The sequence below is a fragment of the Mobula hypostoma genome, chromosome 2 (genome assembly GCF_963921235.1).
Source record: "Mobula hypostoma chromosome 2, sMobHyp1.1, whole genome shotgun sequence".
NCBI classification, from domain to species: Eukaryota; Metazoa; Chordata; class Chondrichthyes; order Myliobatiformes; family Myliobatidae; genus Mobula; species Mobula hypostoma.
The window spans coordinates 234610658-234682746 of record NC_086098.1 but is presented as its reverse complement, the minus strand read 5'-3'; positions in this window follow the sequence as shown (position 1 = coordinate 234682746).

Below are 72089 nucleotides of genomic sequence, written 5' to 3'. Positions count from 1 at the left end.
GTTTGACCTCTTACCCACTGTGGAGTCCCCCTTTGCTAGACGACAGATAGATTTTGTGCACATGCCAACTAGTGGAGGGTTTAAATACATTGGTGATAGTGGACCTGTTCTCTAAATGGATAGAAGCCTTCCTGACTCACAAAAATGACACTAGGTTTGCAGTCAAGACCCTCATGCAAAAGATTATCCCCCATTTTGGGGTCCTCTACCAGATCAACAGTGACAGGGGAACACGATTAAGGAATTGAGCCAGGCCCTAGGATTTAGTTGGGAGTACCATCTCCCATACCAACCCCAATCATCTGGGTTGGTAGAAAGAATGAATGGTGTATTAAAAGAAACCTAGACAAAAACCTGTCAGGACAGTGGACTAAAATAGCCAGAGGCCTTACTGGTAGTTGTCTATACCTTGGGGAACCATATCAGCAGGACCACTAAATTAACTGCATTTGAAGTCCTCATGGGTTGACCCATGCCTGCAGGTTCCAGCCCCTCCAATAGGAGGAGCAAATACATCCTTACTCTGAACTGATGAGAAGACTTTAGAAATGGTGAAGGCCCTTGGAGAGGCAGTCAGGAAGAACCAAAAACAAGTAGAAGCAGCTGGGTGAGGGAAACACCCATCCTTCTAAGCCAGGAGACACGGTGTATGTAAAGATGATGAAAAAGGATTGTCTCTCCTAGGTGGAAAGGGCTGTGCTGGTCATCAGAACTGCACTCAAAATTGAAGACCTGATTGGATCCAGAGCACCAAATGCAAGGCAAAATACCCATTGATTTCCAGCCAGAATGAGGATCATCCTGCTGATACTGACAGCATTGAAAGGGACATGGGGAGGGGAGGGGGAACAGGGAAACACAGCACACCCACTACATGCAAGAACATATCGAGTTACTGGACCTGCATGGCCGAACACACCCACTCTGGTTCTGCCATGCCATTACAGCCCATCCCATTTAATAAAAATGAGACCAAAGACTATTGATCCCTTATGAAAGAGTATTTTGGATCCTGGTTCTTTTGGGAAAAACAGGAATGTATCACTGGTTGGGGCATACTATCAACCTCCAGTATCCCCACATCACCTACGAGGACCTGGTAATGCAAACATTAGCCTTCCCCAGGACAATCAGTTTGAGGGATGGTGATTATTTGATAATTTGACTTGATTCCATAATTTGATTAATCCCGCGCCTTGTGTTACACATGATTCTGCAGAGGGTGGTCATTGTTGGTGCAAGGGAAATGGAAACAGTTTTATGGACCCATGTAAATGTGCTCAGCAGAGCACCTATTGGGTTGATGGGAGCAATACTTCTATGGGGGTTCCAAGGACTCTGAATGGTAATCATTGAATATGTGGTGATTGGGCATACTCTTGGCTTCCATGGAAATGGGGGGCTGGTGGTGCTATATTGGGTATGTAGTACCCCATCTACATCTAGCCACCTCCCTCAAGCACAAGCACCACCACGATGAATGGAATAGTATATAGAACAGTACAGCACAGTACAGGCCCTTTGGCCCACAATGTTGTGCTGACCCTCAAACACTGCCTCCCATATAACCCCCCACCTTAAATTCCTCCATATACCTGTCTAGTAGTCTTTTAAACTTCACAAGTGTATCTGCCTCCACCACTGACTCAGGCAGTGGATTCCACGCACCAACCACTCTCTGAGTAAAAAAACCTTCCTCTAATATCCCCTTTGAACTTCCCACCCCCTTACCTTAAAGCCATGTCCTCTTGTATTAAGCAGTGGTGCCCTGAGGAAGAGGTGCTGGCTCTCCACTCTATCTATTCCTCTTATTATCTTGTACACCTGTATCATGTCTCCTCTCATCCTCCTTCTCTCCAAAGAGTAAAGCCCTAGCTCCCTTAATCTCTGATCATAATGCATATTTTCTAAACCAGGCAGCATCCTGGTAAATCTCCTTTGTACCCTATCCAATGCTTCCACATCCTTCCTGTAGTGAGGCAAGCAGAACTGGACACAGTACTCCAAGTGTGGCCTAACCAGAGTTTTATAGAGCTGCATCATTACATCATGACTCTTAAACTCCGTCCCTCGACTTATGAAAGCTAACACCCCATAAGCTTTCTTAACTACCCTATCCACCTGTGAGGTAACTTTCAGGGATCTGTGGACATGTACCCCCAGATCCCTCTGCTCCTCCACACTACCAAGTATCCTGCCATTTACTTTGTACTCTGCCTTGGAGTTTGTCCCTCCAAAGTGTACCACCTCACACTTCTCCGGGTTGAACTCCATCTGCCACTCTGCACTCTCTCTATGGCATCCACATCCTTCCTGTAGTGAAGTGACCAGAAATGAACACAGTATTTCAAGTGGGGTCTGACGAAAGTCTTATATAGCTGTAACATTAACTCATGCCTCTTGAATTCAATCCCACAGTTGATGAATGCTAACACACCATATGCCTTCTTAACAACACTGTCAACCTGCGCAGCAGCTTTGAGTGTCCTATTGACATGGACCCCAAGATCTCTCAGATCCTCCACACTGCCAAGAGTCTTACCATTTATATTATATTCTGTCTTCAAATTGGACCTACCAAAATCAACGACTTCACACTTATTTGGGTTGAAGTCCATCTGCCACTTCTCAGCCCAGTTCTGCATCCTATCAATGTCCCGCTGTAACCTCTGACAACCCTCGAGACTATCCACAACACCCCCAACCATTGTGCCATCAGCAAACTTACCAACCAACCCTTCTACTTCCTCATCCAGGTCATTTATAAAAATCACAAAGAGGAGGAGTCCCAGAACAGACCCCTGTGGAACACCACTGGTCACCGACCTCAAATGCTGAATACAAACCATCTACAACCACCCTTTGCCTTCTGTGGGCAAGCCAATTCTGGATCCACAAAGCAAGGTCTCCTTGGATCCTCTGCCTCCTTACTTTCTGAAGGAGCCTTGCATGGGGAACTTTATTAAATGCCTTACTGAAATCCATATACACTACATCCACTGCTCTACCTTCATCAATGTGTTTGATTTCATATTTTTTTACTGACAGAGCCATCCCCGCTGCTTTCCTGCCTGTCAGTTTGATATAATGTTTATCCTTGGACATTAGACTCCTAGCTATAGTTTCTTTCAGCTATGATTCAGTGATGCCTACAACAACATACATGCCAATCTGTAACTGTTTATCTACCTCATTCCATATGCTTCGCGTATTTAAATATAATACCTTTAGTCCTGTATTTGCCCTTTTCGATTTCGTCCACTTATTATGTTGTAACTCATTCTGTTGACTACAATTTTGCCCTGTCATCAGCCTCTCTTCACTACACATTGCCTCTGTAAACCAATTACCTAATTTTCAGTACTATCACTCTTGTTCCCATCTTCCTGCCAAATTAGTTTAAACCCACGTAAACAACACTAACCAATCTGTCCGCAAGGATGTTGGTCCCCCTTGTGGGGAGGTGGGTGGATTTTGGGGGTTGATGATCATGTTGCCTTTCTTTTCTTTCTTGGCTTCATGGCTATCCAGAGAAGAAGAATTTCAAGTTTTATACTTTGATAATAAATGACATCTTCACAATCTCCATCAGCACAGGGGCACCACAGGGATGTGTACTTTGCCCCCTGCTCTACTTGCTTTATGCCTCTGACTGTGTGGCTAAGTACAGCTCTGACACTACGTACAAGTTTGTAGATAACTTGTTGTCAGCTGTACCAAAGGTGGAGGTCAATCAGTATACGGGAAGGAGACTGTAAATTTGACTGAGTGGTGAAAGAACAACCTCTCACTCAATGTCAACAAGACCAAAGAACTGATAGTAGGCTTCAGGAGAGGGAAACCAGCAACCATCCAATGGTTACAGAGCTAGTAACCATCGGGGGAATCAGAGGTGGAGAGGGTCAGTAACTTTAAATTCCTGGGTGTCACTATCTCAGAAGACCTGTGCTGAATCCATCATATAAATATAATTGCGAAGAAAGCACGACAGTGCCTCTACTCCCTCAGGAGTCTGCGCAGATTCAGCATGTCATCAAATTTCCATAGGTGTGCGGTGGAAAGTGTGCCAACTGGTTGCATTACGGCCTGGTATGAGAACACTAATGCCTTTGAGCAGAAAAGGTAGTAGATTTGGCCCAGTACATCACGGGTAAAACCCTCCCAGCTATTGAGCACATCTACATGAAACATTGTTGTAGGAAAGCAGCATCCATTATCAAAGCAACACACATCAAAGTTGCTGGTGAGCGCAGCAGGCCAGGCAGCATCTCTAGGAAGAGGTACAGTCGACGTTTTGGGCCGAGACCCTTCGTCGTGTTTACTCCATTATCAAAGATCTTCATCACCCAGGCCATGCTCTTTTCTTGCTGCTGCCATCAGGTAGAAGGTTCAGGTGCCTCAGGACTTGCACTACCAGGTTCAAGAATAATAACTACTCTACAACCAGGACTGGTGATTGTGGTGATCCAGGACATTTCCGGGCGGCATGTCTCAGGAGTCCAGTAAAAGAGGGTACCCATGAGCAGGTAGGGGAGTCCTTGTGGGTCATTTCTCTCTGCCGTCAGCTTTCCCCCAATTGTGTAATGTTTGCAGCTTCCTTGTCGTGGGGGTGGGTCTCTGACCCATGAACTTAAGGTGTTTATCAACTCCGGTGCGGTAGGGCATCTCTTGGGCATCTCTAGCTCAAAGATGTGGAGTTCCAACTCAGGAATTGAAAGAAGCAATCACGTCATGGCCCTGGATGGTCGACCCGTGGGCACCAGCCAGAACCACCTTTCCACCCAACCCCTTCAACTTGTGCTTGGAGGCAACCATAGTGGAGAACTCTCCTTCTACCTGGTTGATTGGCCTGAAGTGCTACTGGTGCTTGGTCTCCCTTGGTTATCCTGATTTAAACCCACAGATCGATTGGTCTCTTAAAGCGCTCTAAGAGTGGGGACTAGCATGACTGTCAACCTGTCTGGGTCCAGATCAAGCTCCGTTCTATGAATCCCCTCCTGTGTCAGCTAAGGATGTGGATCTGTCTGGGATTCCAGCTGAATATACGTATTTTCTTGAGGTCTTCAGTAAAAGGAAGGCTACCTCCCTGCCCCCACACCGGCCATACGACTGTGACATAGACCTCCTACTTGGCACTAGTCCTCCCCGGGGCCGGCTCTTTTCCCTCTCTCGTCCTGAAACGGTTGCCATGGAGGAATTCAGCAAGGAGGCATTGGCCATGGGGTTTATCCGTCTGTCAACCTAGCTGGCAGGAATGGGCTTTTTTTGTGAGCAAGAAAGATGGCAAGCTCGCTCCCTGCATTGATGATCAGCCCGAAAAACATCGCGGTGAAGAACCGCTACCCTCTTCCCCTGCTGGCATCTGCGTTTGAACATCTTTAGGGAGCAACCATCTTTTCCAAAATTGGTCTGTGCAATGCTTACAGTCTGGTTCGTATGAGAGAAGGGGATGAGTGGAAGACAGCTTTCAACACGTCTAATGGCCACCGAGTACCATTGGTCTGGCCAACGCCCCCGCTGCTTTCTGGGCCTTAGTTAATGTTGTGCTCAGGGACTTGTTGAGCCAGTGTGTTTTGGTTTATTTAGACATCATACTTACTTCCCTCCACTCATCAGCATGTTTTTGGGCTATATACTTACCCCATCCAGTGTTCAAATGGACCCTAGTAAAGTTCAGGCAGTTAGAGTGGTCAAACAGGTATGGTGTTTCATGGGGTTTGTGAAGTTTTAATGCTGTTTCATCCAGAATTTCGGCTCTATCTTCCTAAACGCACTCACCAGGAAGACCTCAGCACAATTCCATTGGACAGATGATGCCAACAATGCATTTCCGGAGTTCAAGCGACCAGATTCATCACAGCCATTCATATTTAAGGTGGATGCATTCAATGTCGGTATTGGAGGAGACCAGACTTAGCATTCTTCTGCGGATAGCCGACTGCACCCTTGTGCCTTTCTTTCCCGTCACTTGACTCCAGCCGATTGGAACTATGATGCTGGGAACTGGGAATTTCTGGCTGTCAAGGAGGCCTGGAGGAATGGTGGCAACCCTACGTTTCCTTGCTTCTTCCAACCCTACATCCTGGAACTCCCAATGGTTTGGGCAGAGATTGCCCACAACAACCTCCAGTTGTCCTCCAGGGGCATGTCCCCCTTCGAGTGCCAGAAGGGATTCCAGCCACCATCTTCCCTGACCAGGAGATTAATGTAGGAGTTCCTGCTGCTTGACAGGCTGATCCAGTGCTACAAGTTCACCTGGAGACGAGCCAGGGCTTCTCTGCTGCGCACCCAGAAACATTATGCTCGGTAGGCTGATCGGCTCACTGACAGATAAGATCATTCACGCCAGGAGAGGAAGTCTGCTCGGCATCAAAGGATTTCTCCCTGAAAGTTGAGAGCCGCAAACTGGTTCTCCATTTGCAGTGGAGAAAACTGTCAATAATATCTCATATAAATTGTGTCTACCAGCATCACTAAAGATCCACCTATTATTCCATGTTTCCCAGCTCAAGCAGGTTACTACCTCTCCCCTGGCCCCAGTCACCCCATGTTTCCCTCCTCCCTGCTTGGTAGATGGTTCCCTGGACAATACAATGTGGTGCCTCCTGGCATCTTGCCAGGTATGTGGTAAGGTCTAATACCTTGTGGGTAGGGAAGGGTATGGTCCTGAGGAATGTTGATGGTCCTGGCAAAGGACATCTTAGACAAATTGCGCATCCGGGACTTTTAGCAAGCTCAGGTCTGTGGTGCCACAGGAGCTGCACCTCAGGAGGAGCTCTTGTTGAAACTTGAGCAAAGCACAGCAACATTATGCTACCTGCTTGCATTCAGCCTTGCCTGAGAAGTGGACTGTCGAGTCGACTGATGGTGAAGACCAGCAGTATTTATTTTATATTTAGTTATTCCTTTCTACTGCGGTGATGGCATCTAGTTTTCCATTTGAGAGTTTTAGCTAACGGCCCTGTTTGGCCTAGTGTTTATTGTTTTCCTTTACAACTCATGTTCTTGTTATTATTTATTTACCTTTTTTTTACAACTGCACAGCTTGTGTTTTGCACATTAGTAGTTTCTCAGTTTTTGTTTGGTAATTTTTCATTGATTCTGTTGTATTTCTTTATACTTACTGTGAATGCTTCCAGGAAAACGAATCTTAAAGGAGGAAATGGTGACACGTACCTACTTTGATAATAAATTGACTGTGAAATTTGAACCTCATCATTTTTGGTTCTGAGTTTCATTTTTTCATCTACCACAGTGGACTTTAATCTGATGTTGTATATATCAATGATCATGGGCTGTGTAAAGGTAATAGAGCCATAGAATCATAGAACATTTTGGCACAGAAACAGATACTTTAGCCCATCTTATCTGTGCTGATCCCATTAATCTGCCCAGTCTTATCGACCTGCACCCGGACCATAGCCCTCCATACCTCTCCCACCTATGTATCTATTGACGTTTCTCTTTAATATTGAAATCAAACCCACATCCACCACTTGAGCTTGTTCCACATTCTCACTACTCTCTGAATGAAGCGATTCCTGCTCATAGTCCCCTTAGACATTTTACCTTTCAGTCTTGACCCATGACCTCTAGTTGTAGGCTCACCTAACCTCCAAGGAAAAAGCCTACTTGCATTTACCCTATCTATAATGCTCATTATTTTGTATACCTATATCATATCTGCGTTCTAGGGAATAAAGTTCTAACCTATACAACTTTTCCCTATAACTTAGGTCTTTAAGTCCCAGCAACATCCTTGTAAATCTCTGTAAAATTCCAAACTTACTTGCATCTTCCCTGGTAGGTGACCAAACCTGAACAAAATACTCCAAATTAGGCCTTACGAATATCTTATACTATTTCAACATAACATCCAACTTCTGTATTCAATACACTGACTTATGAAGTCCAATGGGCCAAAAACTTTCTTTATGACCCTATCTATCTGCACGCTACTTTTAATGAATTATCGACTGTATTCCCAGATTCCTCTGTTCTCCACACCCCTCAGTGCTCTACTGCTTACTATGTAACTCTGGTTGGTCCTCCCAAAGTGTAACACCTCACACTTGTCTGCATTAAGTTCCATCTGCCATTTTTCATCCCATTTCTTTTAGCTGATCAAGATCCCCCTGCAAGCTTTGATAGTCCTCCTCCCTGTCCATTACAACCCCAATCTTGTTGTTATCTGCCGTTTACCACTTTATTAACTAGATTTTTTATATAGATGACAACCGACAGACCCAGTACCGATCCCTGTGGCACCCCACTAGTCACAGGCCTTCAGTTAGTGAGGTAACCATCTACTAGCACTCTCTGGCTTCTTCCACAAAGCGAATGTTTAATTCAATTTACTATCTCATCTTGACTGCCACGCGATGCATCCTTCTTAACCAACCTCCCATGCAGGACCTTGTCAGATGCCTTGCTGAAGTCCATATAAACAACATTTACTGCCTTGACTTCATTCATTCACTGCCCTTCCTGATAACTTCCTCAAAAAGTCCGGAAGATTTGTTAGACATGAATTGCCATGCACATAGCCAAGTTGTATATCCCCAATCACTCCCTGTCTATCCATCTACTCATATATCTGCTTCTTTAGATTACTGAAGTTCTCATCATGACTACGAGGATAGTGATGAATTCCTTCAAATTTTCTGGATTAATTCTAGATTCCTTTGTTAGTGAGGGTATAAAATGGAGGCTAAGTCAAATGAATGCATGGCTGGGAGTATGCGGAAAGTGCAGAAACTCGGATTTTTAGAATATTGGGATCTCTTTCTTGTAGAGATTATCTACTCAAGAAGGACAGCTTACAGCTGAATTGGATAGGGAGGCAATATCTTAGCAGTCAGATTTTCCATGTTATGAGGGTCTGTTTAACTTAACTTTGCAGGAAGGTCAGTGAGAGGCTGGAAAGTGGTACAGTAGGCCAGAGCAAGTTCAACAGGCAAGGAAGGCAAAAGAAAGGAGAGGGACAAAGTCCATTGGATGAACTTAGAGGAGGATAACTACATGTATCGTGATATGATATCCATCACAGAAATGTTGCTAAAGGGAAGGGTGGCACTCTGGGCCCAATGCCCCAGAGTACAGGTGCTTTTGATGGGAGAGAGCGGAATGAAATGAAGGAGAGGTGGGAGGGTGCTTAATCTCCTTGAGCACCGCTGCTTTAGATGCGATAGACTTGGATGAAATGGAGGATGGAGGTGCACTTTTGCTGAAGAGGAACTAGGCAGTATTTGGAAATGAAACAACTGAAGAATTATCCAGCGATGCCTTATGGGAGTAGCTGAGAAATAGACAGGGGCACATCACCTTGTTGGGATTGTGCACAGAAATGAGAAGAACCGGGGAGTTGTGGATGGTTGAAAGATCAATGCGGTTGTCATAGTAAGGAATGTTAACTTTTCACAGACAAGGGCTGCCATATTGTTAAGTACTTTCCTGAGGCAGAATTCGTTATGTGCATTCAGCAGAGCTGAGTAAGCTGGAAAGAAAAGTGAATGCGCTGACAGTGATTGAGCAGTTTCGGACGACTGATCATAGTTCTATTCGTTTTGAACTGGTTATGGCGAGGGACCAAACTTGTCCACAGGTTCAATTTCTAAACTGTAGCAGGGGGGTTTATGGCAGTATGATACAGGGTCTTGCAGAGGTTGATTGGAGTGTGTTATTTGCGGGCAAGGGAACAGCTAGCAAGGTGGATGCTAATAAAGGTGAGATCGTGCGAGTTCAATGTTAAATGTTCCTGGTAGAGGCTGGAAGGGGTAGGGGTCCCTAGATGGCAAGTAATAGTGATGTGATTGTACAAACCCATTGTTAAATGTTCCTGGTAGAGATTAGCAGGGGTAGAAAACTCTGGAGGGAAGTGATATTTGTAAGGCAGTGCGAACTGATTATTAAATATTCCTGGTTGAAAGTGGCTGGGAATTCTGGACCGCAAGTGATATTGGTGTGATTGTGCAAACCCATTGTTAAATGTTCCTGGTAAAGGGTGGGAGGGGTGGGAAACACTGGATGGCGAGTGATGTTGAGGCTGTGCCTGGAAAAAGAAGGAAGCATGGTGAGGTATTGGCAGTTGGAATCAAGTGAATCCGTATGTGAGTACAAGGGATGCAGTAGTCTTCTCAAGAAGCTATCAGGAGGGCAAAATGTGGGGTGAAAGGATAGCTGGGGGGGATTTAATTAGAATCCAATGAAGTGTTATTCCAATGAAATGTTATGCCAATGGAAAAGCTTAAATGGAGAGAGAGTAAATCCTCTCGTGGACATTTTGTGTGGAGCCGAAGGAAATGTGCAAGATCCTTCTTGAATATTTCTCCTCAATTTTTTAGTTGTGGGGGGGATCTGGGAATACAGATCAATAATTCCTTGATAGTCACAGGTTGATAGGGTTGCAAAGAAAGTCTTTGGCACATTGGCCTTTATAAATCATAGTACTGAGCACAGGAGATAAGATGTTGTGTTGAAATTGTACTAGACATTGGTTCCTAATTTGGAGTATTTTGTCCTGTTTTGGTCATCTACCTACAGGAAGGATGTAAATAAATTTGAAAGAGTTCAGAGAAAAGTTAGAAAAATATTGCCGGGACTTGAATTATAGGGAAGGCTGAATAGATTAGGACTTTATTCCTTAAAACTTTGAAGATTGAGGGGAGATTTGGTAGAGGTGTACAAAATTATGATGGATATAGATATGTTAAATGCAAGTAGACTTTTTTTCCTCTGAGGTTAGGTGAAATTACAACTATAGGTCATAGGTGAAGGGTGAAAGGTGAAATGTTTAAGAGGAACATGAGGGTTAACTTCTTCACCCAGAGGGCAGTGAGAGTATTGAACGAGATGCCAGCACAATTGTGGGTGTGAATTCGATTTCATTATTTAAGAGAAATTTGGCTAGGTACATGGATGGGAGAGGCATGAAGGTCTATGGTTTGGGTGCAGGTGAATGGAACTAGGCAGATTAATGGTTTGGCATGAACTGGATGGACCAAAGTTCCTTTGTGTTTTATGGCTCTGTGACATGAAAATTTCAGGACTAGGGAATGTAAATGGGTATAACTTGAGCATGTTAGGGAATTTAGTACCGATCAAACATAAATGATTTTGTTGGAAAATTTAGTAGCGATCAAACACAAAGTAGGCAAGACCTCGAAACTAGTCACCGCCTTTATTTCGTGAATTATCCAAGGAACGACTCTGCCAATGCAAGGTTACAGTTCAAATTGATGCAGCAAATCTGATCACACTTGGTCAGCAGGTCTCAAGACACTATTTCTGCAGTGTACACTAAATTAGAATCTGCACAGTCGGTTCCTCATTGATCAGAGTAGAAAACAAGCCATTAATCACGTTGCCTCTCAGACAAGGGTCGACGGTCCCTCATTAATGACATGATCTATTGTTAGTTAGTACAAGTAAGATAGATCCATTCTGCTTCTTATCATGCTATCCCCATAATTCTGTCAACCCTTAGTCCTCAAGCTTCATTTTTCCTCCACAGTCCACAAAAGAAGAGATGCTGGATGGCTTAAATGTATGAAGATAGACAAATATTCAGCACCTCACCAGCCATATCTAAGAGAACTGTGGGAGGCCAGAGAAGAGATTGTGTGTACCCTGGATGAAATATTTGTACTGATGATAGCCATGAGTGACATACTGGTAGACTAGAAGGTAAATAATTTTATACCTTTTTTCAGAAGCGAAACAAAGAAAAACACTTTCAACTATACTCAGTAAGTTTATCATCTGTAGGAGGTGAGGGGGTGGAAGGAATTCTGATAAATAAGCTGTAAATGCAGCTGGGAAATTGAAGGTTGATTAGGGGAAGTTAGCACGGCATTCATAGTGGAAAGATATGTCTAAAGAACTTGATTTACTTTTCCTTGATGTCATGATCGAGAAGGTGGATGATGGTAGGTTGGTAGAAGTGATCCATATGGAGTTCTGTAAAGTTGTAGACAAAGTTCCACATGGCAGGCTATACCAGAAGGTAGGTGGCCAATTGAAAACATGATTGACTTGTTGGGATGAGGAAGAAGGTCATGGTAGAAGGCTGTTTCTCGGACTGCAAGCTAGCGTCCTTAAGGTTGTTATAGACAGGGTTGTAGTGGGGATAAGCTCCTCTTACCTATTAAACGCTCAGATTTGTGTGTGGCTCAAATAACCTCTGACAACCAAGTCGAGCTTCAGGCCTTCACCTCTGTCTTAGCTACCTAAGCCTTTCAAAAACTTTTCTACTGACAGAAGGGGCAATGATATTCTTAAAACCAGTTGTTTCTGGGAGTTGGAGCTCAGTAGTCATGGTTGACAGCTAATCCAGGAGAAGGAAAACTCTCTCAAGCTCCCAAGGGAGGCCACTAACTACGGGAAGCCAGAAGGAAGGACTGAGTTTGAGCAATTGCTCTCCTTGAAGCTGATGGAGGATGTTTTCAAAACTCCGAGATGTGTGACTATTATCAGTGTGATCTGTAGTTTATATTGGTCTCCTTCTGTTTTTCTGTGGTTTTTTTTCTTGCTGTCGATTGGCAGGTGGGCGTTACGTTACTTTTTGGGTGAGGGAGAAGTTGGGTGTTTGATATTATTACATTTTTTTGCATGGGAGGAGCTTGGTGGTTAGGAGTTTGATATTTTAGCTGTTAGTTTTGTGCAAGGGAGAGGTTGCGGGGCTTTGGGTTTGTGAGCTTGTTTCTTTCTCATGCAGGAGGGGGCCTCGATGCCTTTCATCATTTTTCTGTATTTTATGGTTATCTGGAGAAGACAAATCTCAGTTGTATTTTGCGTACGTACTTTGAGAATAAAACAACCCTTTGAACCTTTGCATAGAGTGCCTTGGGATTCACAATAGACAATAGACAATAGGTGCAGGAGTAGGCCATTCGGCCCTTTGAGCCAGCACCGCCATTCACTGTGATCATGGCTGATCATCCACAATCAGTATCCAGTTCCTGCCTTATCCCCATAACCTTTGATTCCACTATCTTTAAGAGCTCTATCCATCTCTTTCTTGAAAGCATCCAGAGACTTGGCCTCCACAGCCTTCTGGGGCAGAGCATTCCATATATCCACCACTCACCTTAACCCTACTCAGCAAGGACTTTTCATGGCCCCACCCGACTTCCCTAATTCCCTTCTTTAGTTCTTTTCAGGCTTCTTTATACTCCTCGTCTGTTCCGTTTGATCCCAACTGCCGAAGATTTATACACTTTTCCTTTCTGTTGTCTAAATTCATCATCTCTCTGGACATCCAAGGTTCTCATATCTTTCCACTCCTGCCCCACCTTCCAACAGGAACACACCATACCTGTACTCTGTGGCAATTGATCTTTAAGCACCCTCCACATGTCTAATGTGGACCTGCCAGAAAAAAAAATGTTCCCAATTAACCCTTCTTAGTTCCTGCCTAATACCATCACAATTTTTCCCTGCTCCAATTTAAAACTCTCCCACAAGGACCATGCCAAACCTTATATATATCTATCCTGAAAGTTAAGGAGTTGTGGTCACTGTACCCTAACTGCTCGCCCACTGAAAGGTCAGTCATCTGGCCAGGCTTTCTATCGAACACCAGGTCCAGTACAGACCCTTCTCTCATTGGATCATACATGTATACATTCACGAAACCCTCCTGTATGCACTTAACAAATTCTGCCTATTTAAACCCCTTACACTAAGAAGTTCCCAGTTTATATCAGGGAAGTTGAAATCCCTCATGACAGCAACCCTATTATTTTCACACATTTCTTTAATCTGAGTACATTTCTGTTCCTCAGTGTCCCGGTGGCTATTGGGGGGGGCCTGTGATAAAATCCCGTCAGTGTGATTGCACCCTTTCTATTCCTGATTTCGATCCAAAAGGACTCAGTATATGAACCCTCCATTATGTCTCCCCTGAAATTATCCCTGATTGGTTGTGTAACCACTCCCCCTTTAATCCCTTCTCTATTTTTTCTAAAACATAAAACCTGGTACACTAATGACCCATTCCAGCTCCTCTCTCAACTAAGGTTCATACAGCATCGTTGCTGCATGTACTGATTCACACTCTAAGTGCAACCACTTACCCATAATACTCCTAATATTAAAATATACCCACACTTCAGACTATCTGACCCGTCATACCTGTAATTTTGATCTTGCCTTTCAGTACTTTACCTGACATCTACCTGCAGATCCGATCGTTCTCTTACTGACCTGATGCTTCGGTTCCCATCCCGCTGCAAAACTGGTTTAAGCTCTCCCCTGCAGCATCAGCAAACCTCCCGGCCAGGACATTGGTTTCCGTCCAGTTCAGGTGCAACCCGCCCTCTTGTACAGGCCACCCCTTCCCCAGGAATGGATCCAATGATCCAAGAACTTCAAGCCCTGTCCCCGGCACCATCCGCTCAGCCACTCACTCATCCGTGCTGTCACCCCATTCCTACTTGCACTAGCCTGTGGCCCTGGGAGTAATCCAGAGATTACTGGGAAGTCCTTCTCTTCAGTCTCTCTCTATATACTCACTGTTTAGGACCTCTTCCCCTTTTCTGCCTATGTCTTTGGCGCCAATATGCACCGCAACCTCTGGCTGTTCACCCTTCCCCCTGAGAACACCTGTACACCCTGGACCCTAGCAGCCGGGAGGCAACACACCATCCTGGTGTCTCTTTTATGGCCACAAAATCTCCTTTCTGTCCCCCTAACTATCGAGTGCCCTACAATTATGCACTGCCTGCCTGATGTTGGGAATGGCTGAGTGGAGCACCACGGGAGGGGTGTGGGACAGATGGCAGAGAAAGAGTACCAGGGTGGAGGGAGGGAGGTCACGGGTGCAGACACACCCAGCCCTGAGACACAAGGCAAGGTCAATCAATTCCAATCAATTGGTTTATTGATAATTACAGAATGTCTCTTCCTCTCCTCTCCCTTCCCCTTTTGAGTCAGCACTGCCAGGCCACGTAGGTCCTTTGCCAGATCACCGGCTGCCCAAGAGTCTGCTATACTGCGAGCTACAGAAAGGAAAGCGGTCCCTTGGAGGCTATAAAGACATCCTGAAATCTTCACTAAAAGCTGTTGGCATCAACCTAGACACGTGGGAACATATGACCTAGGACTGGCTTGCCTGGCAGCCCTCCCTCCATTAGGTGCAGTGATACACGAGGCAGAAAGGACAATTCCAACAGAGAGGCGTAGGGATGGCCGGGAAACCCCAAGCCAGAGACCTCCAACCCAACATGGCTGCCATCTTTTGTCCACTCTGACAAAGAACTTTTCGAGCATCGATTGTCGTCTCCAACCATCTGCGCACCCACATACCAGTGCAGTCCCTAACACATAGCGGATGACTAGAGCGGTTCTCACCATTGTGCGATGGATGAACAAACATAAATCATGGAACTGTGATGGTAAAGAGGAAGGCCATTTGGCCCATCAACTCTATGTCAGCTGCTTGTAGAGCAACCCTGTCAGACCCATTCATTTGCTAATTATAAGTAGCATTCACCATGGAAACAGACCCTATAGCTCAGCAGAACCATGCTAGTCTCTCTTTTATTGGAAGAAGAATGCCAAGGATAAAACTGGTAAATTGATTTATTATTTTCACATGTACTGAAATACAATAAAACAATCTTTTGTTTTGTGTGCCACCCAGACAGATCATTTCATTACAACAGTGTTTTGAGACAATACAAGGGGCGGTGGAATAACAGAAATGAAGCTTTGCAGTAAGTGCAGTGTAGGTAGACAATAAGGAAGCAGGTCATTACGATGCAGACTGTGAGATCAAAAGTCCATCTTATAGTACCAGGGAACTGTTCAATAGGCTTATTACAGCGGGACAGAAGTTGTCCTTGAGCCTGTTGGTATGAGCTTTCAGGTTTTGCAGTTTCTGTCTGATGGGTGGGTGGGGCTGAGGGAGGACGGGGCTGGGGAACAACAAGCATGTGGGTTGCCAAGGGTCTTTGATTTTGTTGGCTGCTTTACTCAGGCAGTGAGAAGCGTGGCTGTAATTTGTCCCTGGAACGCACTGCCTGGACTGATGTAGAGGCTGATGTAAGAGACAGTTATACGATTCTTAAGCATATGGATGTAACAAAAATGGTGATTATGGGCTGTGTTAGAGGGAAGGGTTAGATTGCTCGTGGGGTAGGTTAAATTGTCGGCACAACATCGTGGGCTGAATGGCCTGTATTGTTCTATGTTGTATAACACCCTGGGAAAGTTTTCACCGCTAACGCAATGGTCTTTCTGTAGAAGCAGTGTCTGGGTTATGGTTAGATATAACGGGTACTTTGGAATGTGAGCTGTCCGATGAAGAGAGTGTGTTTTTGTTTTGTCTGCCTGATATTGGTGTGAGCTGCATTTTTTGCTCCGTGGGAGATGATGGGAGAAGATGCTGGAGAGGACTTGACCTGGAATAACGCCATGATTCAACAAAGCCCGGGGAGATCGAAGGAGGATCGGCAAAGGGGAATCCATAGGTTCAACTTGAGCACATTAGACTGTTCCATTAAAATGGGCCTTTTTCTTCAATAACCCTTTAGTCAAATTAAGAATTATAAAACTAAATCGTTTAATTGTATGCAGTGTGCTGTCTGTTATTTTGTGGTACTCATTTGTAACAGGGTAACGAATTACGCAGCAACCACACAAACGGGGGTTCATGGTGGGCTTGCACCTCAATCTCACACGTTTGTCGGGGTCGGAGATTGTCTTCCTTAGACTTACGTAGCCAACAGAACCAGAGTGTTTCAATTGTGGGGGCTCGTCCGGGATCGATTTCATTGGCTGCTGTGTGATTGTGTTGTGGGTTGTGTGTTTAAGTCTGTCTGGTAAAGTGATTACAATATGGGGTTATGGATGCTGCTGGGATTGAGTGGTGGTGTGAATCCACGGGGTTACTGGTAACAAATGCGTGCGTGTTGAGTGGGGTAGACATTCGTATCCTGGATGAATTGTTAATTCAAATTTTAAGTACTGTTAAAGCAGCAGGAAATCTTACGATTGTGGGTTGGAGGTTTGATAAAATGGCGGGAAAGGCTTTGTTTTAGTCCAGACTAGTGCTGACGTAACGGCAGTGGAACTGCTTGGTAGTATCGTGGCCCTGGGAGAGGGGGGCCATGAGCTGTCCATACTTTTCGGGAGGTGGAGAGTGTAGGAGAGAGGGCCGAATCGCAAGTCAAGTCTCCCGTAGCCAGGGGCGGAGACTTCAAAGACAGGGTACTCTCGTTTCTGCGGAGCAAGGGGAAAGAGTGGTCTGATTTGCAATGTCTGATGAGTCCCCAGCGAGGAGTGAGAATTCTGAGTTGGTAGCGTCCCTTACCTCCCGGGCAAATAAATGGAAAAATGCCCAGGTTCAAAGTCCCAGCTATCGTAGCTCAGGAATGAAGTCCAGCCCTGAAGGGGAAGAGGAGTATGAGAGTTAGGCAAAACAGACCTCTCAGCTGTTAGATGTGTGGCAGTGCTCTGGTGATGTAAAATGACAGCAATTGGTTGGAAGTTTGAGAGGGTGGGCTGCTGATATAGTGAGAGCCGTAAAGGTACAGAACCCCCTTGCTACCACTGCGGCCCACACGCAAGCACTAGAAAAGTTGTTTGATGCAATTGGAAGCCCAGTGGAGTATGACGGGTTTCAGAACCTATGTCAGGAGGAGGGGGAGAAGCTTTCTGCCTACATTTTTCAGCTAGAGAGGCAGCTAAATTGCTTGCAGCATAGAGGGGCCATTCAGGCATCTGAGGTGGATCAGTTAAGAATGGATCGAATAGCGAAAGGTGCCCGGTCTCAGAATCTGATCGCTTGAGGTCTCCGACTGTCTTGTAAGACGCGCCACCTCCACCTTGTTTGTTGAGCTGGTCAGAGAGGTACGAGGGGAGGAGAATGCGTCAGCGGCGCGGGAGGCCTCTGTCAGCAGGGTACAGACCTCTGTAGTGGTCCCTTGCATTGTAATGACAATGGATAACCCAGCCCGGGGAGTGGGAGAGGAGCTCCTGGCGACGAAATGAGCTGTGGTGGATACGTTGAGTGACTACCTCTAAGTGCCAAGGTTGAGGTGAGGACGGACAATAATCCCCTAACTTATATCCTGGCCTCAGCGAAACTGGATGCCACAGGCCATCGCTGGTTGGTGGTGATTTCGGCCTGAAATTCCGGCCGGGAAGCAGGAAGATTGATGCTGATGCTTTGTCCTGACGTGCACCTGAAGGGCTGGACAGGGATGAAGAGTGGGAGAGCGTTCCTGTCCCGGGGTGAAAGCCCGGTGCCAATTCTCCATCATGGTGAAGGCAAGGGCAGGATCGAATGGTAGATCAATTGGGAGCTTCTGATGACGCCATTCCACAAGATTACTGTAACCTGACTGCTCTGAAGACAAACCAGTTAGCAGAATTGAGTCCTGGGGAAGTGGCAGCTGCTCAGTGAGATGACCCGGGCATTGGTACTATTTGGTCAGCAGTCAAAAAGGGAAACATGGCCCAAGCATAGAGGATGAAACATGCTGTAGTGCCTCCATTACTGAGAGAATGGCCCAGATTGGAGTTGAGAAACCAGATCCTATGTCAGGTCATGTTGCCTCCAGACTGGCCACGACATTCCCAGCTGGTTCTGCCTGAGAAGTATCGGAGGATTGTGTTGAAGTCACTTCATGATCGTTCTGGACATCTGGGGGTTGAAAAGATCTATGGATTGCTCAGAGATCGGTTCTACTGGCTCCAATGAAGCCGGAGGTCGAAGAATACTGCAAGTCGTGCATTTGATGCATACGGAGGAAGATGCTGCCTACGAGGGCTGCTCCATTTTCCCACTTACAGAGCGCGGGGCCCCTTGACCTGGTATGTATGGATTTCCTGTCAATAGAGCCAGATGCCAGCAACATGGCGAATGTCTTAGTCATCGCGGATCACTACACCAGATATGCGCAAGCTTTCTCTACCAAGGGAATGGTCCGTGTTGATTACCTTTGATTTGGTGCCATTATGACAGGGAGTATGTTGATGCCCAAGGAGGAGCTGGAGGGCTGTGTAGGAACATCATGGTGGTGCCCTGGAGGAGAGGGAGAGCCTGGCAGTGCCCAGGGAGGGGGGGGGGGAATGTGTGAGACCGGTCCTGGGAAGAGAGAATTTGTCGGTTGGTACTTGGAGATCAGACAAAACCATGGTGGTGTGCAGGGAGGAGAGGAAATGTGTGAGGATGGACACTGAGGAAGGGAGAGAGTGCAGTGACGCAGAGGGAGAGGACGGAATATCCCATGATATTCATGGAAGGTAAAACAGAATGCATTGGAATTGGGAGGAACTATCAGATGCAGCTTAAATGAACAGAAATGTTCAAACATAAGAGATTCTGCAGATGCTGGAAATTCAGAGTAACACACACAATATGCTGGAGGAACTCAGAGGGCAGACTGCATTGATGGAGAAGAATACACGGCCGATGTTTCTGGTCGAGACCCTTCATCAGGACTGGAAAGAAAGAGGGAAGAAGCCAGAACAAGAGGGTGGGGAGGGGAAAGAAGTGGATAGACTGATGGGACTGAAGGCTGATAAATCCCCAGGGCCTGATGGTCTGAACCCCAGGGTACTTAAGGAGGTGGCTCTAGAAATCGTGGATGCATTGGTAATTATTTTCCAATGTTCTATAGATTCAGGATCAGTTCCTGAGGACTGGAGGGTAGCTAATGTTATCCCACTTTTTAAGAAAGGAGGGAAAGAGAAAACAGGGAATTATAGACCGGTTAGCCTGACGTCAGTGGTGGGGAAGATGCTGGAGTTAATTATAAAAGATGAAATAGCGGCATATCTGGATAGCAGTAACAGGATTGGTCCGAGTCAGCATGGATTTACCAAGGAGAAATCATGCTTGACTAATCTGGAGTTTTTTGAGGATGTAACTATAAAAATGGACAAGGGAGAGCCAGTGGATATAGTGTACCTGGACTTGCAGAAAGCCTTTGATAAGGTCCCACATAGGAGATTAGTGGGCAAAATTAGAGCACATGGTATTGGGGGTAGGGTACTGACATGGATTGTAAATTGGTTGGCAGACAGGAAACAAAGAGTAGGGATTAACGGGTCCCTTTCAGAATGGCAGGCGGTGACTAGTGGGGTACCGCAAGGCTCGGTGCTGGGACCGCAGCTATTTACAATATACATTAATGATTTAGATGAAGGGATTAAAAGTAACATTAGCAGATTTGCAGATGACGCAAAGCTGGGTGGCAGTGTGAAATGTGTGGAGGATGTTGAGATAATGCAGGATGACTTGGATAGGTTGGGTGAGGGGGCAGATTCATGGCAGATGCAGTTTAATGTGGATAAATGTGCGGTTATCCACTTTGGTGGAAAGAACAGGAAGGCAGATTACTATTTGAATGGTGTCAAGTTAAGAAAAGGGGAAGTACAACGAGATCTTGGTGTCCTTGTTCATCAGTCACTGATAGTGAAGAAAGCTAATGGCATGTTGGCCTTCCTAACAAGGGGAGTTGAGTCTCGGAGCAAAGAGGTCCTACTGCAGTTATATGGGGCCCTGGTGAGACCACACCTGGAGTATTGTGTACAGTTTTGGTCTCCAAATTTGAGTAAGGACATTCTTGCTATTGAGGGAGTGGAGCAGAAGTTCATGAGGTTAATTCTCGGGATGGTGGGACTGTCATATGTTGAATGATTGGAGCGACTGGGCTTGTATACACTGGAATTTAGAAGGATTGAAACATATAAGATTATTAAGGGATTGGACATGCTAGAGCCAGGAAACATGTTCCCGATGTTGGGGGAGTCCAGAACCAGAGGCCACAATTTGAGAATAAGGTGTAGGCCATTTAGAACAGAGTTGAGGGAAAACTTTTTCACCCAGAGAGTTGTAGATCTGTGGAATGCTCTGCCTCAGAAGGCAGTGGAGGCCAATTCTCTGGATGTTTTAAAGAAAGAGTTAGATAGAGCTCTTAATGATAGTGGAGTCAAGGGATATGGGGAGAAGGCAGGAACGGGGTACTGACTGTGGGTGATCAGCCATGATCACAGTGAATGGCGGTGCTGGCTCGAAGGGCCGAATGGCGTACTCCTGCACCTGTTGTCTATTGTCTGTTGAAAGGGTACGTGCCGGTAGGTGAAATATGAGTCCAGGCGAGGGGGAAGGTAGGTGGTCCGGGGAAGGAAGGGATGTAGTGCGAAGCTGGAAGGTGATAAGTGAAAGAGGTATCGGGCAGAAGAAGAAGGAATCTGATAGGAGATGTGAGTGGGTCTTGAGAGAAAGGGAAAGAGGAGATGATAGGCAGATGAAGAGAAGAGAAGTGGTGAGAGGGGAGCCCGAATGGGGAATGGAAAAAGAGGGAAATAAGGAAGGGGAGAAATTACTAGAACTTAGAGAAATTGATGGTCATGCCATCAGTTTGGAGGCTACTCAGAGTGAATATAGAAACATAGAAAACCTACAGCACAATACAGGCCCTTCGGCCCACAAAGCTGTGCCGAACATGTCCTTACCTTAGAAATTACCCAGGGTTACCCATAGCACTATATTTCTAAGCTCCATGTACCTAACCAGGAGTAAAATACCCTACCGTACCCTCCTCCACCACCGTTGCCGGCAGCCCATTCCATGCACTCACCACTCTCTGTGTAAAAAACTTACCCCTGACATCTCCTCTGTACAATATGAGGTGCCGCTTCTCCAACCTGAATGGCCACATCGAGGCAGAGGCAATGGAATGATAGTAATGGCGATTGGAATTAAAATAGTTAAAATTAAAGTGGAAGTAAAATATTTTAAATTGTTCCTGGTGTGTGTTATCATTCTGCTGGTGCTTGACCAAGATATTCGTTCCCTCTCTAGCCACAGCCGAGGTCCCTGAGAACTAGTGAGTAGCTAATGCTGTTCTATTATTCAAGAAGGAAAAAACATGAATAATCCTGGAATCTATAGACTTATGATAATCCTGTCAGTGGCTGCGAACTACTGGAGAGGACTTTTAGGGCTCGGATATATAAGCACATGCCTAATAAGAGGCAGTTGACATGGATTGTGAGGGATGGTCATGTCTTACTGGTTTACTTGTTTGTGTTTTCTGGAGGCGATGAAGGTGGCTGATGGATGTAGAGCTGCGTATTTTGTCTGCATGAATGTTCCTAATGCTCATGCCCTCAGAGAGAAAATATTTTGCTTCATCTGGGCATTATTTTCAAGCAGTGACCTCTATTTCCAGATACTTCTTCAGCCTCTGTATATTCACTCTGTCAATTTCCTCGGGAATTTCTGTTTCAATCAAATTTTCACTCCCACTCTCACTCTCAAACAGTTTGGTATCTGTCATCCTCCTGTTTCGGGTGAGCGGGAGTGTAACGAGCTCTTCAGGTTTGTGCGGGGAGTTGAAAAGCGTTGGGCTCCAAGGTCTTTAAAGCACCTGACTTGTTTAGTTGTTGTTTAATGAGAATTGTTAATCATTTAGAGTTCCTTGTATTTTATTTCTCGAGCGATTCTCTCTCCGTAATGCGGTCTTGTGGTGCTTCCTGTATAAGCTTGTGATGTTTACTTTGAAATGTTCGGGGATTCCGTGTCACTTGTATTATTTTATGGATGCCCTATTAGCACTAACCGGGAGGTTCTATTTTTGAGAATGTTAAGTTTTACGGAATCACTGGGCCGAATCACCGATATTGTTTTTGAATTATGAATAAACTTTTATGGGAGACTGATTTTTTTCCTCCGCACCTGGGTTCTGACATTGCCAGTGCATATGGTGACAAAGTGAAAGCAAGAGAGAGAGCGAACGAACAAACAAACAAACACAGCAGCCCTGACGATGTCTCACCAATGGTGCCCTTTGGAGGCTCAGTGCATTACAACTGCCACATCCATCGGCACCCTGGAATCTCTCTCCGTTGCCAGTGCAGCATATCCCACTGAAACTGGGAGGAAATCTCAATACCAGTGTTATAAGCTGACACTAGTGAAACCCAGGGTCAAAGAATGAACGAAAAGGGAAAGTAAATGGAGGAGTTCCAAGAGGAATGGATTAGCTTTAGAAACAAATGAGGAATTGAAATAGTGATGATGGATAGTGGTGAAGATAAGCCTAGAGTTAACGAATATCTTAGCTCCCAGCTTGGGGCAATTTTACTCCCTCTAATTTTAATTTTGTTTTACTTCCACATAAGAAAATATGAATCATCCTCAGCCAGACTGCAGATTGAGTGTGGGAACAGATATTACCATTTATCTGGCTTTCAGTTGCTTTTACACTTTAGTAACTTGAACCAAAAAGTAAATAAATATTTCACTGCATTTTTAACTTCATTTCTGAATTTAGCCTGGGTCACTGCATAAATGCTGGTGTTTGTACAAGAACTCAAAAGTTGGAGCATAGATCCGGCTTGTTGAACCTTAAATAAAGGATCTTCAAAACTAGTGTGATAAAAGATATTTGTAATCCGTACATACAGAAAGTACACAACGTATGTTGTCCACAGCAGTATAAAACTGCTAGATATAGTGAAGAGTAAAATGATAGATTTGTTGCGATTGGCTATCTCAGGATCATGGTGATTCTCACCGCTGCTGCAACCTCTGAGCCCTTTGCGAACTTTGCTTGCTGTTAAAATATTCCTGACAGTCAGAACATTGAAGAGCAGGATTAAACCAAACGGGACCAAAGGTGTGACAATGCGATGTTGCCAAGCAAAAGCAGCCCATGCGTTGGATCTATGGAAGGTTGTTGTTAGGATACAGTCCCACTGGACATTGTTGGTAACGTATCGAGGTCCAAATGCAAAGAACCAGGGAATGCATTTCAAACAGAAGATTGTACACACGACTACTATCACCATCAGTGCCGTTGTCTCGGTGCAATATTTTGTTTTCAGCTTTTGGCAACAAATGGCAACAAAACGATCAAAAGTGAAAGCCACTGTTAACCAAACCGCACAATCTTGGCTTGAGCCGTACAGAACAATAATTAAACGACATACTAGTGTAGTGTTCAGGAAAGACCATCGAAAATAGTAATAGACAATCTTATACAATATTACGTGAAAGATAATGACCAACAAATCTCCAGCTGCCATCGACACCAGATAGTAAGTGATGCATTTGGTGAGTCCGCATTTCCCGCGGGACAGGATCACAATTGCCAGTAAATTCACTGTAAATTGAGAATAAAACATGCTTACTGAGCAGGTTGTGTCAAAAAGAACAATCTAAACACATTTACAATGATTTGGCCAACAAAACTAGAGGTGAGGATGGGGAGGAGTGGATTGGGCACTCAAATCAACTGATCTGAATTAGAAGTGGAGGTTGTAAAATAGAATGGAAGCGAGCACATTACACTGGAAAGAGACAATGAAAGGTCAGAGCAAGTCTGGCACCGTACATTTTCCAAGCGGCTTTTAGCAGTGAATAAACTGTTACATATTTTATTTAATGAGATCTACAGCTTCCAACACACGCTCTTTGAACATCAATGATCACAGCAGAGATTACTGACTGCTGGAATTGCACAGCCTGTTGGTTACAGATCATTATAATCAGGTTATAATCAGGTAAATTGTGCTGACCAAAGTTGGAGCGGTTTTCAGATAGTTGCAGGACTTTTTACGTCCAATTTCTCTATCCCTTTATTATGGCAAAAGTATTATCTTCACCCTTAATGAAGACAACGAACTTATTTAATATCACAGCCTCCACAAACAAGCCAGCATTACCTTAATGCCATTTTGAACGTTTCTTTCTTTTAACTTGGCTAAATTGCAATTGTGATCTGAACTGTGGAATGAGTAAGGTTTAGAAATCGATGGGACAGATAAGGATTGCCCAGACGAGTTTGTAAAAGCAGGTTACATTTTCCAAATGAGATCTAGTGAATGGAAAAAATGCTGAGAAGTATGTGTTTTGTGTAGCTACTCAAAGAGGGAATTGCAAGCTAGCGTGAAAGAAATAGGCTGGTAAATTACATATATTTAGCTTTGTAAAAGGAAGGAGAAAAGATTGATGGGAAAATAGGAAAGGAAAGATTATAAAAGATCAGAAAATGACGAATGATTAGAACAATGAGCTGAGAGATATTCAAGCTGAAGCATTAACTGCCGATGGGCATTTCCAACATCTTCAATCTGTATTTTAAGTTCCAACAAACTTCTGCCGTTTTGGGGTTTTCACCAAAGTGGAGGAAAACTGAATTGCTCAACGTTGAGGTGTGTACAACACAATGGCGAACTCAGTGCACTACAAAAGAAAACTCGGTAATTCTCGAAATCAAGGAAGATTTTTATCCGCAACGTGCCCGAGGTCCTGAGATTTGAGATATGGGGAAGGCTTCCTTGCATGATTCAATGATTTTGTTTCTCTCTTTGCACATACAGTCTGAATTTTGCATCAGTTGTCGAATTCTAATATCTGAATAGCAACCATTCGAACACATTAAAGAAATCCATCACCTCAACAGAGTACATGTGCGACAGTATGGTGCACTGAAAAACGAGTTTACATAACTAACAGTGACTTACCGGGAATACCAAAAACTGCGAGCATCGGGTAGTAAACAAAATCAAGTGGATGGATCAGTTCTTGTCGGTGCATTTCGAGCGAGCAATAACAATGGCTGAATCACACGAGTGTATTGAGATACCACGTTCAATGATACCCGAACTTAAACACAGAAGTTCCTCCCAGAGGGGCCATTAGGCTGTCTCAGCGGTAACATTAGTTGCGGTTATCTGAACAAACACATTACCCAAATGATTATGCAATTATATGTATAAAAAGTTTTCTGAAATAAATCTTATATTTGAAGTTCAAATACAATACTGCCCGTTTTTTTCAGAAAGGAAACTAAAAAAAACGGCACCGGTAAAACAACACCAAGACAATTTGAAGGATCTTATTATACTATATATGTTAATTTACTAGTGGAATATGTCATATTTGTTCATAGGTTAAATTCTCAGGTTGACACCCCATGTTGTAATCTTCAGTGATTTATTGCATCGTAGCCCGAGTCCGATATTAGTGAGATTTCGGTAGATGCAAACTGACTCTTCAGGGCAGTGCTGTGGGAGAGCTACACTGTCCGGTAGTGATAGAGCATTGAGGTTCTGAAGGCTCACAGAGAGGGAGATCCAGTGATGGAAACAGGGAGATCTGTGGCTTCTGATCCCCTCCCTTTCCTTCTCTTTAAGAAGGGTAGGTTGGCACAAAGTCGAGGACCAAAGGAATATACTTTGCTGTACTGATCCATGTTGTATGTACCATGAGGAGCATAGACAGGGTAGATCACAGCCATCTTCTTCTAACGGTAGGGAAGTCTAAAACTAGAGGGCATACAGTATATCTAAATGAGAGGAAATATTAAAACGAGACCTTAATTCGTAAGTTCATAAGTTATCCACGGATAGGCCAGTGGATATATGAAACAAGATTCCAGAGGTGGTGATAGAGTCAGGTACAATCACTAAATTTATAAAATATTTGGACAGCTACATGGATAGTGAGGATTAGATGAGGGCACATGTAGGAAAGAAGAATTAGTGTAAATAGAGGTGTTAGTCAGCATGGACAAGTCGGGCTGAAGAAACTGTTTCACGCTAAGAACATAAGATAGGCATTTGGCCCTTCGCATCTCCTGGGTGTTGTTTGTCTCAAGGACACGGTAAATGGGACGAAATCCAGTATGATTAAAATAAGGCCGAATTTGGCAAAGGTAGCCCTTGAAGATCTACTTGCAGGTAGGTCTACATCATCATAGTGAGAAGGATACAAAGGAGAAATAACAAAAGTTTAGTGCCATCATGTTCCTGCAACGGTAACAAATATAGAGAACCCTGGCTGTGAAGGAACATTGAGGGTTGGATAAAGAGAAAAAAAGGAATGATAAGCAGGAATAGGGAACAAAAGATAGAGAGGTGTACCAAGATAACAAAAAAAATAGCGAGCTGCTTAAAAATAAATTGGAAAGACAAAGAACATCCTGACGAAGGGTCTCGGCCTGAAACGTCGACTGCACCTCTTCCTAGAGATGCTGCCTGGCCTGCTGCGTTCACCAGCAACTTTTATGTGTGTTGCTTGAATTTCCAGCATCTGCAGAATTCCTGTTGTTTGCGTTATTATCCCCAACTCCACCTATCTTAGTATCTTCTGCATACTTACTCATCCAATTTACTACCCCTTCATCCAAATCATTAATATATATGACAAATAACATTGGACCCAGTACAGATCCCTGAGGCACACCACTAGTCACCAGCCTCCAATCTGACAAACAGTTATCCACCACCACTTTCTGGCGTCTCCCATCCAGCCACTGCTGAATCCATTTTACTACTTCAATATTAATACCTAACGCTTGAACCTTCCTAACTAACCTTCCATGTGGAACCTTGTCAAAGGCCTTACTGAAGTCCATATAGACAACATCCACTGCTTTACCCTCGTCAACTTTCCTAGTAACTTCTTCAAAAAATTCAATAAGATTTGTCAAACATGACCTTCCATGCACAATCCATGTTGACTGTTCCTAATCAGACCCTGTCTATCCAGATAATTATATACACCATCTCTAAGAATACTTTCCATCAATTTACCCACCACTGATGCCAAACTCACAGGCCGATAATTGGTAGGTTTACATGGAACCATATGAGCAGTACGCCAATCTTCCGGCACCAACCCCGTTTCTAATGACAGTGAAAGTATTTTGTTTGCATGCCTTTCAGACAGACCTTTGCAAACATAAGTATATCAAGATAGTAGATTAAAAGCAAAACACCAGAATAGAGTGTTACAGTTAGAGAAAACACAGTGCGTGTAGACAAATGAAGCGGAAGGACAGTGATGAAGTAGATTGTGAGATGAAAAGTTTATCTTTATCACATATGATGACCACTTAAGTGTTATACCAGCAGGATAGAAGCTGTCCTTGTTATACATGTTAGCAGGGAGGTGGTGTTAGGTAAATTGAAGGGATTAAAGGCAGATAAATCCCCAGGGCCAGATGGTCTGCATCCCAGAGTGCTTAAGGAAGTAGCCCAAGAAATGGTGGATGCATCAGTGATAATTTTTCAAAACTCGTTAGATTCTGGACTAGTTTCTGAGGATTGGAGGGTGGTTAATGTAACCCCACTTTTTAAAAAAGGAGGGAGAGAGAAACCGGGGAATTATAGACCGGTTAGCTTAACGTCGGTGGTGGGGAAACTGCTAGAGTCAGTTATCAAGGATGTGATAACAGCACATTTGGAAAGCGGTGAAACCATTGGACAAAGTCAGCATGGATTTGTGAAAGGAAAATCATGTCTGACGAATCTCATAGAATTTTTTGAGGCTGTAACTAATAGAGTGGATAGGGGAGAACCAGTGGATGTGGTGTATTTGGATTTTCAAAAGGCTTTTGACAAGATCCCACACAGGAGATTAGTGTGCAAGCTGAAAGCACACAGTATTGGGGGTATGGTATTGATGTGGATAGAGAGTTTGTTGGCAGACAGGAAGCAAAGAGTGGGAATAAACGGGACCTTTTCAGAATGGCAGGCAGTGACTACTGGGGTACCACAAGGCTCAGTGCTGGGACCCCAGTTGTTTACAATATATATTAATGACTTAGATGAGGGAATTAAATGCAGCATCTCAAAGTTTGCGGATGACACGAAGCTGGGCGGCAGTGTTAGCTGTGAGGTGGATGCTAAGGGGATGCAGGGTGACTTGGATTGGTTAGGTGAGTGGGCAAATTCATGGTAGATGCAATTTAATGTGGATAAATGTGAGGTTATCCACTTTGGTGCAAAAACAGGAAAACAGATTATTATTTGAATGGTGGCCGATTAGGAAAAGGGGAGGTGCAACGAGACCTGGGTGTCTTTATACACCAGTCATTGAGAGTGGGCATGCAGGTACAGCAGGCGGTGAAAAAGGCGAATGGTATACTGGCATTCATAGCGAGAGGATTCGAGTACAGGAGCAGGGAGGTACTACTGCAGTTGTACAAGGCCTTGGTGAGACCACACCTGGAGTATTGTGTGCAGTTTTGGTCCCCTAATCTGAGAAAAGACATCCTTGCCATAGAGGGAGTACAAAGAAGGTTCACCAGATTGATTCCTGGGATGGCAGGACTTTCATATGATGAAAGACTGGATCGACTAGGCTCATACTCGTCAGAATTTAGAAGATTGAAAGGGGATCTTATTGAAACATATAAAATCCTAAAGGGATTGGACAGGCTAGATGCAAGAAGATTGTTCCCGATGTTGGGGAAGTCCAGAACGAGGGGTCACAGTTTGAGGATAAAGGGGAAGCCTTTTAGGACCGAGATGAGGAAAAACTTCTTCAGACAGAGAGTGGTGAATCTGTGGAATTCTCTGCCACAGGAAACAGTTGAGGTCAGTTCATTGGCTATATTTAAGAGGGAGTTAGATATGGCCGTTGTGGCTAAAGGGATCAGAGGGTATGGAGGGAAGGCTGGTACAGGGTTCTGAGTTGGATGATCAGCCATGATCGTACTGAATGGCGGTGCAGGCTCAAAGGGCCGAATGGCCTACTCCTGCACCTATTTTCTATGTCCTTAAACCTGGTACATGTTGCCAAGTGTTTGTAGTTTCTTCCCGATGGAAAGTGGGAGAAAAGAATGTAACTGGGATGGAGTATTTCAGGCAGTAGGAAGTGTGGACAAAAGTCAATGAAAGGGAAGCAGGCTATGTTCAGAACTCTGCAATTTCTTGCAGCCTTCAGCAGAGAAATTGCTACATCCAGCTGTGATGTACTCAGATATGATGCTTCCTTTGCCGTATCTGTAAAAATCGATGAGGCTCATCGGGGACATGCAGAATTTCCATCGCCTTCTGGTGAAGTAGAAGTGATGATTTGTTTGCTTGCCATAGCATCTATGTGAATGGATCAGGACAAATTGTTAGGGATATTTACACCTTGGAATTTGAACTTGAAGCTCTCATACATCTATACCTTTGTGCCATTGGTACAGACAGGGGTGAGTACCCCACTCCACTTCCTTAAATCAATAACCAGCTCTTCAGCTCGTTTGTTTTGCTCACAATTAAGGATAGGCTGGTGTCTTGACATCACACCACTAGATTCGCTATTCAGCCCAGTCTTCTGCAAACTTGTAAATTGAATAAGGACAGTATCTGGACACACAGTTGTGAGTGTATAAAGTGTATTCTCGAACTCTACCAATATTCCCTCACTATATCAGCAATCTAGGATGTCCTACATGACACTGTGATATTCTTGCTGATCAATAGTCAACCCCCCACATATTTTACATTCCTTTCTATCATATCTTGAACATCTGAACCCTGAAACATTGAGCTGGCAGTCCTGCTCTTCTCTCCACCAGACCTCTGTAATACAGTAGCTGCAACATGTTATTTCCATATTCTACCTGGACCCTAAGTTGATCTGTCTCTCCCGTAATACTCATTGCATTGAAGTACGTACATTAATCCAAAGGGTCTGTTTCTGAGCAGTATTCTTCTCTGTTCTATATTCCACTTCTACTGTGAACCATCTCAACTTGGCCTTCTGTAGTGTTTTTACTCAAAAGACAAAATTGGCTTGGTGTTAGGAATCAGCGGTTGCTGTTAGGGAGTTGCTTTTGGATTGGAGGACTGTGACCAGCAGTGTGCCCCAGGAATCGGTGCTGGTTCTGCTGGTGTTGTCATCCACGTTAACAATTTGGTTGAGAATATAGATGGCATGTTTAGTAAATTTGCAGATACAGGGACAAAATCCTTTCCCCAGGATGGACATGTCAAATACTGGAGATTATAATTTTAAGGTGAGAGGGGGAAAGATGAAAAGGGATTTGTTTTTACAGATCTAATTTAAAGAAAAACAAATTTACAGTTTTAGAAGATGTGGTATAACACCAAAGTCTCTTACAAATTTCCATAGCTGTATTGTGGAGATCATTCTGACTGTATGGAGGTTTCAATGCAGAGGATTACAGGAGGCTGCAGAGGGTGTAGATTGAGCCTGCTCCTCACGGGCACAACCTTCCTCACTATCAAAGACACCTCAAGAGGCAACATTCATCAATATAGAACCTCACCATTCGGAATGTGCCCTCTTGTGCTACCATCAGGAAGGAGGTCAAGGAGCCCGAAGAACCACATTATGTTTCAGAATCAGCTTCTTACGCTCCACCATCAGATTTCTGACCGGTTCATTCTTACAACAAGTTATTTGATGTCTTTTCACTGCACTACTGCTACAAGACAACACATGTCACATCATTTCAGTCAGTGATAATAAACGTGATTCTGATTCCGAGTCTCCACCTGCCCTTGTTTCTATGTCAGAACAACATACAGAGATAATGTCCACAAAGGCTTTGCATACCAACTGCAGCAGCGTTAAAACATTTCTTTCACTTTTTCCCCTTCCCACTAATCTCCCTCCTGTCACATATCCCTGCAAGCGCCCGAAGTGCCCATTCACCTCCTCTCCTACCTGCACTTACAGCCCCAAACAGTCCTTCCAGGTGAGACACCACTTCACCTGTGAAACTGTTGGGGTCATCTATTGTATCTGGTGCTCCCGCTGTGCCTCCCCTCGTGAGACCCGACATAAATTGGAGGACCGCATTATCGAGCAGCTCCGCTCCATCTGCCGAAAGTGTAATTTCCCGGTGGTCACCTACTTTAATTCCCATTCTCATTCCGATTCCGACAAGTCAGTCAATCTCTTCCTCTTTTGCCACGATGAGGCTGTTCTCAGGTTGGAGGAGCAACACCTCATATTCCGTCCAAGTAGCCTCCAACCTGATGGCATGAACATCAATTTCTCCTTCCGGTAATTTCCCCCCTCCCTTCTCCTCTTCTGTTTCCCACTCTGGCATCTTACTTCTTATTCTCACCTGCCTTTCATCTCCTCCTGGTGTCCCTACCCCTTACCTGTATCCCATGATCTACTCTCCTTCACATTAGATTCCTTCATCTCCAAACCTTTATCTTTCCACCTACCTGGCTTCACCTATCACCTGCCAGCTTGTACTACTTCTTCTCCCCTACCTTTTTATTCTGGCATCTTTCCCCCTCCTTCCCAGTCCCAAAGAAGGGTCTCGGTCTGAAACATCACTTACACCGATGCTGCCTGACCCGAGTTCCTCCATTTTGTGTGTGTTGCTCTAGATTTCCAGCATCTGCAGAATCTCTTGTGTTTAACATTTCTTTCATGTTGGTGCTCCTCGAAAATATTCATAAAGGCTGTCTCAACTCTTTTCTTAAAATCAAATGACCGGCTGAAATGGGCTATAAATTGTCGGTTTTCAATCCCACGACATTCTGCTTCTAATCTTTTAAACCTCATTAACAAGCAAGTGTAAACGTGCAGATTTTGTTGCTAATTAGTACACAGGGAATAAGGTAAATGAATATCTGGGGAAATCCTGTTTACTGCAAGTCAGAAAAAGGCTGTAAGCATTAAGTTTGGAAATTTTATGAGATTACTTTTAGTTGTTGCCCACTTAATTGTTGATGAACCACTGCACAGCCGAAATAAACAGCCCCAGGCTGACGTTCACTGATTGGTCGTTATTCGTAATAATGTCTCGAATGCTCTTTGGTAAACCATATAAATTGTTATGCTTTGCAATGTACTGTTGAGTTGTGAGTTTTTCCTGTAGTTGCGTGGTTTTACCGAATAAAAGGTTTATTTCGTGGTTCTGCTTTGTTTCGGACTCCCGGCTTCGGGTCTCATCACTAGCGAGCGAGCGTAACTAATTGGTGACGAGGTGCTGCATCACATGGACATAGAAATTTCAGCTGAACACTTACATGCAATTCCTCAACAGTAGCAAACTCAATCTAAGGCAGCCGAGGTGGTTAATCGAAACCTCGACCTACAGGTTACCAGTCAGTCCAACGACTTCAGCGTCAAACACTGAACAGAATTCAGTTGTTGCACCCATTACCAACTTCCATTTCCACGCCGCATTGAAAATGACGTTCGAATCATGGTCTAAACGTTACGCATATATATTCTGGGTCGAGTTCGCCAGCAAAGACGACTCGTGGAAGTCGCGCACTTTGCTCTGAAAATTGGGCACTACCGAATACGAGTGTTATTTGAACTTTATTCTGCTTAAGAACCCGCGTGTCCTATCTTTTGACGAAACTGTCCGACAGCTAAAAAGCATTTTTGGAGAACAGTCAACTCTCTTCCGTCACAAATAAGAGAAAATCGGAGACGCTGGAAATCCCTGCAAAGCATACAAAACGCTGCAGGAACTCAGCAGGCTAGGTAGCATTTATGGACAAGAGTAAACCATCGACATTTCGGGCCGAGACCCTTCCTCAGGACCTCTCCAGTGTTCGGTACCTTTGCGACGCTGATGTCAGTGCCTCCAATCACGAATGTGAGGAGTTCAATCTGGGTAACATGACTTGATCACCGTTCAAATGTTTAACTGATTTGCGGACTTCAGGCACCTGGTGATGCTGAGTTCGCAGACATCTCCTGGCCAGACTGGAGCAAGACCCTGATCTGACTCTCCAAACCGCCACTCAAGAACATCAGCGTTTTATTCTGAAACAGGATTCCGTCCTGGTCGAACGGAGTCATGTCATTGGAGCTTCAAATGGCCCAGACATTCGCTCAGCAGGTCTCCAAGCGGCTAAATACAGCTTGTCGGAACTGTGGTGCGTGGCATTTCGCAAGAAACTTCCAATACAAGAGAGCCATTTGCAGCACAAAGGCGGCCTTTGCCGTCGTTCACTCCTCTGCGACAGTGAAACACAAGGACAAGAAGTTTCATAAGCCATCAAAATCTACAAGGAGATTAATGGTCACGTTAAAAGTTGACTTCGCCCGCAGGGGGACGGTACGTCAGCGTATTTATCAACAATCTGTTGTTCGAGCTACGGCTCGATACGGCGTCAGATATCACCATTATCTCCAAACGCAAACGGCGGGACCCTGGGTCCGCGCCAGTCAGATCAACCCATCAGTTGTCTGCAGTGAATCGGCGAGTACACTCTAGAGGCCGCTGAACTGCAATGCATGAAGCTAAACGGTAAACAAGACAACGGTGTGCGTTTCCTCTGAATGAGGTCTGTACAAAGATATTGCCCATTCAAATCATGTCAGTCGGCACCATACCGCCATCAGTATGCAAGACCATACAAGAACTGCAACACCGCTACGCAGTAGTGTTTCAAACGGTTCAGGTTGCTGCACCAAACTGCAAGCCGAACTCAATCTTCGTCCAGACGCCAAGCCCAAAAGACCATTACGACACGCAGCCTTACGAATCGGGGAAGAACAACCAGCTCGCCTGCAACAAGCTGGTGTGATCAAAGCTATCGGTTACTCACGTTGGGTAGCTTCAATGGTTATTATCAAGAAAGCCCAAAGGTACAGTGAGGTTGCGTGTAGACTTCCCAACCGGTCTGAATGTTGCTCTGGAGACCCATCATTACCCATTACCGGTACAGTATACACAGATCTTTTTGCAAAATTGAACGGTAGTCGCTACTTTGCGAAGTTGAATTTGGCTGAAGCCTACCTTGAGGTAGAAGTTGCAGAAATCTCATAGGAGTTTCTTACAATTAGTGCTCAAGGGTTGTTTTCCTTCCTCCGTCTGCCTTTCGCGGTAAAGGCGGCTCCAGCAGTTTATGGACACCATGCTGTGTGGTGTTGACGGTGTTACCTCTCATCTCAACATCATTGTGATAGACAGATCAGACAGAACTATGCCAATGTTGCAATGAGCGAATGAAGCGAACCCAAGTGCAGGACACCAGCAAAGATTGAGTTATGATGCTTACGCAGACATGAATGTTGAACAGCAAACAGATTTTGACAGAGCCTTGACACAGAGAGACGGAGTTTCATAGGTAAACCTTGAAACTGGAGCAAAACTTAGAACACACGGTCCTAGTTGGCCGGGAAAAGTTAATTACCACACAGGCAAAACCAAGGATCTGGCGACTAGTTGTCACAGGGGTGGGTGGATTGGGAGCAAGGGTGGACCCAAATGCAAGACACATCTGTGATGTTACTTAGATTTAGTTTATTGTTCGATACCAGGAGAGCAAGGCAGGAGCAGGAAATAGCGAACTGAGGACTACGACTAGGCTGGGACCAAGGGTCTGGGCTTGGACTTGGAATCGGCTCCCAGAACTAGAGACATGAAGAGGCTAGGGTATGGACTCCGAGCCAGAGACTGGGCAAGGACCCAGTACCTGGGTCCTGCCTCGGGCTCGGACGCCAGAACCAGGCAAGGACATGACATGGGCTAGGGAGAGGAGGAACATGGGAACACAGTCTCAGTCTCAGGGAGCAGGTACATGGAACCATGGACACAGAGCCAGGACCCCTCCTTGGGTACGGGACATAGGGCCAGGACTCATGACCTCCCATGGGGCAACAGCAAGACGGCCCGACTTACCCCAGAGGCGAGGACAAGCCCAACACAAATGAACACCAGACAGTACCGATCCAGCTCCGGTGATGGAACTAGACTGAAGTGCATGCAGGGGCTGCAGACGAGGGCTAGAGGCGAGAGGGGCAGAGAAGGGATTCAGACAAGGGGGGGGGGGTAGGACAGGAATCATAGACCGCCAGGGCCAGGACTTGCCTCAGAAATGGGAAGCCACCAGGGCCAGGACTTGACTTGGTGCTAGAATGGCGCCAGGACTTGACGCCTCCGAGTAGTGGCGAGCTCTCGACTCGGCCCGGGAACAGTAGACAGCGACTCCTGATTCTCTCCGGCGGGTTAACTGACGGACCCACCTCGGTGAGGAAACTTTGCAGGCTCGCTTTAGCAGGGTAACCTGACAGGGTTGCTCTGGTAAGGAAAGGTGAATTACCGGCACTCGCTTCGGGCAGAGACGAGGCTTGCTCCGACCAGATGACATTAGCACACCACACCTTGATGACTTTACAGATACTCCTGCGCCAAATGACTGAAAGCCGGGGACTATAAACTACCTGTTCAGCCGAGCGTTAATTCCCTCTAATCACCAAAGTCGAGGGACACGGGAAAACAGGGAATCAACGGTACGGATCGTAACATAAACAAGGTAAATTTAAAGGGACCCCGATCCGGACCATGATACTAGTGGTTGTAACGCCGGGGTTCTTATGCTGCAGGTCTTGATGGAAACCAGGTGTGTCGTCATCAAAGAGAATTAGAAGCAACTGGGAAATTAATGGTTGGAACTGTGGCACAATAAGAGGAAATTAAGAGAAAGGTAGGGAATTAATGGTTGGGACCGTGACAGCCAACGTCCGGACCACATTTTAAGCAAACAGATGAGGAGGGATTTCTTTAGCCAGAGGACAGTGTTACAAGAATCACCCCTTGCAATTATGATCAGGGAGTCACGGAGAGAATCTGTAATTACCAACAAGTACCTTTATTGTCTCAATGGAAGAAAACGTAAACCTGCACAAACAAACACCTGTATGCACAACATTTCCCTCCTCTTGATCCAAAGATATTCAGCTTAGGATCACTATCCTTCTCTATGTTATTGACTACTCATAGGACTGCCATGAAACCCCAGCAGGTGTGCGACACTTGTACAACAATAACAGTATCATTTACTCACTGAATTCATACACTCTCTATACAATCACCTTCTCTGCATTACAAAAGCATCATCCTCTTCCTTTTGCATGACTTCAGTCTTCCACCTTCTGAGGTGATGGACATGAAACAATACCACTATCAGTGTACATAAACTTGGTATTACTGCAGCATGTGATACTATCCTTAGCCATGGATGTATTTGAACTTTTGATCTTCAGTTGCAGTGAGGAATCGGTGGCAATTCAGTAGCAACACAGTCCCACAAATATCGATCCGTAACAGTTCGTGAGATAACTAAAACCCGATGTTTTAGTTGCTCATCTGATAGCCAATTTGGTACTTGGTGTGTATCAAGTTGTATCCTGATAATTTTCTCCAGTAATATCCCACATTTTCTGCTAAAGGAACTGCATCTGGTTTGCTAACGCTGCTGTGTGTAAAGTATTGACCATTGCAAACCTTGATCATAGCATGCTTTCACCAAATCTAATAGTCCTCTCCTTTCAATTTTGACAATTAAACTCACTCCTGCTGAGTCGCCTCCCAAGAAAATGAGTAACTGTCTTGGTGTAGATGAGCACCATCATTTCAGTTTGATTAAAAATTACCTGTACTTGCTGGTACCCTGGTACCAAAGTGACAAATTTCCCAATATCTTCTCATACTTATTCAACCTGCCTTGTGTTACGCTGGCTCTGACTAAATTCAGGCATTGGTGTAGCTCCAGCTAGCTGAGATTGTAAGGTAGTCAATTATTCTCGACATACCATATTAAACCTGTAACACTCAAGTGTAATTTCTGCTCTTATTTCCAGATTCAATCATAAATTATTAAAATCCATATTTTCTATCTGGTTTGCTAGCTCAGCCGATCCAGGCTCGCAATTACTTTGGACTCAAGCCGTCCATCCTTTTCCACCCAATTCTGTTTCAGGATAGGGGAGGCAGGCATCAACATGTTTTCCCTATTTTAATTGTTCATAGTCATAGTCATACTTTATTAATCCCGGGGGAAATTGGTTTTCGTTACAGTTGCTCCATAAATAATAAATAGTAATAGAACCATAAATAGTTTAATAGTAATATGTAAATTATGCCAGTAAATTATGAAATAAGTCCAGGACCAGCCTATTGGCTCAGAATGTCTGACCCTCCAAGGGAGGAGTTGTAAAGTTTGATGGCCACAGGCAGGAATGACTTCCTATGACGCTCAGTGCTGCACCTCTTGACAAAACTCCCCTGACTTTCAGACTGAGAGAAGAAAAATCCTCCTCGGTAAAATCTGTCAGTTACTTGGAACAACTGTTCCAAGCTGAAATCTTGCAAATCAGGATTGTCATGTACACCGATTGTTAATGGTCCAAAACTGGGATCATCATGTACATCAATTGTTACATGCCAATGGCAATAATCTTCCTGTTTCTCTCCCCACCCCCCAACCAATTTCAACTGGTTGATATGGCACCGTTCGCTTTTATCTTGAGAAATCAGTACCCTGTACACTGATGGGCTTGCTTTGTCTATAATTTCATAGGGCCTTGCAAACCATGGATTTAGAAAATGAGGTGGGTTAGTGTATTCTAATCACTATTTTGACCTAGACTTAATTTATAGGGAATGACTTTTGAGTCAAAGTAGGCTTTACACTGTTGCCTTTTCTTTTGTAGTTGATATGCTGTCACGTAACTGGCTTCTTTCAAAGTTTAGTAGTCATAGTCATATTTTATTGATCCCAGGGGGAAATTGGTTTTCGTTAGTTGCACCATAAACAATAAATAGTCATAGAACCATAAGTAGTTAAATAGTAATATGTAAATTATGTCAGTAAATTATGAAATACGTCCAGGACCAGCCTATCGGCACAGGGTGTCTGACCCTCCAAGGGAGGAGTTGTAAAGTTTGATGGCCACAGGCAGGAATGACATCCGATGATGCTCTACTCTCGTTGCACCTTCTAGTCCCATAAGAAGAGTAATGGGAAAGAAAGTGGTTTGAGGGAGATGGATTTTTAATTGAGTACTAATGAAGGGTCTAGGCCTGAAACACCAACTGTTCATTTCCTTCCATAGATATTGCACGACCTGCTGTGTTCCTCTAGAATTTTTTTGTGTGTTGCTCAAGAGTTCCAGCACCGCGGCCAGATCTGGGAACAGCTTCTTTCCAACTGTGATAAGACTGCTGAACGGATCCTAACCCGGATCTGGGCCGTACCCTCCAAATATCCAGACCTGCCTCTCGGTTTTTTTGCACTACCTTACTTACCCTTTTCTATTTTTCTATTTATGATTTATAATTTAAATTTTTAATATTTACTATCGATTTGTACTCCAGGGAACACGGAGAGCAGAATCAAATATTGCTGTGATGATTGTACGCTCTATTATCAATTGTTTGGCGACAATAAAGTATGAAGTATGAAGTATTGCGGTGGAATACCACCAAGTGGGAATGTTCTCTACGGGGGATCTGCCATTGCAGCAGGACAGCACCAGCTGTGAGTGTTGACCACAGAAAGGACCTGACGTTGCGATGGAGCAGCACTAGCTGGGAGTGTTGTGCGCAGAGCGGAACGTCATCAGTTGGGAGTGTTGTTCACAGTGGACCTGTTATTATAGCACAGCACCAGCAGGTGGGGCTGTTGTCCACAGAATCAGAATCAGAATCCTGTTTAATATCACCGGCGTATGTCGTGAAATTTACTGTCTTTGTGCCAGCTGTACATAGCAACACATAATAAAAGAAAAAAAAGTGCATTACAGTGTGTATATATATTCTGCACCAATAGTTGTATCATCAGCAAATTTATGAATGGCATTTGAACTGTGCCTAGCATTACAGTCATGGGTGTAGAGAGAGTAGAACAGTGGGCCAAGGACACATTCCTGAGTTGCACCAGTGTTAATTGTCAGTGAGGTGGAGATGTTGTCTCCGATCTGCACAGATTGTGGCCTTCCAGTTAGGAAGTCGAGGATGCAGTTGCAGGGGGAGATACAGAAGCCCAGGTTCGGGAACTTTTCAATCAGAACTGTCGGACTGATTGTATTAAGTGCTGAGCTGTAGTCAATGAACAGTATCCTGATATAGGTACTTGTATTGTTCAGGTGACTCAAAGTTGCACGAAGAGCCAATGAGATCACATGCGCCATAGACCTGTTGTGGCGATAGGCAAATTGCAGTGGGTCCAGGTTCTCGCTGAGACAGGAGTTAATTCTGGCCATAACAAACCTTGCAAAGCACTTCAGCACCATAGATGTGAGTGGCACTGGACGATCGTCGCTAAGGGAGCTCACCCTGCGCTTCTTGGGCACTGGTATAATTGCCGCTCTTTTGAAGCAGGTGTGAACTTCTGACTGTCGGAGTGAGAGACTGAAAATGTTTTTGAATACCTACACCAGTTGGTTGGCACAGGTTTTCAGAGCCATCCCAGGTACTCCATCGCCTTGCGAGGGTTCACCCTCTTGAAAGACTGCCTGACGTTGGCTTCTGAGACAGAGAAGGCAGAGTCACCGGGTGCTGTAGGGATCTATATAGACGTAGTTTTATTCTCCCTTTCAGAGCATGCGTAAAAGTGTTGAACTTTTCTGGGAGTGAAACATCACTACCATGTTAGGTTTTGCATTGTAGGAAGTAATGGCCTGCAAACCCTGATAGAGTTGACGTGCATCCAACTTCGCCTCCAACCTCATTCGGAATTGCTCCTTTGCTCTTGAAGTAGACCTCCATAAGTCGTATCTTGTTTACTTGTATAGACCTGGGTCGCCAGACTTGAATGCCACAGATCTACAAACCGCCTGGTTCACCCGCAGTTTTTGGTTTGGGTATGTACAGTCAGTTCGTGTAGGCACACACTCATCCATACAGGTTTTAATGAAGTTAATGGCAGTTGTGGAGTTCTCTTTCAGACTCAAGGATGAATCCCTGAATACAGTCCGGTCCACCAATTCAAAGCAGTCCTGTAGGCACTCCCCTGCACCTCACCCTGCTTTTCTTGGGCAGTGGTGTAGATGTTTCCCTTTTGAAGCAGCTGTGAACTGTAGCAATGAGAGGTTGAAAATGTCACTGCTTCAACCATAACTTCTGTCTGGCAGACCACCACCAGGTGAGAATGTCGTCAATGTGTGTCCCCAGTGGGAGGGATGGGGTGGGTTGGGAACCTGTACATTATCTGCTGGAAGAATCCGTCATCCCTTGACATCCAGTGGTGTCACCATTACTGAATCCTCTGCTATCAACATCCTGGGGATTACTATTGACAGAAAACTGAACTGGATTAGCCACATGAACACAATAGCTACCACAGCAGGTCAAAGGCTAGGAATCCTGCAGCGTGTAACTCACCTCCTGACTCCCCAAAGCCTGTCCACCATCTACAAGGCTCAGGTCAGGAGTGTAATGGAATACTCACCACTCACCTGAATGAGGGCAGCTCCATCAACACTCAGGAAGCTTAACACCATCCAGCACAAGACAACCCCCTTGATGGGTATCCCTTCCACAAGCATTCAATCCCTCCATCATCAACAAACAGTTGCAGCAGTGTGTACTATCTACAAGATGCATTGCAACAACACACCAAACTTCCTAGTTCCAGATCCATGACCACTACCATCTAGAAGGACAAGAATATCAGATACCTGGGAACACCACCATTTGGAAATCCACCTCCAAGTCACTCACCATTCTGATTTGGAAACATAACGCTGTTTTTTCATTGTCACTGGGTCAAAAATCATGGAATTCCGCCCCCCCCCCACAACAGCACTGTGGGTGTACCTACACCTCAGGGACTACAGCTGTTCAGGAAGGCAGCTCATCTCCATCTTCTCAAGGGCAACTAGGGATGGGCAATAAATGCTGGCTTAGCTGGTGATGCAACATCCCATAAATGAATAAAGAAAACTCTGTATGGGACAAAGGAAGAACCTTTGCTGTTTTGCTCAGAGGTTTGGGCACATTTACCTTACCTATGTACATTCAGGAAAATATCCACTGAACACATTCCAGAGTAGTTTATCACCTGATGCTTGAATGGGTTTGACAAGATAACTTTGCTCACCATTCTATCTCCCTTGAAATGAGGAGAAATTTCATTCTCAACCTCCCTTCACTGGGACTGAGTGCATCATTATAGAAAGAGGTGATGAGTCGTGATGAAAGGTCTTGGCCCGAAACATCGACTGTTTTTTCTAGAGGTGCTGCCTAGCCTGCTGAGTTCCTCCAGCATTTTGTGTGTGTTGCTTTGATGTAAAGAGGATCATTTCGAGTTTCAGTAGATACCACAGCTGAATCAGTCTGGGGTCTTCAGACTGTGTGTCAGGAAGGGCAACGACAGTTGCCTCGACAATCCACACCAGAGGCAGTGTTGAAAAGGGAGCCTTTTCTGGTTGGCTGCTGATAACTGCCAGTGTTCCACAGGGGTCGGAACTGCTTATTTTCACGGTGGATGTCAAACAGTTGGTTGACGGAATTTTTGGCTTTGTGGATAATATTTGGTATTGTCCTAAGACAGCTAAAAGGAAAAATACCCAAGTCACGGAGCCTCGTGGTGTACAGTAGCAAGCTGGATAGCAACACCACGTGATCTTACGTCTACGGCAGTAAGGCAGAGGGCAGCTCCATGATTTTATGCTGATCCAGGCATTAAGCAATACAGCACACAATTCTATATCTTGCGAAGGTATATTCCTGACCCCAGTTGGCCAGAATTCCCCACAGTCCCCTCCTTTTTGATCATTCTGGTCAAGTCTCCTCCTTGGGAAAAGGGGGTTCATATGAAGGAGGAAAGGGCGCGTGGCCAAATAGGCGTCCTCATCATACTCTGGATCGTTGGTCTTTCTCTTGTCAGGCAGCTCGGGTCCCCTGCTGAACGGGGGAAAGATGCGGTTCCCGGAGGTGTGCCGGAAGCAAATGGTCAGGAGGGGCACTATGCGTTTTAATAAACTAACCACTAGGATCATTAAGAACGACATTGGGCCAGAATGTGCACCCCCAGGAATCCATTAAAGGGCCATCACCCTCCTTTCGTGTTGTAGTCATGCAACACCTCGCCCACATTCTGAATTAGTTCTACGCTTTTCCGTCTATAGTTAGTTAGATGGGTGATGTTCTCAGATTCATCTGGGATATAGGTGCAGCATTCTTGTGCAAACTCCTTTTTTGGCTAGTATAAAATCTCAGGACATCCTATTCTGCAAACTAGTATAGCTGTGATGGCTTCTATATGTTGCTGGGTTCCTTCCAAAGCTGGCATATTCATAAGTCATAGGCATAAAAGTATTAGGTGACGGGTGTGCTATGTTCTCCTGTTTCTTCCCCCATCCCACCCAGCGTTCCCTTCAGTCCTGTCAATATTAGCACGAGGGTCCTCACTCTTATTAGAAGTGGACAGATATTTTGGCTTGCACCGGGTACCATGGATCCACTCGGTCTTCCCTTCGAATTTGACCGCATTTCGAGTGACGAGGAGTACCTGGTTTACCGTCCTTTCCACCTGGGGGAGAGAGCTCCTTTTCTGACATTTTCACACAGCATAAACCTGGCATAAATGGATGAGCAACACCCTCTCCCGGCAGAGGTAGCAGCGCCTCTACCTGTTTGTCCTTTATTCAAATGACCTCCCCTAAGGCCTTCACTGCTCAGTAGTCCTGTCGTCTGTCCAGATTAGAGGGACGTTACCTCCTCCCAGTGGGGGTTGGGATCTGGTAGGCATGGGGGTTCCCATTAGGACCTCAAACAGGGTCAATTTAGTTGTTCGTTTGGCCCAGCCAGAGTACCTTATAGTACCCCATTCATTCCTTCCACCAGCCCAGAGGACTGAGGGTGATACGGGAGTGGTATTCCTAGCCAAAACCCAGAGGCTGACTCACTTCCTTAGTCAACTTCCCAGTAAAGTGGGTTCCCCTGTCACTACTGATTTGGTAAGGGACCCCGAAGCGGGGACTGATATCCTTCATAAGGTCTTGACTACAATTCTGGTATTACAATGGCATGCAAAAGTTTGGGCACCCTGGCCAAAATTTCTGTTACTGTGAATAGCTAAGCGAGTAAAAGATGACCTGATTTCCAAAAGGCATAAAGTTAAAGATGGCATATTTCTTTAATATTTTAAGCAAGAAAACTTTTTCATTTCTCTCTTTTACAGTTTCAAAATAACAAAAAAGGGAAAGGGCCTGAAGCAAAAGTTTGGGCACCCTGCATGGTCAGTAATTAGTAACACCCCCTTTGGCAAGTATTACAGCTTGTAAACACTTCTTGTAGCCAGCTAAGAGTCTTTCAATTCTTGTTTGGGGGATTTTCGCCCATTCTTCCTTGCAAAAGGCTTCTAGTTCTGTGAGATTCTTGGGTCGTCTTGCCTGCACTGCTCTTTTGAGGTCTATCCACAGATTCTCGATGATGTTTAGGTCAGGGGATCAGGGCTGGATTAAGCTAGTGCGGGGCCTGTAGCATTTGTTATAAAGGGGCCCTAAATTTTAAAAATGCACATAAGTATTAAAACATAAATTATTTACTTGCAAGTAAGGTAATGCAATCTCTTCATTTGCTATACAGCAAGATAATATGACAAATGTCTGACACTTTATTAATAGTATTACTTACATGTAGGTATCAATTTCAAATGTCAAAAGTAACAAAACTACAATTTAAAAGTTAGATTTTCTAGATTTAGCATGAGCAAATTTGTTGATGATACTGGAAATGTCTATTTCACGCAGAAGTTCATGTTCAATGCTCATTAGAGTGAGATTGTTCAATCCGTTTTGACCGATGGTGCTCCTTAGTTCATTTTTAATTCTTTTTAGTTTTGAAAATGAGCGTTCTCCACTGCAGTTGGTAACCATGAATGACAAATAGATGCTCAAGGCATTTTCTACATTTGGAAAACATGCCTCCAAAGAATTGTCAGTTATCAAACGGTACAACTGTAACTCTACAAGGTCTTGTTTGGCGCCAATATGAGAAGCAAGATCAGTTTTCAACAGTTCAGTAAACTGCACAAATTCTTCATCAAGACTTTCTTCCAGATCTTTCGGATGTGATTTAATAAGATTAATGACCTCTTTACGATCTCTTCAGGTGTAAACGACTGTAACTGATGAAGGAATTCAAAAACACCATTCACCTATAGATAAGCTTTCTGCCTTTTTGACAGGGCAGAAAGCAAGCTGTCAATAATGGCAAGAAATGTTCGGCTTTTAAACATCTGAGATTCAACAGGTGGATCAAGAGAGCTGGAACCACTGAAATCATCATACGCGTGATTTTGCTTGTATTTTCTTTGAGTTTGCTGTTGATAATCTTCACACTTAGTCAGATCTTTGGCTTTTTGGTCAATATTTGAAAAACTAGAGTGCATAGCTTGAATATATCCATGCAAGGATTCATAGAACAAGCTGTGTTCAAGTCTTGGCCAGAAGATTGCAAAGAAGCACTGGTCATTTGAAAACCCTATAATACTTGATCCCACAATATGACCATTATTCCTGTTTCCAACTTCATCATGGTTAAAAGTAGTCCACGAGCCTGTTGTCGACACTTTCCATTCTGATCGTTGTTATTTGAAATGTCATCCAAGACTTGTTTTACTGCAGAAAAGCTGCGTAAAAGTGCTCTTGTTGCATCTGCACGAGTTGACCACCTGGTATCTGACTTTCTTTTCACAATGGGCAAACGAGCACCAAATTTTCCAACCAAATTTAGTAAATGTGCAAAACATGGAATGTAATCTGCAAACTTATTCAGCTCTTTAATTCGTAAACCACTGTACTTGCCACTCATGTTGCAGGCATTGTCATAACTTTGACAACAGTAGTCTTTTATATCTATGTCATTTTCCTTTAAAAAGTCAAGTAAACTTTGAGCGAGCTGTTCAGCACTATGACCTTCCATATCCAAAAACTTCACAAATCTTTCAACTGGTCTAGACAGCAAAACATAGCATACAGTCAAAGTCAGCTGGTCCACATTAGATAAATCTGGAGTAGAATCCAATGAAACAGAATAATACTTGTATTTCTTTACTTCACCAATAATGTGATCCAGTATACTCAATACTTTGATTTATAAAGGCCAATGTACCAAAAGCTCTCTTTACGACCCTATCTACCTGTGACGCCACTTTTAGGGAATGTTGTATCTGTATTCCCAGATCCCTCTGTTCTACTGCACTCCTCAGTGCCTTACCAAATACCCTGCATGTTCTACCTTGGAATGTCCTTCCAAAGTGCAATACCTCACCCTTGTTTGTATTAAACTCCATCTGTCATTTTTCAGCCCATTTTTTCAGATGGTCCAAGTCCCTCTGCAAGCTTTGAAAACCTTCCTCACTGTCCGCTACACCTCCAATCTTTGTATCATCAGCAAATTTGCTGATCCAATTTACCGCATTATCATCCAGATCATTGATATAGATGACAAATAACAACGGACCCAGCACTGATCCCTGTGGCACATCACTAGTCACAGGCCTCCACTCTGAGAAGCAATTCTCTACTACCACTCTCTGGCTTCTTCCATTGAGCCAATGTCTAATCCAATTTACCACCTCTCCATGTATACCTAGCAACTGAATTTTCCTAACTAACCTCCCATGTGGGACCTTGTCAAAGGCCTTACTGAAGTCCATGTAGACAATATCCACTGCCTCCCCTTCATCCACTTTGGATGAAAAACTCCAATAGATTGGTCAAACATGACCTACCATGCACAAAGCCATGTGACACAACATAACATAGATCAGTTGCAGGTGTAGGCTGAGAAATGGCAGATGGAGTTTAACCCAGATAAATTTGAGGTTTTGCACCTTGGTGGGACAAATACAAGGGGACAGTACACTGTTACGGGCAAGATCCTTCACAGTGTTGCTAAGCAGAGAGACTTGGGATCCAAGTTCATAGCTCTGTGAAAGTGGCTATACAGGTTGGTAGAGTGGCTAAGAAGGCTTGTGGAATGCTCGCTTTTATTAGTCAAGGAAAGGAGCTCAAAAGTCAAGAGGTATGTTGCAACTTTAAGAAGCTGGTTAGGCCACATCTGGAGTATTACGTACAGTTCTGGTCGCTCCACTATAGGAAGGATGTTGAAGCTTTGGGGAGGGTGCAGCAGAGGTTTAGCAGGATGCTGCCTGGTTTAGAGGGCATGTGCTATTCACGAGAGGCTGGATAAACTTGAGCTGTTTCCTCTGGGGTGCCGGAGGCTGAGGGGAGATCTGATTGAGGTTTACGAATTATGAGAGGCATAGAAGAGGTGGATAGACAGTACCTGTTTCCCAGGGTTGAAATGTCTAATACCAGAGGGCATGCACTGAATGTGAGAGGGGGTAGGTTCAAAGGGGATGTGAGGGGTACTCAGAAAGTTGTGGATACCTGGACTGTGCCACCAGGTATGGTGGTAGAGGCAATTACCTTGGAGGCTTTTAAGAGATATTTGAATAGGCACATGAATGTGAGGAAGATGGAGGGATATGGACATGGTGTAGGTCAGAGGGATTAGTGTTTGGGTGTTTGTGATTTGCTATTTTTATCTTGCTCAGTACAACATCGTGGGCTGAATGGCCTGTTCCTGTACTGTACTATTCTATGTCCTGTGTTCTACAAGAGTATAAGAAGGAGGTCTTCAAAAGTGAAATGTTGAGAGCACAAAGTTTGTATGTGCCTGTAAGAATAAAAGATACAAATGACAGGTGTCGGGAACCTGGTTTCCAAGGGATTTTGAGGCTGTGGTTGAGAAAAAGCAGGAGGTGCACAGCAGGTACAGGCAGGTAGGGACAGATGAAATACTTATGGAGTGTAAGAAATGCAAGAGAACACTTAAGAAAGAAGTCAGGAGGGCTAAAGGAAGGCATGAGGTTGCCCGAGCGGACAAGGTGAAGGAGAATCCTAGGGGATATGTTAAGAGGAAAGGGACAAAATTGGTCCTCTGCAAGATCAGAATGGCAATCCATATGTGGAGCCAAAAGAGATGGGGGGAGATCGTAAATGATCTTGTTTTGTATCTGTATTTACTCAGGAGATGGACATAGAGTCTAAGGAAGTGAGGGAAAGCAACGTCAACTTAAAGGAACCTATTCAGATGTCAGAGGAGGAAGTGTTTGTATCTTGAGGCCAGTTAGGATGGATAAATACCCAGGGCCTCACAAGGTGTTCTCTCTCACCCTGTGGGGTGAAGGTGCCGGGGCCCTATCAGCGATATTTAAATCATCTTTAGTGATGGGTGAGCTACCAGAGGATTGGACAATAGCCAACGTTATTTTGCTGTTCAAGAAAGAATCTAAAAATAAAGAAGGAAATGATAGGCCAGTGAGCCTGACATCAGCAGTTGGAGAGTTATTGGAAGATATTCTGAGGGACCAGATTTGTAAGTATTTGGATAAATATGGACCGGCTAAGGATGGTTTTGTGTGTGTGGGCCATGTCTAACCAATCTCATGGAGTTTTTCGGGGAACTCACCAGGAAAGGAGATGCAGGCAAGGCAGTGGATGTTGTCTAATGGACTTCAGTAAGGCACTTGACATGGTTCCGCTTGGGAGGTTGGTCAAGAAGGTTCAGTCGCTCGGCATTCAGGATTAGACTTTGGCTTTGTGGGAGAAGCCAGGGAGAGGTAGTAGATGGTTCCCTCTCCGACTGGAGGCCTGTGACTAGTGATGTGCCACAGGATTGGATTGGTGCTGGGCCTGTTGTTGATTGTCATCTATATCAATGATCTGGGTAATAATGTAGATAACTAGATCGGCAAATGTGCAGATGACACTAGGATTGGGGGTGTAGTGGACAGTGAGGAGGGCTATCATGGTTGGCAGAGCGCTCTGGACCAGCAGGAAAAATGGGCTGAAAAATGGCACGAAGAACTTAACGCAGACAAGTGCGAGGAGTTTGCACTGCAGTAGAGTCAACCAGTGTAGGTCTTATGCAGTGAACGGTAGGGCACTGAAGAGTGTGGTAGAACAAAGGGATCTGGAAATACAGGTGATTATTCCTTTAGAGTGGTGTCACAGGTGGATATGGTCGTAAAGAAAGTTTTTGGCACATTGGCCTTCATAAATCAAAGAATTGAGTACAGGACATGGGATGTTATGATGATGTTGTATAAGTCATTTGTGAGGCCTAATGTGGAGTATTGTGTGCAGTTTTGGTCACTTACCTACAGGAAATTACCTACAAAGATGTGCATGAGGTTGAAGAGTACAGAGAAAATTTACAAGGATTTTACCAGGTCTGGAGGATCTGAGTTTTAAGAGAAGATTTGGATAGGTTAGGACTTTATTCCTTGGAGCATAGAAGATTGAGCGGAGATTTGATAGAGGTATACAAAATTAAAAGGGGTACAAACAGGGTAAATAGAGCTGCCTTTTTCCACTGAGCCTGGGTGGGACTACAACCAGAGGCCATGAGTTAAGACCATAAGACCATAAGACAAAGGAGCAGAAGTCAGCCATTCGGCCCATCGAGTCTGCTCTGCCATTTTATCATGAGCTGATCCATTCTTCCATTTAGTCCCACTCCCCCACCTTCTCACCGTAACCTTTGATGCCCTGGCTAATCAAATACCTATCAATCTCTGCCTTAAATACACCCAATGACTTGGCCTCCACTGCTGCTCGTGGCAACAAATTCCATAGATTCACCACCCTCTGGCTAAAAAAATTTCTTCACATCTCTGTTCTGAATGACCACCCTTCAATCCTTAAGTCATGTCCTCTCGTGCTAGACTCCCCCATCATGGGAAACAACTTTGCCACATCCACTTTGTCCATGCCTTTCAACATTCGAAATGTTTCTATGAGGTCTCCCCTCATTCTTCTAAACTCCAAGGAATACAGTCCAAGAGCGGACAAACGTTTCTCATATGTTAACCCTCTCATTCCTGGAATCATTCTCGTGAATCTTCTCTGGACCCTCTCCAACGTCAGCACATGCTTTCTTAAATAAGGAGCCCAAAACTGCCCACAGTACTCCAAGTGAGGTCTCACCACCCTTACCAGTTAAGGGCGAAAGGTGAAAAATTTAGGGGGAACATTAGGCAAAACTTCTTCACTCAGGGGTCCGTGAGAGTGTGGAAAGAGCTGCATGCAAGCTCGATTTCAATGCTTAAGGGAAATTTGGATCGGTACATGATAGCTGGGGTCTGGTGGACCAGGGTCCTGGTGCAGGTCGATGGGAGAAGGCAGTTTAAGTAGTTCAGCACAGAATAGATGGGCCGAAGAGCTTGCTTCTGTACTTTCTTATGACACTATGACTCTATAACTTCATACCATCTTCAAAGTTTTTTCTCCCAGGCAGTTAACCCCATCGGCCATACCACCCCTTCTATCTATTACTTCAGTCGCTTCGTGGCATCTCAAACCACTTTTTATAATGCTGCTTACGTTCTAAATAACTGCCTACATCATCAAGAACCAACTAAGATGGAGCGGTCATGTTGTTCAGATGAAAGATGAACGTCTGCCGAAACAAATCTACTCCCAGCTTAAAAAAGGCAAATGTAAAAGAGGCGGACAACAGAAGAGATTCAAAGACATCTTAAAAGCCAACATGAAGAAATGTAACATCGACATCAACAATTGGGAAACAAATGCCAAGGACAGGAAACTCTGCCAAGCCATCATCTGAGAAGGAACAGCAACTTTTGAAGCCAACAGATGTGCAGAATTAGAAGAAAAGAGAAGAAAATGGAAAGAGAGGCAGCCACGACCAAAGCCCGATCTGCCATCTGGAACTACCTGTCCTGAATGCGGAAGAACTTTCAAAGCCAAGATTGGACTCATAAGCCACTTGAGAGCCCATAAGTAGATCAACAGAACGAAGACCATCATCCTCGACCTCGAGGGATAACCACAACGATGATGATATTTATCACATTTTATTCTATATCTGTACTTTAACCTCTAACTTTATTTTTGATATAATGATTCATTCTTTATAATTGTTGAATGTTTTTTGTTGCATGTCGAGCCAACATGCCACCAGCGAATCCTTAATACTGTAAATGTAATGGTTAACGGGCGAATGAATCTGGTCCTTGATCATTGCAGAGTGCCAGTGAAGATGAGATATGGTTTGTGACCTGCGCTGATGGCAGGCCCCGCATGAGCAGGTCAAGGATCCAGTTGCAGTGTGAAGTACAGACACCCAGAGTTTGAAGCTCGTTGATTTGTACTGAGGGGATGATAGTGTTGAAAGCTGAGCTGTAATCGATAAACTGAAGTTGGCACAGCTAATGCTCTGGTATCCCTGGATGCTGCTGAAGACACATCTGTATTTAATAACCTTTTTCAATGCACACCCTTCAGTGCAGTTGGGAGATTTTGGTTCGAAATTGGCAGTTCGAGCCATAAAGCACTACAGCAAAGAAAAAGGCTCTTCAGCCCCTCTAGTCTGTGTCAAACTGTTAATCTGCCAAGTCCCATCAACCAGCATTCGGACCATAGCCCTCCATACCACTCCCATCCATGTACTTATCCAAATTTCACTTAAATGTTGAAATGAAACCCACATCCAGTACTTCTACTGGCTGCTCGTTCCACACTTGCACCATCTCAAGTGTGTGTTAAATGTTGAAATCAAACCCACATCCATCACTTCCACTGGCAGCTCGCTTCACAGTCGCACCATCCTCGTGTGTGTTACTTCAGGAGCTTCGTATCATTTTCACAAAGTTCTTCCACATGGGCTCAGAAGGACGTAGAAATGGAGGTTTGCCCCTGGTCTGTGATGCTATGTGTTTGGGTCATTGAGTTCAGAGTCAGTCAAGATGCTGCCTCAGGACTGAGAGTGGAGAGAGGAGACAGTTATAAGGAGCTGTTGTAAAGAGGAGAGGGTCTCCAGCCGTTTCCGTTTGCTTCAGATTCAATCATCTGCAGCCTCTTGTGTCTACTTTTGTGATTTTATTCTGTATGGACCAGAATATTATTGAATGTGTACATGAAGCTCAGACCTGTCCATAACCCAACACAAATACCTGTCCATAACCCAAGACAAATACCTGTCCATAACCCAAGACAATCACCTGTCCATAACCCAACACAAATACCTGTCCATAACCCAACACAATCACCTGTCCATAACCCAACACAAATACCTGTCCAGAACCCAACACAAATACCTGTCCAAAACCCAACACAAATACCTGTCCATAACCCAAGACAATCACCTGTCCGTAACCCAGGCCAATTATCTTTCCATAACCCAAGACAATCACCTGTCCGTAACCCAACACAAATACCTGTCCATAACCCAACACAAATACCTGTCCAAAACCCAACACAAATACCTGTCCATAACCCAAACTCTTTAGGAAGTCATGACCTGCCACTTGCAGTTCAGTTAATTTGTCACAGGTTTTCATTTGGTTAGGCTATTAAGTATTCTCCTTGTAATCTGACTGTTGAGGTTACAGATCTGTACAGCATTTGCATCTCAGCTGTGCCACTGATGATGTCACCTCGAAACGTTTATGACCTAATATCCAGGCTTGGTAAACAACCCTACAAACAAAGAGCTAACCAGAGCTACCAATCTTCCCTTTCATTTTAAGCATTGTACTTTATGGTTAAGTTAAAGGAATGAATGCACTGTGGCAAATGTGAGGTTATCCATGATATCCCTGAAGACCTTGGCTTCAGAGAAGATGGCAGTGTTGTCCTGAAATGGGAGGGTTGTCAGAGACAGAGAGGGTGCAGCATCTGCCTATGTGCTTGTTGAATATTGAATAGCACTGGACAAGTGTGGACCTTTCGGCTCAGGAGATCTGTCCGCGCATTATGTCGAACTGAACTAAATCCCTTCCGCCTGCACACGATCTACATCCCTCCCTTCTCTACAACAGCAACTTAAACAGCTCTATCGTATCTGCTCCCAACACCACCCCTGGCAGCCTCTTCTGTTCTGGGGACCTACCACCTTGCATAAAAATTGGCTTGCCTACTTTAAAATTTCACCCCCTCACTCTAAAGCTATGGTCTCTGTTATTTGAAATTTTCCTCATGGGACAAGATCCCGACTGTCTACCCGATCTCTGCTTGTCATTGTTATAAACCATCAAGTCTCCCCTCAACCTGCAGTGGGCCCAGAGAAAACCATGCACAGTGCGTTGTCAAACGCCTTTTAATTCAGGCAGCCTCCGAGATCCTCTTCCACACCCTCCCAGTGGGTCAGCTGGAATTGAAAGTAATACTCCAGGTGCGGCAAACTTGTGTTTATTAAAGCTGCAACATGGCTTCCTGACCCTTATACTCAATGCCCGCGCAAGAAGGCAAACATACCGCATGCAGTCTCTACCATGCTTTGCACTCTCTACTATGCTTTTCACTCTTTACTATGCTTTGCACTCTCTACCATGCTTTGCACTCTTTACTATGCTTTGCAGTCTCTATCACGCTTTGCACTCTCTACTATGCTTTGCACTCTTTACTATGCTTTGCACTCTCTACTATGCTTTGCACTCTTTACTATGCTTTGCACTCTCTACTATGCTTTGCACTCTCTACTATGCTTTGCAGTCTCTATCACGCTTTGCACTCTCTACTATGCTTTGCACTCTTTACTATGCTTTGCACTCTCTACTATGCTTTGCACTCTCTACTATGCTTTGCACTCTTTACTATGCTTTGCACTCTCTACTATGCTTTGCACTCTCTACTATGCTTTGCACTCTCTACTACGCTTTGCACCTGACCAGCCACTTTCAGGGAGCTGGGGGTGTGGAACCCAGGTTGCCTCTGTTAAACACCGTTAAAGGTCCTGTCAGTAACTGTCTACTTTATGAGCGCGTTAAAAGAAGGGATTCTGCCATCCTTCATAATCTCTTGTGCTGACGATTTTCTGCCACCATTGTCATTCTGAACTTGAAACAAACTCTATAACGGATGAAAGAATACCGGTCAACCTAGTGGAGCGGAAGTCTGCCAAGACACGTGGACGTGATTGCCCGACTCTGAGCGCGTTAATGAAAGTGGATGCAGAGATTTGGCGTATTGAAAGATGCCAGCTCTTGGAACAATTTCACGTGCTCGACTCTAGTGGCTTTGCTGACATATTTGTTCTCACATGTGTTAAACCACATCCTGTGTCTCCTCCTGTCCACGTATACTGTGGTAATTTACTGTGACCAATGAACCGACGAAGGGCCTTGTACTGTGCTGTACTATTCTATGTTCTAACCAACCTGTTGTGTAATTATTAGTTCAGCAATATTTGAGTAATCGTTATATATTGTATACACAGACACACACACACTCACATACGTATACAGACATATATATGTATACATATATGTATACAGACACACTCACATATATAGACACACACATATATATTGTAGCCCCCCCAGCCAGCCTCAGGGTCCCTCGGCTCGCTGTCGTCTAGGGAAACAACCCTCAGCCCCGGCAAACTGGGTAATTAGTTTGTGTGGATGCTGTGTGATGTACCCCACCCCGCCCAAATAACAGACAATACACCAGATATGATTAAATGATTTACAGTTTATAGATATTACTGGAACTACATAATTAATAGAGAATAAAATATAAAAGGAAAATAAAAGGCGCCACACTTATCAAAGTTCAATCTCTTCGTGCACAAAACAGTTGGAGCTCAAGAACCTTCTTCTTCACCCTGCGACCCCTTGGACCCCCTGGACCAGCCGCCTGGGACCAACAACGGTGGTCGACCAGACGCTCCACACGAGTCCGTCTCCGTCTCCTCTCCTCGCCGAACGCCCGACCCTGTTAACACACATCACAGCACCTGGTCCATCCTCTGTCTCGCTCTCCCACCTTCTGCCCCCAAACCCTGCGCATACAGTATCTTCAAATACACCAAAACCATAACAACTATCTCAATTGGTTCATAACATCTTCTTATCAGTAACGTGATTCAACAAACTGCTAGCGAGAAGGACTTTCTCAGCGTTTAACATAACAAAGAAGCATTCCCAAGTATAACATAACAAAGAAGCCATTTGAAATTTAACATACAAAAAAGAATGACCCCATACAATATTTTTGTTTATTTAAATAATCCATTACGGGTTTTATGTATAAGTAGGTGAAATGTGTCACAGGGATATCATCTTCAAGTGGCTGCCACACAACATACCCAGGCAAGGGTTGACACATAAGTGGTCTCCACAGGATATCCCGAAAAATCCACTCCTTTGGATCATACGAAGTGACAGACCCACATTCGTTGTGCACCTCGCCTATATTTAACCCAATCTTTTGGGCTTGAAAGAGTTTCAAACCATCGCAGTGATCAGCTGAAGTTTCAGCTGCTGGTCTTTTCTTTCTCCTTCTCTTTCTCGCCCTCCCCTCCCCTCCCCCTCCCCCTCCCCCCTCCCTCTCCCTCTCCCCCTCGATTGTGACTGTCTGTGTCCTTGTTTTAAAGTTAAACAAGCTGCAAGTCAGTCAGTGAACAACATCATAGTCCTGCCTCATTTAGGCGCTCTTAAAGTGACAGTCCACAGTAAACGATACCTGTGGGTTCGTATCAACAGAAACTGGCCTGACCAGACAAATCATGTTACCTTTGTGGCAGGGGCTCACAAACACCAGACCAATGCAGATTTAAAGGCAAAACTTAGAAAATGCAACAAAGTGGGATACATACCAAAAGCATGTCATGTACAGGGAAGTGAAAAAAGCTAAAAAGTCAAGTTGTCGTTTCAAGAGGAGAACTAATCTGTATGTTGTTGATGAAAAATCTGATCATTGTGAGAGTGACACAGAACTGTGTAGCCCTGAGATTTACCGAGTGAAAATTAACAATTAGACAAGCAATATATCTTACACCAGCAGTGAACATCAAATTAATTATAATGGAATTGGACACTGGCTCGCCTGTTTCAGCCATGCCACAAAATGAGATGGACTGGGATTTCAAAGATAACAAACCAAAGACTGCAGATATTGAGCTAAGAATTTATTCTGGAATAAAGGTAACTCCTATGGAAATGACATTTGTAATGGTAAAATACCACAAACAATCCACATTGGACTTGTATATGGTAAAAACAGAAGGAGCAGCATTGTGGGGGCGTGATTAGCTGAGACAAGAACAACTCAGTTGGAGATTCAGCCACCATTTGCATGCCACTTTCCCTGCAATCAAGCCATCTGAAGTTAATTAGGAAAGGTTATGAATGATGCCACAACTGTCTCCATGTTGAACACCATAAAGTGTTGCCCAACACAGGGGGAGCAGGTGTTGGTGCTAACCCCTGTGCCTCTGATTGGAAGGTACATTGGACCAATGCTACTCAGAGGAAGCGTGAAAGTTGTGAATGCCATGGTCCGATTACAACAGCTTTCATAGGCAACGTATCTGACAAAGGTTCAGATATGTTAATCAGGCAGTTAGTGGTGAAATGTGTCTTGGTTTTTAAGCTGGATGATAGTTCAAGGTGCTTCAGGGAAGCAGGAAGCTCTTGGCTTTTGTGAGAATAAAGAATGAGAATCTACTCTCCGTACATTAAGGTTATTCTATGAACTTCAAGTTGGAGACGAAGAAATCTGCTTGTAATAGTAGGTGCAAAGACCAAAGCCCAGTTGGTTGAATGGAAGGCCAAAAAGAAAGGAGTCAATGGAGATAGGAAAACAGAGGATTTGTCAGATAATGTTGTGGATGAGCAAACGGAGGAGAGATCAGATCGTAGAGCCAGCAATGGAAGGGAATACTCCAGTGGACTAAATGGAGCTTCCCAAGATGAAGGTGCCCAAACTCGAAGCAGAAGGAGGGAAGAGATGGATAGAAAAACTGTGAATGAGAAGGAGAATGGTGTGAAAGAGAGAAGGAACGTGAGAAAGAAAATGTAAGGGATCTAAGAATATCAAGAGGGAGAAAAGCTGGAAGAAGGTGTTTGGAGCTGTCAAAACCTCCTCCTGCAGTCTCAGAGTCAACTACAACCATCACAGAGGAGGCTCCAGAACCTGGGTTGTTTTTGCAGCCGCAAGTCTCACCTGCCAAGCAGAATGAACTCCCTTGTCAAGAAAGACGTATCCCACAAGAGGGAAATCCTCCACAGCGATTAAATCTTTAAGCCTGAACGGGACTATTTAAAATTTACTATGCTGTGTATGTCTGTATATAGTTGTATTATATAGTTTACTGAGTATGTAGTTGAGATGCATTCTACATTGCGTTGGAGTTTATAGCTAAAAAGGGAGGAATGTTGTGTATTTAATATTTCAATTACACACACACACACACACACAATTATATATATGTATGTTGATGAAGCCATCTTGTTCATTTAAATAATCCATTATGGGTTATATGTATAAATAAGTGAATCGTATATGTCATCACACTCTGTGGCCTCACCAACATCCTATCCAACTCGACACTGCACCTGAACTTATTTTCTCCAGTGCCCTGCCTGAGGAACTACCTTGTCTACCTGTGCCTCCACTTGCAGTGAACCACGTACGTACTTGTATTCTTTGCTCTCCCAGTTCTACAAAGCTCCCTAGGGTCTGACCATTCACTGTGAAAATCATAAAAACAAAATTAGGCCATTCAGCCCATCGAGTCTGCTCCGCCATTCCATCATGACTGATTTACTATCCCCCTCAAGCTTATTCTCCTGCCTTCTCCCTGTAACTGTCGATGTCCTTACTAATCAATAGCCTATCAAACTCTGCTTTAAACACATCCAGTGACCTGCCCTTCAGGGCTGCCTTTGGAAATGAATTCCACAGATTTACCATGCTCTGGCTGAAGGAATTTCTCTTCACCTCTGCACTAAGGGGATGTGATTGTATTCTGAGACCGTGCTCTCTGGTCCTAGATTTTCCCACTATTGGAAATATCCTCTGCAAGTCCACTCTGTGTAAACCTTTCAATATTCAATAGGTTTCAATGAGATTGTCCCCAATTCTTACTCTAAACACCAGTGAGTACACACCCAGAGCCGTCAAAATGCTCTTCATATGTTAACCATTCCATTATGGGACTATTCTAGTGAACCTCCTCTGGACCCTCTCCAATACCAGCACATCCTTTCCTAGGTAAGGGGCCCAAAACTGCCAATAATACTCCAAGTACGGTCTGATCAATGCCTTACAAAGCCTCAGCATTACATCCTTGCTTTTATATTTTTGTCTTCTCAAAATGAATGCCAACATGGCATTTTCTCCCCTTCCCACCTACTCAATCTGCAAATTAACCCTTGGGGAATCCTGCATGGGGACTCACAGTCCCTTTGCACCTCTGATTTCAGAATTTGCACCACTTAGAAGATAGACTCGGCCTTTATTTCTTCTATCAAAATGCATAACCATACACTTGCCAACACTATATTTGCCCATTCTCATAATCTGCCCAAGATCTTCTGCAGACTCCCTGCTTCCTCAGCACTTCCTGCCCCTCCACTTTGTACCATCCTCAAACCCGGCCACAACACCACTGTGCAACATCTAACGCGAGAAGAGAGGTGCCCCGTGGAACACCACCAGTCATCGGCAGCCAATCCGAAAAGGCTGCCTTTTCAACTCTGCCCCTGGTGTGGGTTAACAAGGCAGCAATGTTTACCTGTCCTGGGACAAAGTCTGGTCTGAAGACCCCTGTCTGATTAGGCTGTGACCCCTACTGTATCTTGAACTACTCCTCTTTACAGCACCTCTTTAATGGCAAACAATGCACTGAGTCCCGACGAAGGGAGAAACCGGATGAAGTTGCTCCTTATTTCAAGGTAGGTATAGTGCTGAGCAAATTGAAACATCAGGTGATCAACTGCTCTGAAATGTGTTCAGCGCAGATATTCCTGAATGTGAATGCATTCAGTGGATATGTGCTGTAAATGTAATCAAATCTGAGCAAAACAGTGAAGATTCTTCCAAAGTTACTCTGTGTGTTCTGCTTTTGTCCCCAAAACAGAGTTCCTCAAGTAGATAATTGTGCAGGTTCCCCTGGCTCTTTGAAGACCACACTCCCACTTGGTGCTTGTCTGCGGCGATAACAGGGCCCTCTGTGGACAACATCGCCACCCGGCGGTATGCTACCGCAAAGACATGCCGTTTCTATGGACAACACCCCCACCAAGTGGCGTTAAGACGCAATGACATGTTTCCTCTGTGGACAACACTCCCACCTGGTGGTGTAATGCGGCAATGACAGGTGCCTTCCGCCGACGACACTCCCAATCTGGTATCTTGTCACTGTAATAGGTGTGTTGCTGGAAATTGTCAGCAACACTTTAATTTCTATTAACTCAGCAGGTCAGGCAATATCCATGGAAGGAAAAAGAAAAACTCAGTCAAATTTGTGATACATGGTACATGGTGGCTCAGACGAGGGGAGTGTGAGTGTCGGTGTCAGAGCCCTATGGAAGTCAAAGAGAGAGGATAAAAGGAGCAGATTCGGGCAAAGCCGGACTTTTTAAGGCTGTGCAGGCACGGAAAGTGTCGGCCTCAGAAGCCGAACCTCAGTTGCAAATATAAGGGGAGGCTCATGTGGAGCGGCCTTTGTTGGGGCAGCTGTTGTCTGAGTGTGCCAGTGATAGAGGCTTTGGCGTGAACAGGCGGAGCGGAGGCGCAGTTAGGAGAGATGAGCTTTTTAATTTTAGCACAGAGTGGTCAGGATGGAATGCTGCTCTGTCAGATGTGGGAATTCAGGATACCTGCCGGTTTCCCTGATGACAACATCTGCCGGAAGTCCACCCGTCTTCAGCTCCTGAGTGACTGGGTCAAGGTGTTGGAGCTGGAATTGGATGTATTCAGGAGACGGGTAACTGGTCACTCTCAGGAGAAGAAAGGGAAATGCATAGCCAGTGCAGAGTACACCTGTGGCCGTTCCCCTAAATAATTATACCACATTATATACTGTTGACTTCCAGTGACCGGTCTCTGGTGCTGTGGCTCAGAGGAGAGGAGAGGTGAAGAGTTTTCATAGAAGATTCCATAGTCAGAGGAACAGAGAACCACTTCTGTGGGCACTATAGAGACACCCAATTGTATGTTGCCTCGCAGGTGCCTATATGGCTCTGTTTGGCTTTAATGTTTGCTTTGACTTCTCTTATCAGCCACGGTTGATTCACCCTTCCTTTACAATATCTCGGATCTACTCCACGGCATTCTAAAGGGGGAGGGTGAGCAGCTAGAAGTCTTGCAACATCTTGGGACCAATGACAGAGGTAGAAATGGTGAGGAGGCCTGAAAAGAGATTTCAGAGAGACAGGTAGAAAGCTAAAACGCAGGACCTCTGGATTGCTGCTCATGCCACATGCCAGGGAGGGGAGAAATAGGATGATTTGGCAGGTGAAAGCGAGGCTGAGGAACTGCTGTAGGGGGCAGGGGTCAGGGGTTCAGATCTATGGATCTTCTGGGGAAGGTATGACTTATACAAAAGGAGCGGGTTACACCTGAACCCGAGGAGGACCAATATCCTTGTGGGCAGATTTACTAGAGCTGTTTGGGAGGGTTTGAACCTATTTGGCAGGGGAATGGAAAACTGAGTGATAGTGCTGAGGATGGGGTAGTTGGTTTTCAAACAGAGGCAGTGTGTAGAGAGACTGCTAGCAGGTAGAGGCTGATGTTATGGCAAAATTACTGTCAACAGGTGATGTAAAAGGTGGACAAAAATGAAAAGGGTGAATACATGACTTAAAAGTATTATATTTGAATGTGTGCAGTGACGGTTACACATTGGCATGTATGACACGTGGGCATCATGATGAAAGAAGATTATAGCTGGGAGATTAACATCCAATGATACACATTATATCAAAAGGATAGTCAGCTAGGCAGAGGGGGTGGTGTGGCTCTGTCAGTAAAAAACTAAATTAAGTCATTATAAAGAGGTGACATAGTGTCAGAAGGAGTTTAATTGTTGTGGGTAGAGCTAAGGAACTGCAGAGTTACAAGGAACCTGATGGGAGTTATACAGACACCCAAGTAGCAGTAAAGATGTGGTCTACAAATTAGAAAGCGAGATTGAAAATTCATGCCAAAAGGGCAATGTTACAATGGTATTGGAAGGTTTCAATATACAGGTAGATTGGGAAAATCAGGTTGGTGCTGTATCACAAGAAAGTTTTTTTTTTCCAGAATGCCTCCAAGACGGCTTTCCAGAGCAGCTCATAACCATGTCACTAGGGGATCAGCTATTCCGTGCAATGACCCAGAATTGATTAGAGTGCCCTGAGGGGTCAGTGGTCAATATATGAAAGCTTTCACCCTGCAACTTGAGAAGGAGAAGATAAAGTCAGATGTATCAGTATTACGGTGGAGCAAAGGGATTTACTTAAGCATGAACGAAGAGCTGGCCAAAATTGTTTGAAAAAGAACACTGATGGCACAGCAGCAATGGCTGGAATTTCTGTAAGCAATCCAAAGGCACAGGATATATCCATCCCAGACAGGAAGAAGTACTCTGAAGGAGAGATGAAACAATCCTGGCTGACAAGGGAAGTCAAGCCAACATAAAAGCAAAAGAGATGGCACATAATAGAACAAAAATTAGTGGGAATTTAGAGGATGGAGAAGCTTTTATAAACCAACAGAAGGTAACTAAAAAGTCATTGAGAAGGAAAAGGTAGAATACCAAGGCAAACCAGCCAATAATATTAAAGAGAATACCAAAAGTTTCTTCAGATACATAAAGAGTAATAGGTGAAAGTAGATATCAGGCTGCCGTAAAATGATGCTGGAGAAGTAGTAAAGGGGGACAAGGAAATGGTGGACGAGCTGAATAAGTTTTTTGTGTCAGTCTTTGCTGTGGAAGACACCAGGAGTATGCTGGAATTTTTAGAGTATCAGTGGGCAGAAGTGTGTGAAATTGCCATTACTTAGGGAGAAGGTTCTTGGGAAATTGAAAGGTCTGAAGTAGGTAAATCACCTGGACCAGATGGCGTACACCTCAGTGCTCTGAAAGAGGTAGCTGAAGAGATTGTGAAGGCATTATTAATGATATTTGAGGAATCAATTGATTCTGGCACGGAAAATTGCTAACGTCACTCTGCTGTTGCAAAGGGAGAGAGGCAGAAGAAAGGAAATTATAGGCCAGTTAGTCTGACCTCAGTGCTTGGGAATATCTTGGAATTGATTGTTAAGGATGTGGTTTCGAAGGCCCATGATAAAATAGGCCAGACCCAGTATGGTGTCCTTAAGGGTAAATCTTGCCAGACAGATCGGTTGGGATTCTTTAAAGAAATAACAAGCAGGATAGATAAAGAAGTTGATGTTGTGTACTAGGATTTTCAGAAGGCCTTTGACAAGGTGCCACACATGAGGCTGCTTAACAAGATAAGAGCCCATGTTATGACAGGGAAGATAGTAGCGTGGACAAAGCAGTGGCTGATTAGCGGAAGGTAAAGAGTGGCAACAAATGGAGCCTTTCCCAGCTGGCTGCTGGTGTCTAGTGGTGCTCCATGGGGGTCTATTTTGGAGCTGCTTCTTTTTACGTTACACGCCGATGACTTGGATGAAAGAATTGATGACTTTACGGCAACGGTTGTGGACAATACGAAGGTAGGCAAGGGGGTCGGCGGTTTCGAGGAGGTAGAGAGGCTACAGAAGGATTAGGAGAACGGACAAAGAGGTGGTAGATGGAATACAGTGTTGGGCATGCACGTTTGGAGAAGAAATAAATGGAGAGAAATTTCACAAATCTGAGGCACAAAGGGATTTGACAGCTTCTGTAGAATTCCCCAAAGGTTAACTTGCAGGTTGAGTTGGTGGTGAGGAAGGATGATGCGATGTTAGCATTCATGTTGAGATGACTGGAATGTAGATGGTTGGCGTGGGGGATAAGGTAAGAAGCAGGAGGTGATAGGTGGAAGGGGAAAGGGGCTGAAGTGAAAGGAATCTAATAGGGGAGGACGGTGGACCATAGAAATAAATGGCAGGGGGAAGGGCTGTAGAGAAAGGTGCTGGGCAGGCAAGCAGAAGAGAATGGTGAGAGTGGAACAGGAATGGTGAATGGAAGAAGTGACAAGTGGGAGGAGGTGAAATTACTGGAACGTAGAGAAAATGATGTTCATGTCATCAGGTTGGGGCCCACCCAGACAGGATATGAGGGATCACTCCTCCAACATGAGGGGAGCCTCAACGTGGGAGCTGAACAGGCCATGGGTAGACATGTCAGAATGGAATGGGAAGTTGAAGCCCACCAGGATATCCTGATTTTGGCGGTGCTGGAATGAAGGTGCTCCATGAGGCCGTTTGCTAGGCTGCAGCACCGGATACAAAGATGACCCGGATAGACTTGCAGGTTTTTGCCATTCCTTCCGGTTTCCTTAAGCCTCCAGTGTGTTCTTGTCCGAGTGTTTCCTTACTGAAAAGAGGTTGGGCAGTCATTATTAGGAATTCTGTAGATGCTCCTCACATCTAATATCTCACATGTGAAGTGGAAATTCCAGGCAGGAGGATGCATGGCTTGAACGTGTTAACCTCCTACCAACCAAAACCAATCGACGTACCTGACAGGGTTTCACTCCCAGGTGAGCTGAATGCCTCTTATGCTTGTTTTCACTGACAAGACTTGGAGGCGCGTTCATGAACTCCCACAGGCCCCAGTGACCCTGTGACTTCAGATCCTAAGGCTGACGTGAGAACATCCTTCAGGATGATGAATCCAAGGAAGGCAATGGGCCCGGACTTGGCCAAGTATTGCAGACCTGCGCTGTTCAACTGTCTGGAATAGCCACTGAGATCTTTAACATCTTGCTTAGGCAGTCGGAGGTACCCACCTGCTTCAATCATACCTGTGCCCAAGGAGAAAGCAGAAACCTGTCTCAGTGACGATCCTCCAGTCCAGTAGCACCTACGACCACTGTGATGAAGTGCTTTGTTCATGATGCATATCAAATCCTGCCTGAGGATGGACTTGGATCTGATCCAATTTGCCCGCCATTGCGACATGTCAAGAGCAGGTGCCATTTCATTGGCTCTTCACTCAGTTCCGGACAGCGATGGCGCATACACCAGGACGCTCTTTATTGACTACTTCTTGGCATTCAAAACTGTCATTGTTTCTAAAGTAACCATGAAGCCCCAAGACCTAAGCCTCAATACCTCCTTGTCCAACTGGATCCATGATTTCCTTTCTTGCAGTCAGTTTGGATTGGAAACATCTTCTCCACAATCTCCATCAGTACAGGTGCACCACAAGACTCAAAGCTTAGACCCCAACCCCCACCCCCACCACCGCTCTACTTGATTTGTACTTATTACCATGAACCTTACACTCACCGTCCGAAAAATAAAGAAATCTGATCATTGCTGGCAGGAGGAGAAAATTGGAAGCTCTCATTAGGAGATGGGAGGTGGAGAAGGTCAGCAACTTTAATTTCCTTGATTGGAGTATTGCGCAGATGCAACAGGTCTGACAAAGGGCTTTTAAAAACCCAGTTTCTATAAGAGAGGAACTGCCTAGCGAAGTGGTCATTGTGGGAGCGGTCGTCATCAGAATAGTCTTGAGTCAGAGTAGTACGGCTTTGGCTCAACAAGTTTTTGGCGAGAACAGGTGGAGGCAAGGTAATTTCATTCCTTATTTCTTATTTAATTCTAGAGAGAATAGTGGGTATGTCCACAGAGCCAGTGTTCTGTTCAGGGTGTCAGTGTGGGGTTTCCAGGAGGCTCCCAGCCTCCCCGATGGCCACATCTGCGTCAGGTGCATCGAGAATCAGCTCCTTAGAGACCGCGCTGGGGGACTGGAGCTGCAGCCCGATGACCTTCAGCTTGTTAGAGAAAGTGAAGTAGTGATAGACAGGAGTTACAGGAGACAGATAAATGGGTGACTGTCAGGAGAGGGTTTGGAGAACATCAGATCGTGGCAAGCACCCCTGTGGCCATCCCTCTCAACAATAAGTACTCCAGTCTGTGTACTGTTGTGGGGGGGATGTCCTACCTGGGGGAAGCAACATCGGCTGTGCCTCTGGCACTGAGACTGCCCCTGTGGTTCAGAAGGATAGGGAACTGAAGAAGATGGCAGCAGTAACGGGGACCCTATAGTCAGGGGGACCGATAGGCAATTCTCTGGACGTGAAAAGGAAACACAGTGGTAGTTTCCTTCCCAGGTGCCAGGTTCCAAGAGGTTTCTAGATGCATCCACAACATCCCGAAAAGGGAGAGCCCAGAAGTCGTGGTACATATTGGTACCAATGACATAAGAAGGAAAAGGGAAGAGGTCCTGACAAAATCTCAGGATTGCTGCCTGTGCCATGCGACAGTGAGGACAGGAATAGAATGAGGTGGCAGATAAATATGTGGCTGAAGAATTGGAGCAGGGGGACAGGGATTCAGATTTCTGGATAATTGGGACCTCTTCTGGGACAAGTGGGACCTGTACAAAAGGGGGATTAATATCCTTGCGGGTAGATATACTAGAGCTGTTGGGAGTGGTTTAAACTAATATGGCAGGGGTGATGGGAACCAGTATGACAGAGTTAAGGATGAGCCAGCAGGTTTACAAGTAGATGATGGGTGTAACATGAATGGAAGGAGGAACAAGCCAATGATTGGGTACAAATGCAGACAGAGCAAAGAGCTAAATTGTACCACAGAGACAATATTCAAAAGGGCAAAGAACACAGGACTGAAGGTGTTGTATTTAAATGTACATAGCAGTTGGAATAAGGTTTACGAACTCATGGCGCAATAAGAGATTGATCAGTATGACATTGTGGGCATCACTGAATCGTGGCTGACAGAAGGCCATAGTTGGGAGCTTAACATAAAAGGATATAGTTTGTATCAAAAGGACAGGCAGGAAGGCATAGGCGGTGGTGTGGCTCTGTAAGTAAGAGATGGAATTACATCTTTTGAAGGAGGTGACATAGGGTCAGAGAATGTTTAATCTTAGTGGGTGGAGCTAAGAAACTGCAAGGGTGAGAAAAAACAGTTTGGGAATCGTGTATAGGCCTCCAAATAGTAGCCAGATGTGGGCTGAGATTGCAAAAGGAGTTGGAAAGGGCACGTAATAAGGGTAATGACACAATTGTAATGTTGGACTTCAGATCTGCGAGGGGCTTGGGAAAATCAGGTTAGTGTCGAAATTGAAGAGAGGAAATTTGTTGAATGCCTTACAAGATGGCTTTTTAGAGAAGCTTGTGCCTACTCTGGGTAAGGTCATCTTAGATTGGGTGTTGTGTAATAAACCAGGTCTTATTGGTTCAAAATGAAGGAATCCTTAGGAGGCAGTGATCATACTTCAATTTGAGAGGGAGAAGCATAACTCACATGCGTCAGTATCGCAATGGAGTAAAGGACATTACAGAGGCATGAGAGAGGAGCTTGCCCAGGTGGATTGGAGGAGGATACTGGTGGGGATGATGGCAGAGTGGATATGGCTGAAGTTTCTGGGAATAGTTCACAAGGAGCAGGATAGATATGTCTCACAGAGGAAGAAGTTCTCAAATGGCTGACAAAGGAAGTTAAGGACTGCATAAAAACCAATGAAAGGGCATATAAGGTAGTAAAATTGAGTGGGAAGTTGGATGATTGGGAAGCTTTTAAAATCCAACAAGTGGTAACTAAAAAACCTATAAGAAGGGAAAAAGTGAAATATGAGGGCAGACTAGCCAATAATAGCCAAGCAGGATACCAACGAGTTATATAACAAGTAAACGGGAGGTGAGAGTTGATATTGGAAAACTGGAAAATGATGCTGGTGAGATAGCAATGGGGGACCAATAAATGGCAGATGAACTTAATGGGTCCTTTGCACCTGTTATCACCGTGGAAGACACTAGCAGTGTGCCAGAGGTCTGTGAGTGTCAGGGAGTAGGAGTGAATGCCATTGCTACTACAAAGGAAAAAGTGCAAGGCAAACTGAAAGGTCTTAAGGTGGATAAGTCACCTGGAACAGAAGGACTACATCCCAGAGCCCTGAGATACGTTGCTGAAGAGATAACGGAAGCATTGACCATGATCTTTCAAGAATCACTTGATTCTGCCATGGTCCCAGAGGACTGGAAAATTGCACATTCAGTCCACTCTTTAAGAAGGGAGGAAGGCAAAATCAAGGAAATTATAGGCCAGTTAGCCTAACCTCAGTGGTTGGGAAAGTGCTGGAGTCCATTAGCAAGGATGAGATTTCGAGGTTCTTAGAGACTAATGGTAAATTAAGTCAATGTCAGCATAGTTTCTGTAAAGGGAAATCTTGCCTGACAAATCTGTTAAAGTTCTTCAAGGAAGTAACAAGCAGGGTGGACAAAGGAGAGGCAGTGGAAGTAATTTAGTTGGATTTTCAGAAGGTGTTTGATAAGGTGCCACACACGAGGCTGCTTAACAAGATAAAATCCTCTGGAGTTACAGGAAGGATACTGTCATGGATTGTGGAATGGCTGAGATGCAGGAAGCAGCGAATGGAAGCAAAAGGGGCCTTTACTGGTTGATCTCGGTGACTAGTGGTGCTCCTCAGGGATCAGTATTGGGACCGATATTTTTCACATTGCTTGACAATGATTTGGATAATGGAATTGATGGATTTGCAGAACAGTTTGCAGATGATACGAAGATAGGTACTGTTGAGGAAGCAATGCTATTGAAGAATGTGCAAAAAAATGGCAAATGGAATACAGTATCGGGAAATGTATGATAATGCATTTTGGTAAAAGGAGCAATAGTGCAACTCTTATCTAAATGGGGAGAAGGTTCAAACATCAGAGGTGCAGAGGGACTTTGGAGTCCTTGTGCAAGACTCCCAGAAGGTTAATTTACAGGTTGAGTCTGTGGTAAAGAAGGCAAATGCAATGTTGGCATTTATTTCAAGGGGAATAGAATATAAAAGCAAAGAGGTAATGCTGAGCCTTCATAAGACACTAGTCAGGTCGCACTTGGCGTATTGTCAACAGTTTTGGGCCCCATATCTCAGAAAGGATGTGTTGTCATTGGAGAAAGTCCAGAGGAGGTTCACGAGGATCATTCCAGAAATGAAAGGGTTAACATATGAGGAGCGTTTGGTTGTTTTGGGCCTGTACTCTCTTGAATTCAGAAGAATGCAGGGAATGTCATTGAAACCTACCGAATTTTGATAGGACTAGATAGGGTGGATGAGGAGAGGATGTTTCCTGGGGGGGGGGGGGGGGTATCCAGAACTAGATGGCACAGCCTCAATATTCAGGGACGACCCTTTAGAACAAAGGCAGGCAGTCTGTGCCGACAAGCCCAGTCTCATCCCTTGCCGCAACTGTTCAACAGCGGATGCCGCAGACAATCGGAGTCAACTGCCTGCGATTTCCATTCTCACGGCTGCAGTCCAGGAAATCACTGTGGGCAGACAGCATCAGTTGACAGCCACTAGCGTTCTCACCAATGCAGTTCAGCAGTCTCTGGCCGTGTTAGCCCTGTTCCCAGCGTCTCGCAGGTCCTCCTTTCCTGCTGCTCCGACAGCCTCTGCTACTAATGCTCCGGCGCTGGCCCCCGGACCCTGCCTCTATTGTGGTGATCCAGGACATTTCCGGGCAGCATGTCCCAGGCGTCCAGTCAAAGAGGATACCCGTCAGCTGAGAGGGAAGTCCTGACGGGACTGTTCTCTCTACAGTCAGCTTCCCCTAACTGTGTAATGTTCACATCTTCCCTGTCATTGTGGTCTCGCCACGAACAAGGCGTTTATCGACTCCCGTGCAGCCGGGAATCTCATGAACATCTCTAGCTCAAAGATGCGGAGCCCCGACTCAGAATTAAGAGAAAAGATCAATGTTCTGGACGGTCCATATTTGGGCACCGAGCAGATCCACCTTTCCACCCAACCTCTCCAACCTGTGCTCGAAGGCAACCATAGTGAAGAACTCTCCCATCTGGTTGATTCGCCTGAACCGCCGCTGGTGCTTGATCTACCCTGGCTATCCTGGCTTAATTTACGGTTCGATTGGTCTCTTAAAGCACTCCAAGTGTGGGGACCGGCGTGGCCGTCAATCTGTCTGGGTCCGGCTCAATCTCCGTTCCATGAATCCTCTCCTCTGTCAACTAAGGATGTAGACCAGTTTGGGATTTTGGGAATATGTGCATCTTCTTGAGGTAGTCAGTAAAGGGAAGGCTACATACCTGCCGCACACTGGCTATACGACTGTACCATAGTCCTCCCCGCGGCCGGCTCTTTCCCCCTCTCGTCCGAAAACGGTGGCTGTGGAGGGATACAGCAAGAATGCATTGGCCAAGGAGCTTATCCGTCCGTCAACCTCGCCGGCAAGAGCAGGATTCTTCTTTGAGAGCAAAAAAGAGATGACAAGCTCGGTCCCTGAACAACACCGTGAAGAACCGCTATCCTCTTCCCCTGCTGGTGTTTGCGTTCCAACATCTCCAGGGAACAACCATATTTTTCCAGAATTGATCTGCGCAATGCTTACAGTTTGGTTCGTATGAGAGAAGAAAATGAGTGAAAGACAGCTTTTAACTTGTCTAATGGCCACTGAGTACCATTGGTCTGGCCAACGCCCCCGCTGTTTTCCGGGCCCTAGTTAACGATGTGTTCAGGGACTTGTTGAACCAGGGTGTTTTGGTGTATTTAGATGTCATACTTACCTACTTCCGCTCATCAGGAACACGTCCAGCATGTCCGGAGGGTTCTCGGAAATAACCTGTACGCTAAGCGCGAGAAATGTGAGTTTCATAAAGACCAGGTGTCGTTTTGGGGCAATGTAATTACCCAAACCAGTGTTGAAATGGACCTTAGTAAAGTTCAGGCAGTTAGAGTGGTCGCGCTTCGTGGAGTTTGCGAAGTTTTAACGCCGCTTCATCCGGAATTTCGGCACTCACCTGGAAGACCTCAGCACGCACGATTCCATTGGACAGATGAGGGCAAACCAGGCCCTCCCCCAACCGGTTGCTTGTCCCTGTTCCGGTGCGCTACGAAGTTTTGGAACGGGGTCACACCTCCCGTCTGTCTGGACATCCGGGAATTCAACGCACCCACGAGTTTATAAAGAGACAATGTTGGTGGCCATCTACGTCCCAGGATGTCCACGACTTCGTATCTGCCTGTCCCACCTGCCCTCTGAACACCACATCACGCCAGCGTCCCACGGGTCTGTTATGTCCTTTGCCTGTACCCCACCGCCCCTGGTTCCACCTCTCAGCAGATTTCATCACTGGTCTGCCCTCCTCTAATGGAAACACTACCGTTTTGGTCGTTGTGGATCGATTTTCCAAGGCTGCCCACTTCATTGCCCTCCCCAAGCTCTCATCGGCTCGCGAGACTGCCACACTCACGGTTCAACATTCTCCTCAAGCCATAGTGTCTGATCGTGGACCACAGTTCACTTCCCGCTTTTGGAAGGCTTTCTGCTCTCTTGTAGGAGCCACGGCCAGCCTCTTGTCTGATTTCCACCCTCAATCTAACGGCCAGACTGAGAGAGTGAACCAGGAGTTGGAGACAACCCTGTGCTGTCTTGCCTCTTCCAACCCCACGTCCTGGAGCTCCCAATTGGTTTGGGCAGAGGTCGCCCACAATAACCTCCAGTCGTCCTCCACCTGTATGTCTCCCTTTGAATGGCAGGTGGGATTCAGTCACAGGTCTTCCCTGACCAGGAGATTGATGTAAGAGGTCCTGCTGCTGAGCAGCTGATACAAGCGCCCCTGGCCACGAGACAGGGCTTCTCTGCTGCGCGCCCAGAAACAACATGCCCCGCAGGCTGATCGGTTTGCCGGCAGCTAAGGCCATTCAAGCCAGGAGAAGAGGTCTGGTTGGCATCAAGGGATCTTCCCCTGGAAGTTGAGAGTCGCAAATTGGTCCCGCGCTATGGGGACCATTTGTAGTGGAAAAGGTTGTCACCAAGGTGTGGTATAGATTGCGTCACCAGAATCACTCAAGATCCACCCAGTATTCCATGTTTCCCATCTCTCCCCTGACCCCAGTCACCCCTGATTTCCCTCCTCCCCGCTTGATAGGTGGTTCCCTGGTCTACATGGTGCGGCACCTTTACGCGGTCAGGTCCAGTGTCTTGGGGATTGGGAAGGGTATGGTCCTGTAGAACGTTCTTGGATCCCGGCGAAGGACATCTTGGACAAGTCGTTCATCCGGAACTTCCAGCGGACGCAGGTCTGTGGCCCTTCAGGAGCTGCACTTAGGGAGGGGACCCTGTCGCTATCACGGCCTCGGCAGCGCATCCGATTCAGCAATTGCGATTGTGAATATGTACGTGTCAGCTAATTATTATTTCAGTATAGGGATATTTAACTCCCTTTTCGTTGTAGCACTTGTCGAGACTTGAGCTAAGCATAGCATCATTGTGCTGTCTGCTTGCATTCACCCTTGCCTGAGAAAGTGGGCTGTCAAGTCTACTGAAGCTGAAGACTAGAGGCGTTCTTTTTCTATTCAGTTATTTCTTTCAGCCGGGTATTGGCACCTAGCTTTCCATTTGAGACTTTTAGTTAGTGGCCCCTTTTGGCCTAACGTTTATTGTTTTCCTTTCCCTTAAAACCATTTTCACATTAAAGTCTGTTAACCATTGACCTGCTTCATTATCTCTCTCTCTCTCGGCATGGGTCATATCCGAACGAAGTAACAGTTTGCATAACAGCTTGGTATGGAAACACCAATGCCTAGGAACGGAAAAGTCTACACAAAATGGCAGATGTAGCCCAGACCACCACAGGCAAAGGCATCCCTACCATTGAGTACATCTGCCACAAACAGGTAACCTCCGTCGTCAAGGAGCCCCATCATCCTGTCCATGCTCTCTTCTCGATGCTGCCACCGGGAAGGATGTACAGAAGCCTCAGGTCCCACACCACCATGTTCAGGAACAGTTATCAGCCCTCAACCATCAGGCTCCTGAACCAATGTGGGTAACTTCACTCAGCTCAACACTGACCTGATTCCACAACCTATGAGATCATTTCAAGGACTCTACAATCATGTTCTTAGCATTATTTAATCATTTATTATTTTTTAATATAACTGCAGAGTTTGTGTTTTGCACATTAGTAGTTTCTCAGTTTTTGTTTGGTAATTTTTCATTGATTCCATTGTATTTCTTTGTATCCATTGAGAATGTGTCCAGGAAAACTGAATCTCAATGCAGAAAATAGTGGCCTATACGTACTTGGACAATAAATTTATTTTGAACTTTGAACCTCGTCATTTTTGGCTCTCAGTCTCATTTCTTCATCTGCCACAGTGGACTTCAATCTGATGTTGTAGATATCAAGGAACATGGGCTGTGTCAAGGTATTAGAGCTATAGAACATTTCAGCTCAGAAACAGGCACTTTGGCCCATCTAGTCTGTGCCAACCCATTAATCCGCCCAGTCCCATTGACCTGCACTCGGACCAGAGCCCTTTATACCGCTCCCATCTATGTACCTATCGACATTTCTCTTTAATATTGAAATCAAATTTGCATCGACCACTTGTTCTTCTTCCACACTCTCTCTACCCTCTGAATGAGAGATTCCTGCTCATATTCCCCTTCGACATTTTACCTTTCACCCTCAACCCATGACCTCTAGTCGTAGGCTCATCTGACCTCCGTGGAAAAAGCCTGCTTATCTTACCTTATCTATACCCCTCATAATTTTGATACTTCTATCAATCTTCCCTTAATCTTCCACGTTCTAGATAATAAAGACCTAACCTATACAACGTTCCCAAATAACTCAGGTCCTCAGAGTCCCGGCAATATCTGTGTAAATTTTCTCT